We start from the raw sequence: 71,473 nt of genomic DNA, 5'->3' as shown, positions 1-71,473 counted from the left end.
TGCCGGAAGAGGGCAGCTGGCTTAGAAACGGCTTGTGATTCCCACCTTCTATCTGTGCTCACAGCCCACAGAGGTGGTGCAGCACAGTTCAACTGGCTTTGAATAATTCAATTACACCGCTGCCCAGCATTGCCTACGGCCCTTAAACAAAAGGGCAGCTCAAGAGAATCGCATCTTCTGCTTGCAGGATTAGCCACGTGCTCCAGAGTGAACAAAGGTATTGTTAATTGTTTTGTATTTGGCAAATTAAGATAAGAAAGGGGTTAAACATTGCCCAGAAACCACCGTCTGGGTATTGTCCTCAGGCACAGAGAGGTGACGACTTTGAGAAAGAGACTCTTGTAGTAAAGAGCCATATTAAGAGTCCTTTTGTTCAGCTTGCTTCAGAACCCCGGTTTCAGGACGGCTGCAAATGATTCAAGTATTCCAAGCTGTAGGAATATTTCCTGTAATGAAGTTTAAGAAATACCTGTTCTTTCTAAAAGAAGCAAGCCTCCAATAAAAGTCTGACACCACCTCTCTGCCACAAAGACTGCCCAACGTGCAATCAGATAGGACTGCTGCTCCGGTTCAAATGGGGTTCAAGAGGTCATTCATGCCCTGTTTGCCTAAAGAGGATCAGAGGGAGAACAGGATTTTTCTCCAGCATGTTACAACTCAGAACACAGAGCCTGTAAGAAAGCCATTGCAATGACACAGCTTGATGTGCTTGCAGAGCTAAATTCTTGTGTTTCAGCACCAAACAATGGACAACAAATGGTTGGTGTTTGGTTTTGGTTTTTTTAATTATTTATTTCTTCTTTCTTTTAAAAGTTCTGTTTATATATTTAAAATTTGTTGAGAGAAATGCCTGGAACTTTTTAGCTCTCTACGGGGATATTTTGTCATGATTTGTCTTATAGAAGATAGTGATTCTAATACCTTAGGAAATTTATATACTTGCCTATTTTCCTTCCTGATGGTAAAGTGTGCTTCTAACTCTAGCTGCCTTGGGCCACAGCTTCAGAATTCTACTTGAAGGTGGTGGTTTTAAGAAACATGTCGTTAAAATATTTTGATATATTGCCCTGCCAAGAGCTGAAATGTTCTCCAAAGAAAAAACTTGCTTTACTGCATGCTTCTTTCCCCCCCCTTTTCCTACTTGAGAGCCTCTCAATTTTGGTCTGAAGATATAGGACTCACAAGAAGTGAGTCTAGAGTACAGAGATTCAGCTCTTTTTTCTTCCGGCCTTCTCATTCATGCCAGCCTCACAGATTAATTTTAACATTTTGGATGAGATGAAATCATCTGTGTTACATTTGCAAGAAACCTCAAAAATAAACTGGGCAGTTAACTAATTATTGGCTTGGCAGCAGATTTGCAATTTGGTAACATGTTCTTGAAGCTTTCCCTCAGATACAGTTTGCTTTCCATGGGCTGCAGTCTCCTCAGAGATCTGCTCCACATGGAGTGCATGGGCTGCTTCCAAAGCATGTGGCTCTTTTGTGTCCGCTCCTTTCTCCTCTCCCCTGCCCCTGCTGCTCTTTCCCAATCACTTTTGCACAGGGCTGCCAGAGGTTCACATTTTCCTTGGAGAAGATGTTTACATTGGACTTATAGCCTGGCTCTGCCAGTACCTTAGCAAAAAAACCCTCTCTCCTTTTGCCTTTGAAGTCTGTACATTTCTGTAATAGTTTCAGTTCTCCTGGTTTTTCCCCTGCTGGCTCAGCATACCTGAAGGTACTGAGAAGTGCAGACATCACCACTGTTTGCAACTGTTATCAACAAAATTGGAAGGTGCAGGTGTCCTGTACCCAACTAAAACTCATCACCTCTTCCTCCACCAGGTTAATGAGCCCTTTACCACCTCATATACTAACAATTTCTACTCGACACAAATTCTTCTCCCATGTTTTTGGATAAATTAACTTGCTGCTTATCAGACACTGCTTTCAGTCCTTTAAGTATGTTTATTGCTTCCCTCACTAGTGTGGGGGTCTGGACAGTTTTGTACAAGCTTTTAAAACTGCAGGTATCAGGCATAACAGTATCCCTTAATCAATGCACACGTTATTGGGATTGTACCCCCACTCCTCTCCACTACTTGGATGAAAGCACCTCCAGATTTACACTTGACCTTTTACTATACCAGCCCAGGGGAAGGTCATACTTGGAGCTTTTTGGACTTTTGGCCTGAATGCTTATGCTGCACACAGTATTAAACAGACTGGGACGTTTTATCCATAATCTGTAGCCACTTATAGAACATAAAGTACAGCATACAAGGATGAGACAGGGCTGTTGGATAAATTGGTTGTTGTGCTGCCAGCAGCCTCACTGCTTGCCAGATTGCTTGAGCAAAGGAAATCTCAGTGACAGTTTTTAATACTGAGTTTGCAGAGAGGTCACAGGTCTTTGATTGATAGGAGAGGCAAACCTTCTAAGAAAAGCTAATATACATCAAACAGCATTTACTTCCTTTTAGTTCCATTAGTAAGATTAGTTAATGTTTAATTTATGGATTCATCTGAGTATGGCTCAACACTGGGAATGTTTCCAGATTTAATTCCCTTCTTCATTATGCCATGATGGGTTTTCCCCTTCTTTTAAAAGACCACCTTTTTTTTTTTGTTTTGTTTTAATATAAAAGGATGTAGATATTCCCACCCCCTCCCCCCATCCCCCCACCCCCTGATTTGATCATCAAACATGTTTTGTTTACATACCTGTTTGAATTTTTTTTTGTTATATCTAGTAGAACTCGTGGTTATTTTGTCTTCTACCAACAATCTCAGTCTAGAGATAAATCACATCCTTACATTCTATTGAGAACCAATACTGATTATAAGTACAGTCAAGAAGAATTGAAACAACACGTCTTCCATAACTGAGATTAATTACTGCCTGTAACTTACACAGGAAGCACTGCCCAATTTCAGATTTTTAGGTGCCAGTCAGGCTTCAAGCAGTAACTCACCCCTTACCTGGGGACCTGCTCAGACTTTGCCCCAGGTGTACTTTATTCATTTGAATATTAATCCAAACATGCCAAAACCTGGAACTTTGAGCTACCACCAACTTTAAAGCAACTGAAAAGCATCAACATCATTACTTTGAATATCTATGGAGTTATCCCTCTTTTCCTGCTCTCTTCCAAGTCTGCTGGACTCTCAAACAAACTCCAGGGAATGCCATCCAGTTCATCTCAGCAGTGCTCACTGCAGGCAGAGTTTGCCACAGGACATTATGGAAACTTTCAGTCTCACATGTATTGTTTTCTATGCTAAAAAAAACCACTTCACTTTCTCATAGTGTCACATCCTCTGCTTGTTCACTCATCCACTGCTTATTAGGGGGTCACCAATGGAGATCAATTGCCTTCCAGCCAAGCCTACAGAGCATGCCATGGGAGCTGGTGGCTTTGTACTGTGGAAATATCAGCTGGGTTTGTCCCCCTTCTGTCCTGAATCCCCTTGATGATTGATTTGCTGAGCACACACCAGCAATACAAACCCAGTTAGCCAATATGTGCCTTTTTCTGCAGAGGCAAACTGCAAGTACTGTACATGCAATGTAACCTTTTATATACACCATAAGTAATTACAAGTCCGTGGTGTGTCCTTCATGAAGTGCAGGGATACAGCACTGATGATATTACTACTTCAAGAGCAAGGGAAACACTTCTGTACAGTGCTGATGGTGCAGAAAGTTTAATTGGATTAAGTTTGTTCCAATTTATAAATCACTTGTATGTATTAGGAAATGCTAGGAAATCTAGATTTAAAGCTACATAAGATGGAGCCACCAGTACCATGCGTATGTGTGCGTGGGATTAGACTGAAGCTAATTCTGTATATTTTATGTTGTTTCTTCTAAAGAAAAAAAAAGATCAAGGCTGCTAATATTCTCCTAATTATAAAAGCAAAAGATACTCTTGGTTTCTCTTCATCACAGTCTCCTACTAAACATCCTCTTAAGATACCTAATGCCAGAAATAACAGTGGTAGTTTAAGTCATATCTCTAATTATTCATCTTTTGTATAGCAAATCACATAAGAAATGCCAATACAATTCTACTGAAATAGCATTACTTGCCAGCTGACCTCCAAGTGGAGTACAAACATTGTTTCAAAAGCACATCTCACAATCACACAGCTTTCTGCTGTGTCCCAATATAGGTTATCAATGTGTATTACTATACTGTGACTGTAAAGCGTTTTATAGGCATGCACATGTCTGAACATGTTTGATTACAGCCTGAGGCAATTTTGGGAAATCCTGACTGAGCCAACATTGCAGAGCTGTCCCAACTCACAGTGGTATTCAGTAGTGGACTAGTCAAGGTACAAAGTGTAATTGCAGAAAGACACAATTGTAACTCATTATCTGCACTGCAACCCATTTAGTGTCAAACATCTCTGCATAAACCTTTGGAATACCAGAGGTTTAGTCTTAGCTTCCAGAAACCCCATCTCTGCAGACCAGAACGATACACATTTGCCACTTTGGGAAGAACTTTCTTTTCATTTTTGATGTAAAAATCACTGATCACCAACACACCATTCTCCAAACCCAAACATAGTCTGAAAATGCAAATCTGTACATATTTCCCCTTCCCTTTTGATGTTTAATGTATATGAGCCTTAAAACCACTTGACTGCCACGTGGGGCAGTTTTGTATTTGTAAGACAAAAAGACTCCTCACTGTGAGTTTTACCATGCTGATGGAGACATCCTTAAAGCCCTGACAGAGCACCCTCTTGATAGCTCACTTCATTTGGAGCAGGGCTGAGCTGCTGATTTGCCATAAGAAAAAAATACTTAAAAATGCAATTAGGAATTCTTCCTTCAGTTAAATTACCTTTTCTGAGGTGGATTGCTCAAGAAATATTAGGAATATTTGGCTCCAAAGAGTTTAAAGCCTCCAACAGTATCACGTCCTCCATAGAGCAGCAACACAAAGGAGAAGTGAAACGCTGTGTGAAAGATAATGTGTGGTGCTCTCAAGAGATGTTAACATTACACTAAGTGTTCACATAACAAAATTGTGTTCCAGCACAATGCTCTCTGGCAGCACAAATTCCTGTGGCATACTAGTGCAAAATCAAGATTTTTAGAGATGGAATTCTTAATGTAAAGTGAAGTACTTGCAGTCCTGCTTTCCCATAGGGATCTTGTGCTGCACCGGATGTTCTGCCTCAAAGTGAAACAGACAAAAAGTTATTTTCTTATGTGACACATGTGACTTCTGCCTAAGTTTGACCATAGTTTAGCATTCACATGATGGGATTGCAGAAATCCAAACCATATGGCAATCTTTGGGTATGTAAAATCTGCCTCTCTCAGTCATCTGTGTGAGGCTTTGGAACCCTTCAATTATTCATCTCTATTAAATATTTTTGTATTCAAGGCAGTACAAGTTAAGGTGTTTTAATAATTACAAAAACAGTCACTAAATTTTCTGTTCTGCATGCCTGGCAAGGGCTTACAGAAAAAGACATGCTCCTAAAACATCATGAAGAATTTCCTCAGTTAACAGCAGGCTGCATGAGTTGGATGACTTTGAACTGCATGCCTGTAGTATATGAATATAAAATAGCACAGTATTGATTTGCCAGCTCAATTCTATCAAGCGCTGATCCCACTCCAGAAAAGCACTTAAATACTTTTTACTACTAGTACTACTGTTCAAAAGTGTTCAATACACAGGTGAAGTCCAAGTAACATTATTTTTGTTTATTAAAAAGACAGGTTTTCCTTTTTTTTTTTTTTTTTTAAATTAAATAAACACATTTGTTCAGAGCAGACTGCTGTTTGCACCTCCATCCTTGGAAAATGCAGAAAAGAATTCTGAATTTCAACAAAAATGAAGACAATATTGAAACTATCCACCAGTTAAAATTTTTTAATGTTTTTAAAGTAACCAGCCAATCATGATGGTGACAGATGGTATCTGTGAATGTGGACCTCCACTGTTAAATACAATTGTGCCAGTCTCATACTTAATGCAAGACCAATATTAACCCCACTCTACACAGGCCACAGACTTGACTTACAGCAGAAACACCAGAGAGCCAGCTGGAATAAGAATAATTCTCAAGTATCATCACAGCCCTCCCCTGATTTAACAGCTACCTTTGCCCCTGCTGGAGGTAAGGCAGAGGGACAGGGCAGGCAGAGGTTATGGTGAGCTGGCATTGACACTGCTGGCTGCTGGCCACTGCTCTGCAAGAGCCACCATGCAATCTCAGATTTGGTTTTTCTTGAAGTGCCTACTCAGACCATGCAGGCAAGAGTTCATGGAGAAAGAGATTAACCTGAAAAAATTTCAAAGCAATTGGAAGACTCCAACTTTGCAGCCAAGCTAAAGGGCAGTGTAACTAAGGCACAAAACTGGAACAACCTACTTTAAAAGTCAAATGAAAGATGATGCTGGCACAGCAGGGTTACTTGTAACAGATTACTTGAAACAGGCACCTGAGGCAGCTGCCCTGTCCTAAACTGCCCTTGACAAAACTCAGTTGGGCCAAGACTACAGGCTTTTTTATCACTGAATTTATAGCCTTTATTCCCTCTCCCACTATCACTGATGGAGGACATTCTGCCATAATTCAGAAGCCATATGGCGGTGGTTATGAAAAGGATACTGTTAAACACTGCAGTAACCTAAAGCAGTAGAGTCTTTGAAGAACACATGGACCTGACAAAGTCTCAAACTTCTGGAGAAAATCACCTTGGTAACTGCAGAATTTGATTGATAGAAATACAATTCTTGAGATGCATTTTATGTATACCACAGGAAAAAACCCAAACCACTTATGGAAAGACAAGTAGCAGTGATGTAGAATTTTATTGTTGCCTGTTTTCTGTTCATAATTTTACTGCATTCAAACAATAAAGTATCTGACCAGCTTTATGGCATTTGGTGGTGCCATTGTTTGGGTTTTTTTTGTTTTAAAGTACAGGACAAGGATCATCTGATCCAATCTCTGTTGGCAAAAGCACAGTTGAGACAAGATGGCCCAGGAATTTACTCAGCTGGATCTCAAAATCTCCAATGTTGGGAAAACCCACAGCTTCCCTGGAGAGATTATTCCAGAGGCTGATTGTTCTCTCCGTGAAAAAATTTCCTCACATGTCCAATTGGAACCTCCTCAGGAATAATTTGTACCCATTATCCCTTGTCTTTTCCATGTGGCTTCTTGTAAAAAGGGAGTCTCTATTTTTTCTTTAAATAGTGGAACATAGTGATAAGGTGTCCCCTAAGCCCTCTTTTCTCAAGGCTGAACAAATCCAGTTCTCTCAGCCTTTTCCCCTCTGACAGGCTTTCCAGTCTGTGGCTCTTCTCTGTACCCTCTCCAGCCTGTCCACATCTTTTCTGCACAGCAGGGACCAAAACTGAGCACAGTATTCCAGTGTGGCCTGATGAGCACTGAGCAGGGTGGGACAATGACTTCTGGATCTCTGCTGGTGATGACCTTGTGGCTGCAGCCCACCACCCCCTTGGCCTTTCTGTGCCAGCACAGCTCTGTTTGCTCATGCTGATCTGATTGTCCACCTGGATCCCAGATCCCTTTCCACAGAGATGCTCCCCAGCTGGGTAGATGCCAGCCCGTGCTGCACACCTGGGTTATGTTTTCCCAGGTGCAAGACCTGATGGTTGCCCTTGCTGGACTTCATCAGACTCTTGTTAACCACTCTTCAGCCTACCCAAATCTTCCTGCAGGGTGGCTCTCTCTTCAAAGTGGTCACTTTTCCACTCAGTTTGGTATCACTGGGAAACTTCATCCCCTCCTCCCGATCACTTTCTGAGGATATTAAACAGAGCTGGGCCTGACAGCAATCCCAGGGGACCCCACTTGTGCCACGCTACCCATTTGAGGAGGAGACATTGACCAGCTTACATTTACCTCTGGGTGCTGCCTCTCAGCCAGTTCCCACCACCACATGGAGCACCCATCCACACCACAGCCCATCTGTGTGGGAAACCATACTGAAAGCCTTGGAGAAATCCAGGAGGCACTGTCCACCCACCCCCTACCAACCAAGCAGCTTACTTTGTCACAGAGGGTGACCAGGTTTGTCAAGATCAATTTGTCCTTAGTCAATCTGTGATGGCTTTCCCCAATCCTGTGCCTCATGTGACTTATGATAGCTACCAGAAGGTTGTGTTGCATAATGTTCCCAGGGACTGAAGCAAGATTGATGGGCCTAAAATTCCCTGGGTCCTCCTTTAAGCCTTTCTTGGGAATGGGGGTACATTAGCCTTTTTCAGTGTTCTGCCATACTCTGAAGTCCACATCATCCCAAGACGATGGAGAGGAGCCTTACAATGACAGCTCCTGTAATTGCTCACCCCCAACTGCTGGCTCTGTGTTTGCAGCAGCCTGGATTTTTGGTCCCAAGGCCAGGGGCCCAGCAGTGCTGCTGAAGACAGAGGTGAAGGAACTGTTGAGAGCCTCTGCCCTTTCAGCATCACCAGTGATTAATTCTCCTGTCACGTTTATCACGGGATGTAGTTGCCTTCTGTTTCTGCTTGCTGTTTTTATACCCTAAGAACCCATCCTTGTATTTTTTGACATCTTGGCCAAATTCAACTGGAGGTGAGTTTTTTTTTCTAGCTCAATCTTTGCACACCCTGGCAGTGTCCATATAGTTCTCAGTGGGTGTTTATCCACATTTCCATCTCTGGTATGCTTTGCTTTAGAGTAGATTCAGAACCTCACAGTTAAGCCAAGGGGGCTCTTGCTCCTCCTACATCCCTTATATTTGAAGGGGATGAACTGTTTTTTGTGCTTTCAGAAGAGCATTCTTGAGAAAGTCCCAGCAATCATTAGCTTCTTTACTCTCCAGGGAAGCTTTTCATGGAATCTGTCCTTTTTGAAGAAAATAAACACCACAGCGATTTCAGACACGGCTGCAGGTATTTTCCACATTCACTAGCTGCCTCTGTGAATAGGTGAAAATGCGAGGCTACCGATCTTTCACAGTGCCTTTGAAGATTTCTGAGAGCAGAATCAGAGCTTGCACATATGCCCAGCCACTCAGCCCCTCAGCAGCAGAGGGACAGCAGTTGATACAGCTCCTACTCTTTTGGCTAACCAGCTACAGCTCAGGAAGGCACTGGTCTCCCAGGTCCCAAGCCTCTTCAAAAGACACATTAAAGCCTGGCTGTCTGAGAGCAAGTCCAAGTTACAGAATCACATCACAGAGGAATTCTCTCCCATCTGGAGCTTTGTTTGCAGAAATCGCTCTAGGCATGACACTATTTGTTAGCTACATAGGTAAAGCTGGCCAAGGAAATAGCAGTCATGAAAAACAAACTGTGGCAGCCTTTGTCAGAACAGCCTCTGAAAAAACCCACCTCAGTAACAACACATTTGGTTTATACTTTGCCAGGTATTTGAAATAAGGAATCACTTGAAGTCAGAGTCTATTGAGCAGCTAAGTGGAAATACTGTTAGTACAGGACTTGTTATCTGTGAAGAAAAAGGGAACCACCTCATACCTAGTCAGTTTTGAGTCCATTGTGGCAATCTGGTTCTGAGTGATCCATGGCTTACCCTCTGCCATGGACTGAATTAAAAATACTAAGCCAAGTTAAGGGATCACTTAATGCTATGAATAAGACAGCAAAGTGTTTTATAGTTGCAGATGTTCCTATAGTATATGGTAGAGATAATTCATGATATATATGTGTATAAAATATTGTAAAATCCAAGTTATGTCTTTGACCACCCTGGCTGGGAGCAGAGTCTTATTTCTATTCAATTAGTTCCCGGACAACGTTAAGATAATACCAAGTCTGTTAACATATGAATGAAACCTTCCCTGGCCATGAGTGCTGACTTCCCTGGAATGTCTGAGCCGCTCACAGGAGGACCTGGAAGACTTGCACCTGGGGAGATTGCATCTACCATACTCAAGCACTGGGCCCCACTCTGCTACATGTGAATGCAGGCCCTTCCAAAGAGTTCAGACAACCATCCAGACACCTGGACTGACTTTTGTATATTTCTCCACATGTATAGCCCCAGTTCTACATGTGAAGGGACACAAAGGAACATTGGTCATTTCTGCCTCAGGCAGAACAAACTGTATATAAGCTAGCTGCATGAAGCAGTCGGGGTGAACCACTGAGGAGACGCTGGCGCTGTCAGTCGGATCCAGGTTCACCCAGTGCCAACACCCGGGGTTGACGCTGCCTTGGCCGTGGTGGTTTTTCAAAATTCTATTTTTTTTAATGATCTAATAAATCTTTGTTAAATCTTATTATAAAATTGGCTGCTGATTTGATCATTTATAACATTCCTAAGCACGTTTTTTTAAAGAGTATTGTATGAATTCCTGAAACCATGAGTTTCATGTTTAAATTTTAAATGCACTTTTCAGAATATACCACTATTAAAGACATCACAGTTTCAGTTAAAAAACCAATTTTCACTGAACTAGAAACCTTCAGCTTGGTACAAAAAGCCAGAGATGAAAAGAGCAGAAGTTCAAGAGTTTCCTCAACTAAGGACCCACTATGGAAATCAGACAATTTTTGTAATGCAACTAAATTTCAACAGGAACAACCCATGAATCATTAATAACATGATTCAGAACACAATCAACACTAATTCCCACCCCCCACCCATGAAGAAACAGAAATCACTCCACCTTGCTCCCAACATCCATCCCAACTAACAGCAGTTCTGTTAGTCCTGCAGTGAGCAAAATCCATTGTGTTGCCACATTACTTTCAAGTTAAGAACTATCAGTCACACAGCCCTTCCTGCTCCTTCTCCCCCAAATTCATTTGGCTGATGCTCCTTGCTCTTAAATGAAGTAATTCACTCAGAATTTTAACAGTAAAATATTTTTAGCAGAGTGTTTTAAGAAGCATTTAAAATTTTCAGGCTTTATCTCCTTCCAGTTACAGCAGAACAACAAATAAATCTTTTAGTACTGGCCTGAAAAACCAGAACTGTTCATTTTTACTCAGTGGTCACCAGGAAGAGACTCACTGGTAAAAGTGTCTGTGAGGGACCTGCAATTTTTAACAACTGAAAACTTGACTGGCAACCTCGCTGAGTTAAAGGCACAACAACTAACAGATGAAAGTCTGCTTAAACCACCTACTCTGAATTCTGCACTTTTCAAAAGCCTTTTCACAGGATAATCCCAAGGCTAGGAACTATTATTGGGGCAGTTTCAAATGAGATACAATTCAGTTACAACACAACAGTACTAGCAATGTTTCTATAAATTTTGAAATGCTTTTAATATGTACATTCTTTCTTAGTAAATATTAAAGTAGTGCTCTTCACTTGCACTTTTTTCCTTAGACTTCTAAAAGGGCATCAGAAATACAGTTTTCACCCCCCTCCAAACCAATGCACAGTTACCTTTGTAACAAGCACATATTAATTCTGTACACCTTCCCCTCCCCACAAAGGAAATAAAAATATGCCATGGCTATCCAATTACACATCATCACAAGTTTAAATTACACATACAAATAATTCCAGAGTATTTAGAAAAAAACAACATATTGGATTTATGAAACCATTCCATGCATTCAACAACAGAAAAAAAAACCCAAAGAAAAAAGAAAAAGAAATTAAGCTTCTTTAAAATGGTGGGTTTTTTTGCTCTATCCAAGTACCAAAGTCTGGATTCAGTGTATCATTAAGACTAACCACTGCTTGAATCATAGAAACATGACAGTATACAGATAACCAAGTTTCTATTTATAGACAATATGATATAGAGTTACTACCTCTTCAATGAATGTCAAATAAAGCAAGTTTTGCTTTCTAAGACATTGAAACTGCATATTAAGAAAACAGTAAGAGGTGCTGCTAAATAGGTAACAACATTTTGAAAGGAAGGCTATGTATTTATATGACCCTGCTTAGCAGTAGCAGTTAGTTAGCAGGGTTCCTATGTTTTAGCTAGTTTGTTTCTTTTTCCAGAATGACAAGCTATTTGACTAACCCAGAAATATCACTGATTTCATTTTCAAGAGAAAAAAAGAATTTATGCAGTGAAAGTCCTTGGGGGCAGTCTCTTTCATTACATAAAATCTTTTAATTTTCTATAAAAGAGGCTCACAGAATAACATACAGTTTGGAAACAGATTTCAGACATACATTAAAAACCTGAATTCAAAGGGTATTTTTTAACCTTTACTATGAAGTCAAGTAAAATTATAATATTTTTTACATGCAAAGGACTCTGCATGATTTCATAATTTCCTATTTTTCATGTTTACCTTAAGATACTCCTTGAAAAGCTGTACTTCAGTTCTAAATTTATTTCACATGAATCATGACAAATATCACTCCTAAACATTATTCCCTCCCAGTAAATAAATCAATACCATCAATATGCTCAATTTATTTTATCAATTTAGAGTGTCATGTTCCGGACATACAGGAGTTAATACCTGTGCAAGTTAGTATCCATTTATTAAGAAAGCTCTCCATTAGCAGGTGCATTTTCAGTACAATTAAACCCAGCTTGCTGCATTATCTGTTCTTGCCTTGCAATACTGTCAAAATGCAGTTGAGTACAGTAAGAGCACAGTATCGTTGAGCAGTACCACGTGTTACAGCTGTTAACATTTCTATTTGCGCCACAAAACCAGAAGTCAATCATTTGAAAAGAATCCTGACTCTTTACCTGAACTTACCAGGTGATGTTAAATGCCATCCTTAGCAAACCAAATTTTGTGAAGGCTATTTACAGTGTACATGGCTGAGCATGTACCTTACAGACACAAACACATCTCCAGTTTAAGACCACCTCATTTTCAGTGCCTGAAAATGACAACACATCTTCAATGCCATTTTAATTAACAGTTTCAAGCGGGGAAATGGGTCTTTATTTTACAACTGCTTCACTTGCATAATTTTTTTTTTTTAATATAAAAACACTAACTCCTGTCCAGAAGTCTAGACACATTCTACATACTACAGGTTAAGGCAGTAAAAAAATGTGTTCCTGATAACTGTTTTTGACAATGTCAATTAAAGCTGTCTGAAGCTACTCCAGTTCTCCAACAGATCTTTGAAATCCAAACAATTTGTGAGTGAAAAATTCACTTTGATTTCTTCAGAGTTTTAGTAATATAGACAACAGAATTGGGTATGGTGAGTCAACAAGTGTTAGGAGAAAGAAAAGTTTGATTTCAGTTCATTTCATGAGTTTAGAAGTTGAGAGAATAGTTTTTAGATGGGATCCTGAATCAACCAAGAACTGTAGGGAATGAAAAAGATAACCAATTTTATGCACATTACTGCATTCTTAAAAATATACTGTTATCTTCAATAATTCAAGTAAGGTAATAGACATTATAAAAAATAACTTCATGAACCATACTCAAGTTTCAAATCACATTCTCAAACTTTTAACCAAAGCAGTTTCATTGTGTTAACTTCATATAATAAACCATGAAGGTCTGACTGTACAAATGGTTAATGATTTGCACTTGAGACTCCTGCGATAGCTAGCAGACTTGCTAACCAACTTACTGTAAAGATATGGCAGATTATGTATTGAATCAAAGCACTTTGATTAGGCATGAAACAAATTCAAATGGTTGACATTCTGTGCTTCTAATGCATCACTCGTAAGAGAGGCAAGAAACACCCATTATTGTACAGACGATTATTTTTACAGAAAACCCTTCCTTGAAATTAATCTTTTATCCGCAGCTGTAGATGAGAGTATAATCTGTTGTAAACAGGGCACTGTGTTGTAAAACCAGTTTCTTTAAATTAAGATCTCTCTCCAAAAGTTGGAAAAAACAGACTCTTCAGAATGTCTTTCAAATGTAGCATGTTCTGTTTGCTATATCATAAAGTTACTTTCATTTGATTCCTTTTTAAAGATGTTTGTGTTCACAGCAGTTCTGTTTTTAAAAATTGTTTGAAATTTATATAAAATTCTGTACATGTTCACAAATTATTGCATAAACAGCATAATCTTCATGACAATATTCAGCAACACATGTCCATCTTAGGAAGTTCACGTTTCCCTTCTTGCTTTTTTCTTCTTTTTAACCTGTTTGGGAGATTCCCAGCTTTCTTCAGACTTTGCTAAAAAACAATACATAATTATAGTGTTAGGACTGAGAACATTTACATAGAATTGGCTTTTAAAATCCTGGATAATACAGACTGTATTATTACAAAGTGATTCAGATCAAACAACTAGAAGCATTATTCGCCTGCTTCAAATGAAAATAATTTCATTTGAAACACGTCTAACACAATGCTTGCCAATTTCATCCTACTTTTTTACCCCACAAATACTTAAGAGTGATAAACATCAAAGGTCATTCATTTTGCAAATATATTATTTATACTAGAGTCATTGTTATTTTCTGGCCTAGAAATAACATACATGGTCACAATTGACATTAAATGCCCACTTTTACCAGATTACACTGCTCTTAACCACTACATACGAGTAGTTTTTAAAAGTATTGAACTATGTAAAGATATGGTTACATGGAGTCCATAATCCAATAAAGAAGCACTACGTTCTTAATAAAACAGACTGCCTTAAAACATGCTGACTGCCAAAAGTGGTAAAAAATATTAAGTATTGTATGTACTGAACCTAAGAGATGTTCTTTCAATTGCTAAGGCATGAACCAAATCACAAAAGATTTCATATTTTAGAACCAGAACAAAAAGTTCAAAGTTGATACATTGACTTGAAATATTCCATTGTTTCACATGTTCAAAGCCAAGCAGCCAATTAATGCAGCTGAATGAGAGTTTATAATTATAAAGTCATCATGTTTCTTCTGAAGTCATTAAAAACTAATTTAGTACTTCAACATTTAGCCAACAACTTATTACAGATTGTCAGTATTTATTATTTTATCAAAGAATCTGAGTCTAAACACCTTTTTTTTTTTTCAAGCAATACCTTTCATATCCTCACTTCCCTTCTAAATTTTCTGTTTTATTTTGTGAGTACTTCAAATGCTTTTGAGTGCGAATACTTTTGTCAAGTACAACAGAGAGTACATTTGACATTTCTGGACACAGCATATTTTCAAAAAACAATATACCTGCAGCAATTTAGCCAGATCAATGTGCTGTTAGACGACAAAAAACCTCTACATTTCTACTCCCAAATAAGCAACTGTTTCCTGCTATGATTACATGGAAGCATATGGGAAAAGATGCTAATGAGCTAAACTGAGAAATCAAAAGACCTCAGTAGGCTGAAAATTGAATTATTTGTATTTTTTCCCAAATTTCTGGTAGCTAAATATTCTGTAAACTGCAATGTTAGTAACCATCTGTCCTCCACTGAAGACTTGCAAATAGCCCTTTGAAACAATGTTGGCAGAACTCCACAGTCACAGCATGGATCTCCAGTCCCAATGGTGATGAGTACATCCAAATGTCTGTTAAGGACTGGACAAACCCACCAGACATTTTCAGTCATCCAAGCATATGAAGCCAATTTTTCATCACAATGAAAACAAAATATCAAGGTGCTGTTCACTTTAAGGAAGTAAAAAATATGACAAGATGTATAAATAAGACAAAATGATCTGATATGGCACTTTAAACTCCAACCCCAGGGCAAAGCATTCTGACTACACTCTATGGGGAAAAAAAAAGTACATCCTAACTTCAGACAAATAAACTGCACTGAGAGATACTTACTCTGTGGAGGAGGCACACTGTTTTGCTTAATATTGGGACTAGAAACATCTGTCTCTTGCAGCATCTGTGGCACTTGGGAAGCGATCTTGTCAGAATTGCTCTCTGATACAATTACAGATGGCTCAGTAGAAACAGCAAGCGAAGGAGCCTCCTCAGACTATTTGAGAAACAAAAGTAAGAGTTTCCAGAAGTTTTTTAAGTAATACAAAAGCAAACACTCTTTAAATGGTGTTATTTCGGCAGTATACTTAGCAGCTGCTGAGAAGATGGCATTGAAAAATTAAGCCAATATTAAAATTCTTAAAAATTTTAAATTGAGGCTGTAATACTATGACTGCCATCTAGTGCCAACATTTTTAATTGCACACAAGCAAAGATAAACGACACTAATTCTTAAAATACAGGACATGCAAAGAAAGGGAGACCAATCTATAAATCACCAAGACCCTAAAAGAACTCTAGAATATTCAACAGAGATGTGAAACAGTGAGAGATATGAATTTGGTGGCAAGACAAAATAGATAACTCAAACCCAAAACAAAACATATCTCCAGTCGTTCTTATAAACTACTCAAAACATTCAGTATGCTTACAGAATAACAAATATTGGCAAAAGCAGTCAGCAAGTATTTCAGCGGAACTTACTGCAGAAATAACTGCCAAGTAAAAGGTATTTGTAGTACTTTTCAATTATCTAGTTGATTTTGAAGGTTCCCACTACAGAGACAAAATGTAACTCTACCCTAGTGTGTAGCACTTATTGTAATTAAAATACAGCAAAACAGAAAAAAACCCCAACATTTTGACATACCAATAGGAAAGTCAGAACATGAAAAGCATAAGATCCCACACCAAGTCACCAAATGACAGAAGGCTTCAAAAAAGAATGTATTAGAACATAGCATCTCACCAAGCAATAAACCCCAAACTTTTAGAGTGTTATTAAGAAATAATAGCTGTAATTGCGTCATAACAGCCGAGAACTGGAACTATGAAAACCAAATAGTGAAATCTACACCCCTGGATGCAGATGTATAGATCCTATGTCACAGCTGCCAGTTTTTACTGCTTCCATCACTATAATGAAAGCATCTCAAAAATTCAGTCAGAACATTCAAGAGAGCAAAAAAATACAAATTTATTTTTTAATTATATCATACTACGCAAGAAATTAAACAGCTTTAATTGAAAAAAATCCAACACATGAATTTAAAGGATAGCAGTTCTCTGACCTTTCATTAATAGTTTGCTGTGCTCTTAACACATCAACTGAAACAAGTTTTTTTAATATCTATAGTCGCAGCATTTCTCTCAATCTAGTGAAAAATTAGTAATCTCAAATTTTTTTGTACATCAACCATGCTGATAAAATGAACTCCCACCCTACAGGAATTCCAAGCTTAGCCAATTCTAATGTTGTCTAATAGTTACCAATCATCAGTTACATAAATAAATAAACTTAAACTGTGATTTCTAAAACAAGAGGAGGACATGAAGCTTCTAGTGCAATTCAGGTTTGGCATCACAGTTTTGTTAGGACAGTCACACTTGACCAGCAGGTAAATCAACTCAATTAAGATTTTAATAGCTCAGCTGCCTCAGGTTGACTAAGCAACATGTTGCAGCTTGAGTTTACAGTGTGCAGTATTACTGCAAATGCAATCATACAAATACATACAGCACTATCTGGAAATTTTTCCAAATAGTTCTGTCCAAATTTCGAATATTTTTATATTAATGAATAAATATAAAAATATTGAATAAAGTGGGTAGTGATGAAGACATTAAAAAATGGATACTACTCTTTGCTAGATATACTCTCTGCTAATTCAGAAAGGAGGCCTGAAACAACAAATAAAGCCTATTAGATAAAATAAATAGTTATGTGCATAATTCTATGATTCAATAATGAAGTAGTGACTTGTCAAACTGTTACTTCTTTTTCCAAGTATCTCTCTTTATTTAAAACTTGTGCCTGATGATAAAAAGCAGAAGGTTTCAATGCAGCACAATGTATAGCATGAAGGATATACCATCACCAGATACTGTGATGTGAAACACAAGGTTCAACATTCAGCTGTTTGTGATGTTTATGAGGATATACTGAATAACATCTTGTTTGTACTCAGTTTGTTTTTCCCTATATTTCATTCTCATGTTTTGGAGCATTTGCTTAAGACTAAACTACCTACCTTGGAAATTTAAGTAATCCATTCCACACATCACTCAGACAGTTTCTAAAACTTTTTACAACAGCCAAGTCAAACAATATTGGAAGGCATCTTTGCATGTGTGAAATTACAATGAAGCCAAATCTGATGTCAAGAAGACTTGATAAAGACTGACAGACCATCTGCACTGTCAGAGACAACAATTCCCAAGTTGTCCTTTATCAACTCTAGTTTCAGAGAATAGTAGTAATAATTTTGTTTGTCCTTTGCCCCCACACTAAGTTTAATACAGAACATGCCTTGTTCCACAGTTACCACTTATACAACTATGCACAGACACATACATGAACAGACTGAATTTAAGATTCAAGAGTAACAGAATCCCTCAAGCCCCTCAAAAAGCGTGTAGTGTAGGTCTACATGAGATGTTGATGCCATCAAATCACCTAGGAAGTTGGGTGTGATTATAAACAGTAAAGCACTGAGCAAAATCTGCTGAAACTAGGCTTGTATTTTGGCAATGCTGACAGCCTGTGAGGAAAAAAAAATTAACTGCAGATATTTTTCAGTATAATCTAGATTTCTGAACAGCAGAATCTGCAGTCTTCCAGGATGCACTATTATGCCTTTTTCTAGAAGTCAAAGGCCTGCCACCTTGATGTTACAATCCAAGTTTTCTGTCTATGCATTTTCAACTAAAGCCTCTAAAATAAAAGAAAAACTCACACTTCCAGGAGTTTGCATACACAGGCAGATGTCTTTTCAAATACAGCTTCAAAAAAAACACCAAAAAACTAAACAACACACTAGTCAGGAGAGTTGCCAACCTTGATTAAAGGTTGAACTCATCTAAACTAGTCAGCTGGAGTGCATAACTGTAGTAAAGCTCTACTTTGATAAGCCTTAAATATATCTGAATGTGCTTTTCAAGACATTTTCAACCAAAAAAGTATTTCTGTACTTTTTATTTGGTGACTTGCAGTCCCTTGTAAAAGATTTCATTCTTATGTTTTCATTTGACTCTTAAGACCTCATTATTTTTATGAAACTAATGCTTAGCAACTAAAAATTCAATCTCACTATTCTGATATATACCCTCTGGTACCAAACTGCCATGTCACTAGTGTTGTTCACTCTTTATGGAAATAAAAATCAAAGCCACTAGAAATATTGAATATTTTACACCTTCCTAAAATGACTTGCTTTGTTGGGTAGCAGTACCTAAGAAAGCTGCTGTTTGGAGAAAGATGAAAGAGAATTTTTATTGTCTAGAATATGTTTCAACTGTGAGCTGAAGCAGATTGTGAATTGGTTCAAATAAAACCTTTTCTTATTCAGCCATTAAACTCAGTACAGCTATCAAAAATCAATTTTAGACTGAATTTAAGTCATAATATTCTAAATTAGTAACACTTCATTCTGTTGCAACATAACAGTTGCAACAGAATATGCCACTAGTCTTGTGCTCAGACCTATTATTTCTTAGGCTTCTACATTTCCAAGATTTTAACCATTGCTTGAATATTCAAACAAGAAAGTAACTTGCCACTAAAGAAAGTGACTAGTGATTTGGAAGATACTGCTTTACAGAGTAGACAAACTTTTAAAAACTTATAACTGACCTCTACCTAAAATTCAACTGTTCAATTGCCTTTATATTCATAAACATACAGCCTGAAACAGTATTCCTACTTATCTACACAAATTAATCTGTCAAATGACCTGAGCACTTCCAAATCAAATCGTAACATAAATCAAATTTTTCATCCCTACCTTAGCTGGTTCACTAGTACTTATGGTCTTCAAAGAAAAAGCTCTTTCCTGCTGTGCTTGAACTTTTGAGGTATCCGCCTGAAATTGCTCTCCAGCTTCTCTATCCAGTTCTTCAGCATCCTACAAAAAGGGGAGTAGGAGGGGAAAAAAGAAGAGTCTGTTTTTGCAGTCAAGTTCTGACTCTTCTCCCCTGTGAATGAGTTTTGTCACCATAATCAGCTTCTATAATTCAGAAAAATCTATGAAAAAGAATAATTGAAGTAGTGGGCTCATACTAGCCTATGCTAACACTCAAATGTATAGAACAACATAATAAAGAAATACCCATAGAATCCAAAAAGCTCAGAAAGCAGGATAGCATGCATACTAACAAAAATCCCAATCCCAGAATGAACTGCACTTTGCACTCCTGTTAAATAAGAAAGTGAAATTAAAATGAATTTACTCTACACACCTTGCAAAAGTATCACAATGACACTTGACTGCTCTTGTCTGTGCTGTGTTACAAGTTTTAAATGCAAGCTGTATAGTTTTCTATCCTTATCACACTTTCATATTTTAGCAACGCAGTTTAGTTTACCATAATGCTTGTAAAGTAATCCTCAGTAGGGAAATGGAAAATATATCCGAAGTATCCAAGAGTCTCCATCTTTACTCCTTAGACAATCTAAAGTGGAAAGTTTTCATTTTAAATGTGGAATTAGAGTAGTTACATTTGTTAGTGGCACTACAAGAATCCTCTGGTTGTGAAGAGGTCTCTGAGTTTAAACTGGAAACACTGTTCCTTCACTTATCTCCTTATGAAAATGCAGTCACAGCCTAAATCTGATTCCTGACAGGAAGGAACACAGCTTACTCCAAGCTCTTCAGCTGGCTTCTACTGCCTTAACAAACACTGAAGTCAAGAAATGACTGTGAACATTAAAGTATAATCAATGAGAAAGATGAAGATGTTTAAATGAACGTGTACCATTTTTAGAAGATAAGTACATAAATTTTAAATGAGTTTGAAGTAGGACTGGCAAGTTAAATTACTAAACTGTTATAAAAAGGGTAGCTTCTGTGAACAGTTCAGTCTGCTTCTATCAAACAAAACTCCCAATTCTACTTAGAAATTTAATACATATAAGTTTTTCTCTGTAAACTGAAAACTTCATAGATGATGGACTGAAAAAGTAACAAAATTGAAACGGTTGGAGAACAAGGTATAGAATAACAAATCTGACTTTGTCAATATAGAAAGTAGGACTCCACTTGATATATATAATTTAAAAGACAGCTCACAAGCAATAGGAAAAAATTCAGAATGCCCTCACTGACCTTAAGATTCATGTAGGACACTCACAAACACAATTTATTAATCTTGACTTGTACTTAGAGTCAGAGTACAGAACAAATTTCAGTTAAAAAAAAAGCCGCAGCCCTAGTGCTCCCAGACTGAATTTCCTTCAAAAGAAGCAAGGGAAATCAACACAAGCTCCACCTCCACATAGACAGCTTGAAAATAAAATTTCCTGTAACAGGAATTTAATGTTTTACAACTTTTAATAAACTGAATAAGTGATAACCATAAAAGCTAATCCAAAGCAAATATGACTCAAGTTTTTGCTTTCCCTCTCTAATTCAGTCTAATCTGGTCAAATTCCACTGAACATTGGTCATCCTGTAACTGTAAAGAATGTAAACTATGAATGGCTGTCACAATAAACACAAGCAGGATGCATTCTGATCATTAGCTATTAAAAGCTTTCTCCCTCTAGGAAAGTACTTGTTTCATCTATTCAAACATGATTCAATTGCCATGTGAAGTGCAATCTTCTTTTCCTATTTTTACAAATCTGTTTCAATGCTATTCTTCAAAAGCTATTTAAGTAACACAGAAAACTCCGAATATTCTTTCCCTCACTGAAATCTGATTCACAGAGTAGCTCCACCAACTGAGCTTGAAGCATTGGCACTGACCATTTCACATAAATCAAATTAAAACAGTACTTCAGAAAACCATTATATTCCCACACAATTGTACTTGAAGACAGCTTAAAAGAAAACTTCAATTTCTTTTATTCTCCTAACTAGCTATATTTACCAAAGCAGGTGTCTTTCTAAGGACATGAGGAAAAGGCTCCCCATGCAGAGGAAAATTCTACCTGGAAGCATACTTACAGAACAGAATCCAGATTTAACATAAAATAAGTAATTCAGGGTAAATACTTTCCATGTACTTCGTGTTTTTCATAAATCCAGCAAAACTACAAATTATCCCACATTCAACTGGTGAATACAACAAATTAAGGAAATACTAGTAAAATAAGAATTACTTTAGCTCTTGAGAAACAACTGTAGACAGTCCAATCCAATAAAGAAATCAATTTCCCAAAAATAATTTTTGTTCAAGATGCTGATAGTCAAAGGTAAGGGAATTTGTAAATTCCTTTCAATTGCCTTTTAAACCATTAATATTTTACCTGTGCAGCAGAGTTAGCTTCTTCACCCTGCTTCTTCTTTTTCTTCTTCTTTTTCTTGGATTTGCCACTTGTAGAACTCTGAAGAATTGGCTCTGCTTTTTCTCTTTCATTATCTGAAATCTTCACATGGGAACAGAAGGTATTTAGCATTTAAAATGACAATGAAAACATACCTTGTATAGACTAAACATAAATCAATAGCTATAAGGAATATACATATACAAGTGGAAATGAACACAATTCAGTTCATTCTAGAAAGACCACATTCTTTACATGCTATCTGGTAAAACAGGCAGAGGAGTTGGGAATGGAAATGGCAGCAGACCACCAGGCACTAGTGGAATGGAAAAGCTGTTTTTCATACTGAGAATTAAATATTGTTAAGAAATATTTAAAAAACAGATCTAAACCCTCCCACTCTATACTGATAATGTAGTCCTTACAATTATGGCAAGACAGAAAGGTTTAAGATGGAGCTAACTAACTGATTTTTCTCTTCTCAATAACATTCAGTGTTTTCCTTCTCTGTGTACAGAGCAAACACAGTCGTGCTACTCTTATCAGTGTAACTGTGATGTGAGATTACCTCTAGCATTACCCTTTTAATTACTTTAAGAAATGGCAGTGGTAAGGCCAAAGTCCTGGAGCTAAGGAGAAAATATCACCTTTTACCTTTTGAGTATCAGATCTCTCTTCACGCTGAGGAACAGAAGCAACTTTTTCCTCATCTACCCAGTTTCCCCACTCTTCTGCTGGTGCATTCCAATCAGAGCTTGGATCAGCTGAAGAAAGCCCATCTACAAAGATTAAAAGGTTTTTTCAGGAATATTGCCTTACTCTACAGGTGCCCATTTCCAGTTTAAAAATTAAAAAACCACTACACATATATCCACTTCTTGGTATCAAGATATAAATAGTAATTTCCTGTATTTCTGAAAAAATGGTACAGACTTTATTGATAAGTGGAGGACTCTTTGAAGTAATGAGTATGACAGTGATTTTACAGAGCCTAATCACAGCAGCAGCTAGCTAGATGCAGTTGCTTCAAGTCTTTTTCTAAACTATATGAAGAGGAACAAATTTAAGAGTTATCTGTCTTAAGCTCTTCTCTGCATTTTCTTTCTAGCTGGTGAAAAAATTAGGATGAACTGTAACACTGACCAATCTTGCCTTAGTAAGATTCCTTTACAAGTGATACATCTGAAACAGTAAAGTCGTAACTTTGCCATTTTTAATAATCTTTTTTCCCTAAGACTCCTGAGTCCATACACTATATTGTTATTATTAATTTATGATAGAATGATAGGTTTAAAGGGTCAGTTGCATGAAAACTAAAAATATCAGAAGGGAAGAACTAAGCCTTAGACTGCCTGTTTAGTAGAAAGTTGCAGCAAACCGATTTTAAAACAGAACACATTGTAAAAGATTGCGTTTTCATTTCACATTCATATTAACATCACAAATATTTCTTCCCCCTCTAGTCTACACCAAATTGAAGAACTGGCAAATTTGGTCTGCCAATTATGGTGGCATTGAACTTAAACAACTGAAAATAAAGTCAAAATAAAAAGCAGTAATAGATCCAATTAAATTTATTGGCAAACATTATGAAGCCAAAATACATTAAGAGATCTTAAGATTAGTTAGAACATTTAGAATAGTTAGAAACTTTCCTAATAAAAATATTATCTTAATGACACCTACTTCAGATACTAAAGTTAACTGATTTAAAAAAAAATTCTCAACACTTTTTAGTTTGCCTACAGGCCACTCAGTAGTTGCTTAAGAAAAAAAATTCCATTCTTAGTAATAATAAAAACTAGTAGTACTTGTAAATACAGTTAGTTTTCTTATTCTGAACCTGATAAAGCAGCAGGGTGTATCTGTGTATCACTTTGGCCTAAACTTGCATTTGCCCACTTCTGTTAGTGTACTCTTAGTTTACAACTATGAAAAAATTCAGTTAACATAAGTTTCAGCCATAAATATTCTATGCTCAGACATGTGAATCAACTATGCTTTTGATAAAATGTAAAACTGATTACTTTCAAATGATTAACTGAAATGTGCTTTCCTTATTCTTAAACTAGATAAAGCACAAAAGGTAAGTTTTAAAATTATCTGATAACAGAGCAATCATGCCAACAGTGGTGGAGCCAAGGACTGCATGAATCTATTCCACTTGTCCAGTTATTTAACTGCACTAAGTTGTTCTTAGAGAGACAGTAACATGCAAGGCAGCTTCTGTCAACTTCTGGAACAATTCTTCAGGTCAACGCCTAATGAGATGCACTACGCTTTTTCATAAACAGGGAGGAGAAAGTGGGGAGTAAACACCAACTTTACTACAACTCCCAAGTAATTTCAGTTATTTCTATCTTGTATATGCTTCTTATGTATGTAAGAACTTTTAATGCTTGCTAAATGAGAAAGCAAATTAGATTAAACACAAGAGTCTGATCTTGCATTAACTTTCCAGTAAGGTACAAACATGTAAAAACAAACTGACTCAAATTCTATCTACTAAATACATATTTTGCAGACTTGCAGTAGATTTTTCTCATCACTTGCAAGACAGTTTCATTACAAAGATTCTTCTACCTTAAAATGCCTGAGCTCTCTCGCTTCTGAGTTTGAATATCCAAATATTTTTCCTAAAAATTAACCATTTTCTATCAGAATTTATTAAAATACTTATTTTTAATTCCTTCAAAATGTCTATTAGCTTACAGAAGTCAAGTATTTCAGGTTTTTCCTCAGATACCCCACCACTGTCAAATACGAGTAGCTCATATAAATAACTACACTTTAACAGTAATTAACATTTTTTTAATGAACATTTTAGAGGAACATACTTAACCCAGACCATTCGTCATCAACAGGGGGTTGAGCATGACTTAAATCCCACTGAAAATCAGAAGTACCAGCCTGAGAAACTGATTCACTGTTGGAACCTGAAAGGGAATAAATAAAATTGTACTTGTAAGTTAGCAAGTTTCCTGAAGTTTTCTTGGGGAAGGAAGTCCAATCAAAGTAGGAAAGGAAGACAAAAGGCTCAAAGAAAAATGTAAGATTTTAAGGACTACAGAAGATAGGAGAATTAGCAGCATCTTGTGCATAAGGTATACTCAGAAAACAAGGAAGCTGAAGAAGGAAGACAAAATAAAGCCATGAGAAGAACTCAGAGAGATAAGAAGAGTGGGTAAAAGCAGTCTCCTCAAACTGAAAAACACAAAGAAATTTTATGGGTAATAAAATTATTACCCTGTGTCAATAAGATCTCTTACAAGGAGAAGCTTAAAAGAAAAGATCACTAGAAAGAACCCTCACCCTGCAATTTGATATTGCAGATCAAACAAATTATACATTACTAAGAATCCACTTCTCATTTAAAGCAAAGGTTTCAAGAACATAAAAGCAGCAGGACAAACAACAGTAAGACCAATACCAGTCATGATAACAGAAGGTGTTACACATCTAGCATAACTATTTTCAGAAAAATAAACAACAAACAAAACAATTTCATAAAGTAAAACAAACAAACTATTTGTAAGAATTAAATAAATTAATATTTTACTGTATGATGAAACTTCTGAAATTCAGTTTGAATAGAACGTGGGTCTCTATTTTACATACACCTCTGCAAAAGATACCTCATATGACACAAATGTTCTCATGTTCTCATTTCTTTTGTGGTACTTTGCATCACAACATTGTTGGCTAAGGTGCATCAAAGAAAACTGATTCTCTTGAAGTTGAAACGGTATTGCAGTATTGATTCTTAGCTCAGTGTGCCATCCTACTTTACTTAATAAACTGTCAAGTTTTAGCTTAGAGACTGAACTTGGTTTCAGGTGGCTGCTTGGGATTTTTTTTAAATAAAACTCTCTGTACAATTAAGATGCTGGACACTGAGCCTAAGTTCAACAGTTAAAAGCCTGCACACTGCAATATGAGCAAATGTAGCCTAAGTGCATAAGCACCTGGCTAGCTACTTCCGAAAAGGAAACTGCTATGCCAAGCCCACAGTGTAAGCAAGCAAGAGCAAAAAACCTGACATATGATCCCTTTATTGCATAATAAATCATTGTAGGACTTATGTTAGCTGTTTAACACACAAGATTTATTATTAAGACAGGTTTGTACCCTATAACACACAACCCTTCAAAAGAGAAAACCCCAGAGCTTCATAATTTCCATTTGTTATACAGAGAAAGACTCAAGACTTCAAATCCTGCCCATGGAACATATTTTCAAAGTAGTGATTTAGTTCCTTGATGAGAAAAAAACTCAATCATCAAATAAACTCCCTCACAGGACTGGGGTAAATGGGCTCCCCTAGAAAGATATCTTCAGATCTCCAACTTGAGGTATTACAGTGCTAGAGAAACCTCTTATGCCCATTAATTATACTTAACACACAAACAAGGTGGCTAAGTAAGCAATCACAGAATCATAGAATGATTTGGGTTAGAACATACAAAGGTCACCTCAATCCAACCCCCTCTAGTTCCAACCTTCTTACTAATATTCTGTGATTGATCTCTCTTTCGATTATCAATTTAATACAGTCACTTTACTGCATAATTTCAGCATAAGAAAATAGCTTTTTAAGTGTCTTCCACCTCTTTGCAGTACTATTTTCAAAGAAAAATGAGAAAATGCATATTAGTATCACTTGGCAAACTCTATTCCACCTGGTAGAGTAGAAGAGAGAGGAAAAATCTTTTGAAAGGCACACATACCAGAAACTCCAGGAGTTAATCCAAATGAGGAGAAAGAAGTAGAATTCTGTTCAGAGGTATTAATCCTTGCATCCACATTCCAAGCAGCTGTGGGGAAGGGGAGAAAAAAAAATAAAAAGAGCTTCACACACTGCTGCCAATGTTGAAAATGTAGCTATTTAATTACAAATTGGATCAGAAAAACACTGGCTAGTCCAGCCATGATGACATTTCACATAACTGAGGACATTAATTAGTGCTGATAGAGTTGTGACTTTATGAACAAATAGCTTGAAACAATTTTCAAGCTTTACAAGGCCATCTTCACTTTACAGCTTTTTCTATATATAAGCTTCTCACAAAAGAGAAGTCAATTGTTTTTTGAGCCCAATTCTATTATTCCTCCCATTACTGCAATTACTAAGTTTTGAAAAGTACACGTAGATGGAACATAGCTTGGAGTATATTTTATATATATGTTAAAGAAGGGAATAAAATTCAGAACAATTTTTAAAGAATAGGAGATACTGCTTAAAAATGAAGACATACTAGACTGTTACATATGTAAGGCAGAAAATAAGCAGAAATAGCCAGTAAAAACTATTAGTGGCTTTTATTTAGAATTACATTTACTTAATTTGGCTAAAAACCAAACAGGTATTCCAGATGTTGTCCAAAAAGTAGACAGTCACTAACCCCCAATTTACTGACTCCTGTGTTAATGCACCCCAGCATACTCCTCATGTCCTTTGCTACTAGGATCTACAGCTGGCTCACATCCACCTTGGTGCCCACCAAGACCCCTTATCCACAAAGCTGCAATCCAGGCAGTCAATATCCAGCCAGGGTTGCTTCCAACCAGATTCAGCAATTTGTCCTCACTCAACTTCCTCCGGTTCCCGCTGGCTCATTACTCCCATCAGGTTTAGGTCCTTCTGGATGGGATCCCCAACCTGGACTGTTTCAATTGATTCCCGCCCTCACATTTAACTCTGATATAATCTGGAAACTGGATGTGAATGACACGGTTGTCCTCCAGGTCATTTATAAAGATGATAAACAGGACAGTTCTAAGTACAGCCCTGTGACATCCCCCTTGTCCAGCCTCCAGGGAGGTAGGACTTACTGACCATTACCTCGGGTCTGATCAGTTTCTCACCTGCTCTAGTTTGGATACAACAACACTGTGAGAAACAGTGTTGAAAGTATTAGTCATCATGAAAGCATTTCACTGCTTTCCTACACCCACAAAATTATTCATTTTACCAGAAGCAAATCAGCTTGGTAGATTTGATGTATCCTCAGTAACAAAACCAACAAAAAGTTGGTCAGTCACTATCAACTGCCTTATTAGAATACACAGCAGAACACATCTAGCCAGAACATGAAAAAAGCCCTCCACTTCTACTTGGCAATGGTAAAGCTTCCAAGGGTATATCAGATCTAGCCTCAGGAACTTCATTTCAAAATATGCCAGAGAAATACAAGAAGGTCTAGACTTCTGCAAATTATGGTTGGGGCAGGGCTGTGTTTTGGATTTGTGCTGAAAACAGTGTTGGTAATACAGGGATGTTGCTGAGCAGTGCTCACACAGAGTCAAGGCGTTTTCCACTTCTTGTATCATGGGCAGCAAGGTGGCTGGAGCTTGTCTTCCCAACAAGAAGTTGGAAGAGACAGCCCAGACAAGTGACCCCAACTGGCCAGAGGAATATTCCCTACCATGTGGCATTATGCTCAGTATAGAAAGTCAGGGGAAGAAGGATGAAGGGAAGGACATTTGGAGTTAATGGTATTTGTCTTCACAAGTCACTATTACATGTGATGAAGTGCTGCTCTCCTGGAGATGGCTGAACACCCACCAGCCCATGGGAAGCAGAGAATTATTTCCTTGCTTTGTCTGCATGAACAGGTTTTGCTTTCCCTATTCAACTGTCCTTATGTCAACACTGGAGTTTTCCAGCTTTTCTCCTCCCCATGTCTCCCCTGCTGGTGAGACAGTGAGTAAGCAGCCGGATGGGGCTTGCCTGCTGGCTGGGGTTAAGACTACACAAGTCTGAAGAAACACTGCTAACTACAAAGCAACACTGCTTTCCAGAAGAGATAAGGATACTTAGACTGAACAGTGGGAAGGTCCATGTTATAGTAATTAGTAATAAGTTGATGACTGTTGCTCAGAGAGAAATCAAGAAATCTTCTCCATTATTACTATGGACAGCACAAGGAAAAAAGGCAGAAAACTGTACTGAGCACTAAAAAAAAAAACCAAAACAGTTTCTAATGAGAAAAACAGTGTAACACTAAGTGTCACAAGAGTTAAACAATGTTTATGCCTGGGGCCCAAAAAAAAAACACCTGCCAAAATCAGACACAATTGATTTCATCGTATTGGATCAACAGAACAGACTTACAACCTGGGTTTTAAGACATAATTTTAAAGAAATTATGCATCAAAATGGCTTAGCAATCATCTTCAGAACTTTATGAAAGTGATATACAACATTGCAATCCTTCACAGAAATAATTTTATCCCAGATAAACTCAAAAAAGCCAGTTTAACTGTACACAGAAACATGGATGCTAAGGCATCAGCACTTGCAGTAAACAGAAATTGTTCAGTTAACATTTCAGTAGACCATGTCAAGATCTTTTTAATATATAAACATAAAAATATTTCAGAGACTACTAAAAATACATTTATGTAAAATTGCTTACATGAAGCAAATTCTTGGAAATAGCTTACCAATAGGAGTGAACAAAGAACGCTCTTTCCAGGGCCTGCCTACCAGGCTCACTCCCCAGTCCTTTCCATTTCCATTAGCATCTCCAGTGTCTTGGCCCCAAGCCAATGTCTCAGTCTTCCTCTTCCCAGCTGCAGTTGAAGGAACAGATGTCCATTTCTCCTCCCCTACACCAATCTGTGAGGAGATTTTTACAGACTTCTCATTCCAGCTTCCTCCATTTACTGTATGGCTTTCACTCAATCCCGGAGAAACTTAAATACAACAATAACAAAAGGATTATTTAAAATAACAACTGGATGAAGAATTAAAATATCGTTATATGCACATTCATGTAATAAAAAAAATCCTGAATGAATGGCAGCTTTGCTACACCAGTGTGATACAGACAGGGCTGCTGCTCTGTCTCAGCTGATTTTCCAGTTCAGATGATCTGCACCATCTGTCTACTAACTTGAAGAGGGAGGAAAAAACAGCACCAACTGCACTCTCTTGCCTCATCCCTTTCTTTATAGGGCTTGAACGCACTGTTGGTGAATTGGTCTCTCTAGATTAGAAAAAGGGTGGGGAGGGTACTTTCAACACTCACTGTCAGCTAATTTCTCTTAGACAGTATGGGGATGACTTGTGGAAAAACCCATGCACTAAACAGAGAGTATTTTCTGTTTCATAATTGCATGCAGCAGTTCTCCAAGCAGGATGCAGACAAAATTACCAAGTCTTAGAAAATATTTCCCAAATGCTACACAGGATTTACAAGGAGCATAGATATCATACTGATCATAGAGTCCCTCGCAGTGAGACACAGAAATCATAGTAACACTCAATTCGTAAGTAACATATTTTATGTTTCACTAAGGTAAAAGACCACAACACTGCAAGAATCTGTTACATGTTACCCTCATGAGAAATTACTAGCCACTGCAAGTTTAATGTATTCTTTGAGAAGTCAGCAGTACACTGGGACAAAGACCATAATAGAAGTTTTTTAAATTTATGTCTCTATGAAATGTAAGGGCTAGTGCATCCAGCCTCCCTTCCTATATATCACAAACCTTTCTCAAAGTGCTTTGTAAATCATATCCCCTTTTTCTTTTTATATATGCAGTGGAAAAAACAGAAAAACTGTTCTTCTACAAGCAATTAAGAAATATTTGCATATTACAAGTGTAACACTTAAACAGTAAGCCAAACCCTTATGCACAAGTCATATGCCAACATATGCCAACAAAAAATAGAGACCAAACCTTTTATTTTCCAAATGAACTTGTAACTCAGGCAGCATCAACATGCCCAATTCAAGCTGGCATCACTAACATAGAATTAATTAGGTGAGATATGCCTAGATTTTCTCAGACAAATCAATTCCAAACACAGACATCTGTAAGGTCACCACTGTTGTACAAAAACCACTGCCCTTTCTCTACAGCACTAGCATTGCTCCTGTCAGTCAATGTCCTCCTAGCATAATATGAAGTCTTGGGGAAAGGCAACAAAAGAATACTGAAGTGACAGAAACCAAACCGCAGTTGCTAGAAAAACCTTTTTGCAACTTTGCAAAAAAGCAGCTGAGGTCCTGAAGCAGGACCTTGATTATTCTCTGTTTATTATACTTCTCTCTTGTCAAAAACTTTAACTTCTAAATGACCAGCCAGTTCTCACTGAATCACAGAAAACTGAAGACTGAAAAGATCTCTCAAAGTCACCTAGTCCCACCTTTTGTTCAATGCACAGCTAGCTTCAAAATTATACTACATTATTCAAGCTCTGGAAACCATAAAGGCAGTTCATTCAAGCTCTGGAAATCATAAAGATAGTTCAAAGCTTCTCTGGACAATCTCATGAAAAGCTTTTTCCTCATGACCTTCCCCTTACTGAAACTTGGTTATTTTCTCCTGTCCTCCCATTAGGCATCTCTGAAGAATACAGCACCCTCCTTCTGTGCCATGGTATAGGAAGTTTGTGTGTGAAGTAAAGCTCCCAAAAACAAACAGAAAGGGATTCGCTTTCCGGATCTGTGTGCTTTTAATAACTCATTTGCTGACTTGGTTACTTATACTAGCTATTTTTTATTAAAGCAACACAGCTAATGTTGGCTATAGGTAAGTAACAACCATCTTGATTTCATTGTGTCAAACTAATTCACTTCAAGTATTATTATAGCAGTATCTGTTATTAGAAAACTGTTAAGATTTACTAGTCAAATATTTAAAGTTTTTGTGTATGACATATGTCAAGAATATTCTTTTTATAAACATGTATTCATATGTAAGAACTTCCAAAACTAAGGTATTATATATCTCAAAAGAGAATGTAAAGAACAGAGTAACTAGTATATTCAACCTGAAACAAGTGTAAACAACAATCAGGACTTGTGAGCTCTCTGCAGTTATCTATACCAGGGTTTCTTTGAGAAAATAATTAATTAACACAAATAGGTGAGTAAGTCTGAAAAGCTAGGATAAAGAATTTTTCAGCAGAGTTTAAAAATAAATGTTACTGTTCTGTACATAAAGATTTTTACAGTAGGTAATCTACCTGAAAACTCAAAACACTGAATCGTATTTCTGCATGTAAGAGACACTGTTTTCAACTTCTTAAGAAATAACTGGAACTTAGAAGTATAATATTTGCATAGCCAAAAGAGCCAGATGTACAGCAAAGTTCCAGGTCAGTAACTCAAAATCCTGCACCAACAGTTGCTGATTTCACTTCTGTAAAATACTCCTCTAGTTACTTAGGATGACCAATAATAAAAACTTTTTACCTTGTGGAATTGATGATTCCCCCTTTGCAGGTTTAGAACTGTTAATCTGTGCATTCAAAAGTGCATCACCTGATTAAGAAGAGGAAACAAAGCTAGATTAAGCTTTTTTAAAAAACAACACCTGTAAAAATCTTCTAACAATCCATTACTAATATTTTAAGAATATATTAGTACCTTACAGTAAATTAAGACACTTACAGAAAACTTAAGGATAAAATTAAGATGCTCTATTTTTTATTATTTATGTTTATGTGGCAGACAAAATGCTCTCAAAGTGACTTAGGACCCATATACCAAATAACTGCAGATTTCAAAGAACTTAAACTACTTTCCCAATGAACAAAGAGCATATATCTAAAACACAGGTTGTTATTTACAAGCAAAGAGTGGCTCGAAGTATTTCAGACCTGTAACTATTTCTAACATCTACCTCACCATCAAAACACTAGATACAGCTAAATTCTTTCTGGATTTGTCTCGTACAAGGTGATACACAAGATACAAAAAAAGTATGATACATAATGGATTCTCACTGGAGAAGTTACAGTGGTTATGGTTAGCAATAGTGTTTAAAGACAGTTGGAACTATGATTTCTTGAAGCTCTAAACTGAAGGAAAAAAAAGACAACAGGAAACAACTGATCTAGTCCTCAGGGCAACAATTGTGCACTCAGTCAAGGTGCAAATGAGTGTCAATGAAACAGGAAGGTGAGGCATACAAATTTCAATGAATTGTTTCAAAGTACCAGACAGTTGTTCAGCTCAGTCTTTTTGTGGCTTTGCTAGAACATCAAGTTTCACTTAATTAAAGCACCTACTTCTCAGTTTTACCCAAATAGGAATTCCTGTGCCTACACATGCTCTAAACCAGCCCATTCAATCTTTTGTTTCTGTAACAGCAAAAGTATCTCTTGAATCCTCAGCTACAGTAATTGACTAGTAAATCTGAGCCACGTGTGCCTTACCATTATGAACAGCTTTAGTGCAGGATGCTACTAAATCTATGTTGGAAAAAAATACCTATGTGTTAAGCAGTGAATGATATTTCAAGAGCACTTCAGAGGCATAACCTTCCCACAAGGAAGCACTCAAGAAGTTAAGGAGTTGGTGCTGCCTGCAGCTCTGCTGAGGATGCCTCTGAAGTTTCTCAAACCAAAGGGCAGAGTCACAGAGCACAAGTGAAGGAACAGGGACAGGCCTGCACAGCTGTGTAGCAACCAACAGCGCACCAGCGTGGATGGAAGCCAGTGCCTTAGCCACTTACTCCAAAACACTCTTGAGTTTCCCCAAAAATACGTCTAGAAAAGGGGGAGTTTTGCACAATGAGAAAGTACTTTTACACAGCTTGAAATAATTTCCTCAAGAGTTTCACCTCCAAATACACTTAACATACATCCAAAACAGAGTCACTATTAAAGCATTCAAGTAAAGTTACCTTTCTAGGACACATTCACAGACCTATCAAGCATCATACCTTTATTTTTTCTGAGACCAACTGGAAGTGATGGTGTAGGCATCAGCTGTTCAATGGATACAGTAACCGTGTTTTCTATGGCCTGGAGATTTGATTCTCCTGAGCCACCGTCATTCAGCACCTTGTCTCGTTTACGCTGCTGACGCTTCTCTCTGTTACTGATTTTTGTTTCCCAGGCTCCTAAAACATCACCCAAATGAAAACATCACTAAGCCAGAGAGGAAGAAAAGATTTTTAGCTTGTATCATGTCAAACAGAAGTCTGAGGGCATTTTAACCAGTCAGTTTCAACCGCAAATTAAAAACATAAACGGCCAAAGGTAAGTTTTTCTGTCGTAATACGTGGCTTCACAGAGCAAAACATGAATAGCATGAACACCTTACTATCCATATTTCTCAGTTTTTATAAGATTACTTAAAAAAAATCAGTTGAAGTTACTAAATACTGTTGTTTCAAAGATCATATTTCCATATATAATACATACATAATATGGAGTTATGAGTTTGTGTTTCTTTATGAACCAAACGTAAGTAAATCTTAAACAGCATTTAAGCCATCATGTTTGCATTTTGTGTATGTTTGTGTTCAGTACCTTCATCAACTTCCTTTCCATCCAGACGAGATGTATCCTGAACTGTTTTGGAATCTCCCTTTGATTTCTTTTTTTTCTTTGACTAGAATAAAAATAAAACATTTTCTTAATGATTACTTACGTACCACTTGGCATAGTGATTCAGAACTCCCTCCCCCCCTGAAAATACAGGAATAAATTTAAAACAGATTTTCCAGAACAACCCTCCATGAAAGACGCATGCAGCACAGAACTGGCAGGTGGGGGAACATTACTTATGCTGCAAAGTACAAAACCAGGTAGAAGAAGCTATGCTGGCAGCATCAGAGTCACAGAGGAGTAATGAGCCGTTCAGCAGGCAGATGCCACTCTGTCAAAATTTGTTTCATGCAAAAGTATAAAGTTACACATGGAGAAATAAATAATACCAGCAACTCCTTAAAAAAAAGGTAAAAAAAATCCAGCTTGGAAATTACTTCAAAACACAGGCTGTGATTAGAGCCCATACATTCCAACCTTTTTTTCCCCTCAAGGTTTCATCAGTTATGGCTTCTTGGATGTGAGAGCTAAGCTAAACAAATAGGAACAGACATGACTGCTTCTGCAAGTAGTTTTGGTGCAAGAGGTAGCAATACAGAGTGTTGAAAAGATAGTGTTGAAAAGAGAAAACCCCAAGATATTGGGAGAAAATATATTGCAGAAAGCCTTGGAGCAAATTGACTTGACTAACTTCTTAGAAAGAAAACACAGTACTGAAAAGCTTTTCAACCTAGTGAAGAAAGGTATAAGAACTACCAGATAAACCTGAATGAAAAACAACAAGACTTTAAAAAGAAATATGGTTATCCACTCAAATGTTATAAGGGGAACTATTTACTTATTCACTGTCTCTGAAATAGTCTAAGAATGCTGGACATCTTTCTGGAATACATCTGCCAGAGTCAGACTAGTAATTGCCAGCTGCACACCTGAGTTCCCACGATTTGGTTTTCTAGTCTTAAATGTCCAAGAAGTGTCTAACAATCTCTCTAGAATTCAGAATTGGTAACACCTAAATTATTACTATATCTGCTGCAGATATTCTATGGGCCCCCACAATGGCATGCAGTTCATATGCCTTAGAGTTACCATGTCCCCAGAGTGATCTTTAGCTTCAAAACAGGTAGTGAGAGCAGTATAGCTTGTTAGTGCAGCAGAGATGATAAAAAAATTCACTGCTTATGTGCAATGCTGCTCACCACACCTATAACATTTAGGGAACTGATTTTAACAGTTAGCTCATGGCTTAATGTACATGGGAACCCAAACTACAGATGCACTCAAGCTGAATTTTCATTTGCTCAGCAGACTACCTTTGCCCACATAGCAGCTAAGTAACTTCTGAAAAGCCTCCAAAAGAGAAGGGCTGGTTTCAAAAGCAACCTGAGAAGAATTGGTTCTAAAAATATGAACAAGTCAAATTATTTGCTAGGGCAACTTCTAATGAAGGAATTAAAAAGGCAAGTGAGAATTAGCATTAAAATTAGTTATAAATTGCCTCTTCAAGCTTGAGCAGAGAAAGATTACAAACAGAAAAAGTTTGTACATTTGTCTCCCATTTGCAGCTACATTGAGACTGGAACTTGAGACTCTAAAGTTTCTATCCACAAAGCTGTAACTACCCAACTGTCCTTTGTCACTAAGAGAACACCTGAAATTACTTCAGAAGGCTCCCAGACAACAGTTCAAGATTCCAAACTGTAACTTCAGTTTCCTTAAATAACTAGCTCCTATGGAAGTATTGCCATCAAATTTTATACTTTCCAGTAAAACACTGAAGTTTAACAGCTGAAAAAGAAGTTTGTGATTAACAAATACTGTTTTTAAAAAGATCAAGAATTCAAATCTTGAAAAAGTGTTTACTTTCCTAAACTGTGTTACCCTGTTCTGAAAAACCAGAACCATCCTTTTTTGTCCAATTAACCCACCACCTGCTAAACTTTGTACTGTACCAGTTGCTATCTCAGTACCAAACTGATGGAAACAGCAAGAGATGCTAAAGCCAGAGCAAGCCAGCTGGTCATTCTGCAGAAGCCTATGGATTCAGAGTGTCACCTTCTGCAACACACAAAGATGCCAGTGTTGGCTCTGCCAACAGCCAAAGAGCACATGAGGAATACTGCAGGCCTGCCAAAATATTTTAAGTCCTTAGGATGCATTGTGCCCCATGCAAGGACAATAGAAAAAATAAACCTTTCTTCTTGATCCCTAGCTGAGTAATCATTTCTAGTATTCAAAACAAAGCAGTTATGTGCTTGCAAACAGAACGGATGATGACAGTTTTAACTTCCCAGGATCTCATACACAGAGTCATTTCTTAGGGAACAGTCCCTTATACTAAACACTAAAAAACCCTGTACTGTGGCAAGTCACTAACTGCAGAATAATAAACCCTGTAACAGCCTGAGTCCAGACATTACCCAAAGATTCCCCTCCCACAAAGCAGAAAAACACACAAGAAATTCACAACCCTGAAGCAGCCAAGAAATACAGAAACACAAAGGATGTGTCATTTTCACTGAACACATATATTGAAGCACAAAAAAACCACCATGTCCTTCAGACCACAGGTTATATGCATTCATATATGTACACACATGCACATACAACTTCAATCACAGCCATTGTCTTACACCATCCATCCCAAAGATGGTACACAAAGACACTTAGACAGGACCCCCTACAACCTCAGCAGGTTTGTAATGTTAGAAATGCTATAGATGCCCTGAGAAGCCTGATGTAATAATTAGAAGCCTGTACAGTTACCTGTAGTTCAAAGGAAGTTCTTAAGCATGCTTTTAATTGAAGGGTAACAATTTACTCCAACCATTTTTTGCCCAGGATCCCCCAAAGTCATATGAAACCACAATTTGAATAATCATCCACATCCATTTAGTGGTACTCATTTCCTAGAGCTGCAGTTTCAGCTTCACATTTTAAAATTCAGGTCACTCTGTTTGCAATTTTAACGTGAAGTTGAGCTTAGGATTTAAACACCTAATCTACTTGAAAACCTGCAAATAGAGTTATTCATTCAGGTTCAAATTGTGGTATGTTCTTGGGAAAAAAAAACAGCCAAGTCCATCTGATACGCAAAACATGGAGAAGAGGAAGAACCACACAGCATGGAACTTTAAGGCAAACCTATTTCACAGAAAAGTCACTCAATCTGCCAATTGCAAAAACATTTAAATTCCTACAGCAAACTAAAAGGATACAGTCTTTTAGCCAAAATACTAACCACAAAAGAAGTTATTGGAGGGTAAGCAAGTGTATTTATTAAAGCTTGGATTGGAAGGGACATCAAAGATGATCCGGTTCCAACCCCAGCCATGGGCAGGGACACCTTTCACTAGACCAGGGTGCTCAAAGCCCCATCCAGCCTGACCCTGAACACTTCCAGGCCAGGGATGGGGCATCGACAACCTCCCTGGGCAACTTGTTCCAGTGTATCACCACCCTCACAGCAAAGTGTTTCTGACTTTTTATAGACAACCTTCTATTTTTCCTCAGTATAGTTACAACAAAAGCATTTTATTGAAGAAAATAAGTCAGAAAACAATGACACTGGGAAAACTTCATGCATAATGTTAGCAAGAACCAATTAAAAAAAATTATCAAAGGCCCAAGCATATCCATGTTGCCTATAAATGACAGCATATATAATAAAAAAAGATTAGTCCTCACAATTCAAAAAATAACACTGCCAGTAGTAAGGTTACCTTTTAGATTAGACATTACAGATGGATATTTTAAAATATATTTTTAATGTAGCTGTTTAATTTGTGTAACAAAAAAGCCCACACCAGACTTCAAAGCTCACATTTATCATCAAAAATCAAGAACTCTAATTACTAATGGATACATCTGGCAAAAGAAATAAGCAGGCACATGGTCTAAATCCTTTGAATAGTAGTCCCCCAACTGGTAGACCATTTACAAGGCACTTAACAATACTATCATTATGCTGCATCCCCATGAAGCCATCAAGATGAAACAAACTTTATTTCTGTAGGCTTAACACTGTCACATGATGAACAGAGATATCAGTGTTTAGTGGGGGGCTGGGAGTGGGGTTTCCTTGACAAACATTCTGTGATAAGGCATGTCTCAGAAGTTAAGAAAATACTACTTTAGCTCTTTTCAACTCCAAATTACATTAGTACTCTTCACAGTAAGAAATCTGCCTCTTTATTCATATAAGTAACAGGATTTCAAACCAAAACCAGAGTTATTAGATACTGAAATATTATAAATCAAACTTCAACATTTTTGCTTTGTATCCATAACTAACCTTTTCATTCTTCTTTTCTGTGTCCACAGGCTGCTTTACATTGTCTTTATGGACAGTTTGTATTACTTCATCTTCAGATATATCAAGGAAAGACCGTCCATTAGGCTGTGTAAACAATGAGCATAAATAATAAAAAAAAATTAGAGAAAGCAGATGAAGCAAAGCACAAATTTACACTATTACTGAAATGCAATTGTTGATGGAAAAGCGCTTGTAAGATTATTGAATAGACCAGGCCTAATTGTGGATTGTTGTTCAAAGGATCTACTGCAATTCTGTATTTACCAAACACAGAAATGAAAAAGGAAAGACAACCTGTCTTCTCATTTCCTCTCACTTCTATTCAATCCAGGAATTTCATAGCAAATGGTAAATTTCGGAAATTTACCAGCTTTTAAAATTACCTGTAGCTGTTCTGAAAACTGATTCAGAACAACTACAGTTGTACATGCCATAAATTATCCAATTAAATTAACACAATTACCACTTTGTAGCAGTTCAGCAAGAGGACTAATTTTTAAAAGTAATTTCTACATCGACCAAACATTTGAAATTTCTCTCTATGCGTATCCCTCCCAGCTCACTTCCTTCACAAGTTAAACTTCATAGTAGAAAAGAAATTACAAATCAAACATGAAGCATGACTAAGCACGGTAGCCCATTGTTCTTTTCAGACAGACTTGATTACAGGTGTTACATTAGTCTACCATTTCCCCCTCACAATTAGAGAAAGAAAATTAGCATGTATTAGTCAACATACAAAATTGAAACTCTGGACAATCATTAAATGAATCTTTACATTACTTTTGACAGCAAAGGCATACACCTCAGCCTACATATCCCCATAGAGAAATGTAGTAATCTAGAAATCATTTACTTCTAACAAAAGGCTATGACTGAAGTTACTCTGCTTAACTGCAAAAGAGATGAAAATATTATACTACAGTCAGCCATTAATTTCATTGCATGAAAAACAACTGTTAAGAATAGTAATTGATAGTGTCCACACAAATGTCACTGGTTCACGTTCAGAATGACTCAGATAAATGAATGCTACTTCAAAGCTGCTTTAATTCCTGCAATTCTTTCAAAATAAATTTCAAGCTCTATTACCTTTAGTTATTTTTTTTTTGCTATTAAAAACCCAAAAGCTATTATAACTCTGCATCACACAAACCTAATTGCTTTCAAATAAAACAAAAGCCATATCACAACTTAGTGCGGCCTATTCCTTCAAACATTGGATCTGATCCTCAATTTAACTGTTCTAGGCATTTAAGTCTTGCCACATTGTATTATGCTTACAAACCACCCCGGCATGGTTTCACTAGTGCATAACATAGTATTGCTAACTGTAGTTAGCAAGGGTGCCAACTTCTTCAAAGTAACTATAAATAGAAATTGAAATATCAGGTCACCTAACCTCTCTTCTCCTTCAACAACCAGCTTTAAACTAGACTTCTCATATCTAATATGCAGTACATTTCCCTCAGCATTCTGAAAACAAAGTGTATTTTACAAGTCTGGTCTAGGAACTCTCTCTAGAAGTTCTTCTCAACAAAGTCCACCTTATTGGTATATTCCACAGGGATAACAAAGAACTGATATTTAATCTTGAAAATAACTCATTGCCAAAACTCAGTTCTTGTGCCTCTCTATTTTCTCCAGGGACTGTTTAGAAGTAAAGTTAGATAACATATTTGATGCATCTAGTATTGGATTTGTATCAAAAATTTTACAGCCAACTAACTTTGTAAATTCTGTACCTTGCTTCTTAGCTATTACATATGTACCTTAAATTGAAAAGTACTTTAGTAACCCCTCCCAGCTATTCAATAAATAGACGTTTTTATCTTTAATTTAAAAAAACTTAAGCTCTTTCTCTGAACTAATAAACTAATTCATATCCATTAAAAACCCTCTGGAAAAATTATCCACATGACGGTTCAAAATGCTGTCTGATCATCTGATTATGTAAACAACAATCTTTAGAAACATGTTAGAAAACTTGAACTTCGATACATTCAGGAGAAGTACATCCCTTAATTGTAATACCCTCCTTTTCAGTGGAAGCGGTCCACATTTATTTTCTGCCCATAGATGAATCACAGAATTTTAACCAAAATCCATGTGACCATTTTTGGATATACTAAAGAAAGCAACAGAAGCCAGAAAGAAGAAAGTTTTCCTACAGTATTCAGAAACGTTTAATTTTAAAAAGACAACCACAGCCCAAAGTTTAAAACTTTATGGGTAATAAATTAAATATCCACTGACATAATTAATTAACTCAAAATTGTGCAGTTTATTATTTGCCATCTTTTCCACCCTCATCTTAAAGCTGCCAGGCAAGATACAACAAGGCAGAAGTAATGCTGTCAGTAACAGCATTGATTATTGAGTGCTTTTTTTGCCCGAGGACCTTAAAATTCCAATACTTAACCTTTTTCCACACACATTCATTTGAGGGTGTTAAGATATATCAAATCTAGAACAAGTTTTGCTTAGACTATGAAAACAAAAAGTACTCTTTAAACATGGTACTGCAAAGGATAACTCAGTTTCCTGCTTCAAACAGTATTCATGAAATTGCTATCGCCTTAATCTTACAACGCTGTATTAGCCAAAGTCCTCAGTTACACATTATAAAGACACCTCTGCTTAGAATATCTTGGCCAATGAAAGAATCTGTTTACCAATGTTTTCTGTAAGCTCCTCTTCAGAAAGAAACTAAGCAATTTTCTTTATCAGGCCCAAAGAATCCTACAGCCCTACTTTTGCCATTTGACCACTAACATTACACAAACCAACACATGAGTATCAGCTGAAAGTATAAAGTCTTTACACAATCTAAGTGCAAATAAACAATAAACAGCTATAGCCCAGAAAGTTCTTTCAAGCAGACTAAATATGAAACTTCCTCAAATGAATGCAAATACTTTTACTAGAATGTGTGGCATTTATTCTCCAGGTGCATGACAAACAATAGGAAGCACAAAGTCGATTTGGTATTTTCCACATCTACAAATAGATGGTGTGAACGGCTTCCTAAAGTGGTAGCAGAGCAAAGATGGCTACTCTCAAGTTTCTGTGGTGTTTGGCAGATTGCACAGAAACCATGTAAGAACAGCTTCACTTTTTTTCTGCTGAAGTAGGAGAGGCACAGTAATTATTCAAAAGGGGAGAGAATCAAAATTAACTATCAAGTTTTATGGACAGAAAAAAAAATCTTAATGAGGCCAAAGACCTCTGCCTCTTCCAGGAGTTAAAATAAAAATGAAAAAAGAAAAAAGCAGCTTCAGGTTTACTGCACAGAATCTGATGTAACGACCATGATACCTTGCTCCAAGCAGCCTGAAAGCCAGAACTGGCCCTGTAAACTTTAATGTTAATGAATGCTAAACAGTTTCAGCTCTATTTTATTCCCAGCCTGTTCACAGCAAGTAAATAAACAAAATCTCATAGGTACTACTGTATTCAGTCAATGCAGTGTTATTCAGAGAAACCTATTTTACTAAGAACATGTAGGGTAAGTTGTACCCTACTTATACAGGTACTGAATAAAGCCACATGCAAGGAAAAAATTAATGCTCTTCCTCAGAAAAGCTACAGTGAGGAACACTTCTGATCCTGACTGTCGAGTGTTACACATCACCTGCCATACAGTGAGCTCAGGAATTCTGTATTAAAGTAACCCTACAGCTTTTAACTAGACATCTGTAGTGTGTTCTTAAAGCCACAGACCAGTTGCTCTAAGCTTTCTGAAACGCCTGCAATGGAAATCTAGACCCTGGCATAGCAAGTCCTGTAGTAAATCTACTGGTAATAGGCTTACTCTTTTCCCCTCCCAGCCCACAGTATTAGCATCACAGCACACAAACCACACGAAGAAAATCACCAGGCAGCAATCTGTAAGAATTTTGTTGCATCTTTAAGTTTCCAATGTTATTTTGAGAATTTTTCACATGTAAGTCAGAAAACACTGGGACATGCTAATATTGGTCTCTCTAACCTTATCTTGGAAAATGAGCACAAGGCAGGCCTATTCAACTTCGTCACTGGTATGAACTTATTTGCACTACAGTTAATGATTCAGTTTGTGCATTCCTTTTGGAAGAAGGTAGGATTTTTTCCATCTCACCACGAAAATAATGAATACAAAGTACTATAAAAATAACTTTTAAAATCTTAATGACAAAGAATGACAGCTAAAAAACTACTTTGCTCTTTTGATTACAAAAAGATTTGCTCCTACATTGCCTTAACTTTATTCTATGCCTACGTAAACCAAGCTCAGTAGCGTACAATTATTTACATTCACAAAAAAGTCAGTTATTTTTTATATAAAAATACTAAAGTTTGTTTTTATGAATCTGTATACTACAAAGCATTGTCAAGTCAAGAGTGATATCTACCTATTCACTCAATCTTCTGTGGAGGCCTTTTTTAATGTCTTCGGCAATGACTTGCAAGAGTTTATTATTTGTTTTCATACTAGAGTTTCAACCAAATAAATGAAGCAAACTTGATTTAATTTCTAGGACTAGTCTTTGTTGTCACGAAAGCATAACATATTTATTTGGCCCTGAAGTATCTGTTTCTCAAGATGGGAAAAAAATTATATCTTTAGCATGCCTTCTCCAAAATGGAGAACCTAGCTACACTGGAAAGATTCTGAATCATGTTTCCTCTTCTTGGTGCTCAGCATTCAGTCTCTTGCAACTTCCAGAAACAACCTCGGTAGTTCAGTGTTCAAAGAGAGGTTGGTGGCATAGGCAGACTTTTTTTTTTTCTGTTTAAGATGTTCTAGCCTTACACTCTCATTAAACAGTTCCCCAAACCTCTCAAATCTTAATGCTGCCGCATACTCAAGTGAAGATACAAACCCACTGTCTCTCCTTTCTCTCATCATTAGGGAAACAATTCAGATTTTATAGAGCAAGATATAATTATATGACACAGTTGTAAGAGGCAGGGGACATCTGTTACACTTTCATTCCTATAATCCATTTGGACATAAATAGGATTACTAACATCCTAACAATATAAAAGCTATAGATGCAATCCCTTCAAGCCCCAAAACTGTGACAACTGTAAGCTTTAAAAGGACAGTTGTCAATTTCTGCATTCAACTAATTTTCTCTTAAGTGAATGCATACTGTCAAAGATTGAAGGGTCCCACACTACATACTGAGGATTTAAAAAATATAAATTACAGGAATGATGTCTTTTTAAGGGGCTGCTAAGACACAGATTTTCTTATTAAAATAGATGATCCTTACTGTAATAACTAAATCAGACACATTCCTATTGAGGCACGCTCACAGCAAGGTTGACACTAACGTGTTCCATTGAAAATACAAAGCAAAAAGCTTACTCAAGTTTGAATCATCACAGCACTTATTGGGCTTAGAATGCTGCTTTCAATAGTATTTACCTGCCTAGACTACAACTCCTAGCTTGAAATTCTAAGCCACTACTGATTGCTAACCCTATTATTCAGCGAAGAATAATAGTAACAGCAGATTTCATATGATTTTTGTTTACATTAAAATGCTTCCAAAAAGCCAGCCTTTCCCTCATCACCCAGGGCTATTAACGTGCAGTTTACTTGCGGCAGCGCCGCTCCTCCAGGTTTTCAAAGTAACAAAGTAACCCAGACGACCCGAGAAGGCTCCAGAGCAGTCAGGATCCCCACACCCTTCCTTTCACAGACAAATATCGCACGGTGGCTCGGGGAAACCTCTACGGCACCCAGATCCTTCCCACCGCGACAGGGCCTGGGGAACGGCAGCCGGGCTCGGGGCCGCCCGCCAGACGCGACCCCCTCGCCTCCCCACTGGGACCCGGCCGGGTGCCACAGCCCGCCCAGTGCCGCCGCTGTCAGCTCGCCTTTCACCCCCGCTGCCCTCTCGGCCCTCACACGCCTCTTACCCGCGCCGCTTTCTCCGGCAGCTTCTTCCTGTTTCGCTTCTTCTGCTCATCGCCTTTGAGGTTCAGCTGCCCTGGGCCCGGGCCCGCCGACTTGCCCTGGCCCCCGCCGGCCGTCAGGCCCGCGCCGACCGCCTCGTCACCCTTCCTCACGGCCGCGCTCCGCGCCGGCTTCTTGCGGAGGCCGCCCCCGCAGGCCGCGGCCAGCAGCAGCCCCAGCAACACGAACCCCAGCGCGGCCGGGACCGCCAGGGCGAGCCAGGTGGGCAGCGCCTGCGGCTCGAGGCCCAGTTCGAGGCCCAGTTCGGCACGCAGCAGCCCCAGCCCGCCCGACAAGGCGTCCCGCACCCTGGCCGCCGCCTCCTCAGCCCACCGGGCCGCCGCCTCCTGCCAGCTTCCCGCAGCCATCGCGGTCCCCGGCCTCGCAGAGGCCCGAACCGAGCGGGGCGGCGAGGGCGCGCTCAGGCCGAGCGCATCGCGGCCTCGGGAGAGCCGCGCCGGCCCGCCTGAACCGGAGGCACCGGGGGTGGGGGTAGGACGGGACGGGACGGGGGACGGGAGCGGAGCCTCCGCCGGACGCGGCTGCCTCAGCCTCGGGGCCGTCCGGGTCTCCTCCTCTTCCTCCTCCCTGCCCTCCGCCTCGCGCGCGACGTCACCGCCCCGCCGCGCACCCGCCGCAGCGCGCCGCCACAGCCATCACCGCCATCACCGCCGCGCGCGGGGCGGGGCCCGCACCTCCGCCTCCTCCACCTCCTCCTCCCTGGCGCGCCCGGCCGGGCCCAGCCCAGCCAAGGGCGGTGCCGGCGGGGAAGGCCGCGAGCTCGACGTGGCAGGCAGAGAACGGAACGGGAGCGGCGGGAGCGGCCGAAGCCGAGGGGTTGGAATCTGAGGTCATCAAATCCAACCTATGACCGAACACCTCCCTGTCAGCTAGACCTTGGCGCTCAGTGCCACGTCCCGTCTTTTCTTAGACACCTCCAGGGGTGGGCAGCCCATTCCAATGTCTGACCACCCTTTCTGTGAAGAAATTCCTCCTAATCGCCAAAGTGAAGCTCCCCCCCCGCGCAGCTTGAAGTGATGTCCTCTCGTTCTGTCACCGGTTTCCTAGAAGGGGCCGCCCCCCCCCAACCCGGCTACACCTGCCTTAAAGGTGGTTGTAGAGAGTGATAAAGTGACCCCTGAGCCTCATTCTTTTTCCCCCAGGTAAACACCCCCAGTTCCCTCAGCCTCTCCTCACAGGACTTGTACTGCAGCCCCTTCACCAGCTCCATTGCTTTTCTCTGGACATGCTCCAGTACCTCAATGTCCTTCTTGTAGTGAGGGGCCCAGAACTGGACACAGGGTTTGAGGTGCAGCCTCACCAGTGTTGAGTGCAGGGAGACAGTCACTTTTGTGGTCCTACTGACCAAGCTATTTCTGATAGAGGCCAGGATGCCATCGGCCTTCTTGGCCACCTGGGCACACATTGGCTTCACATTCAGTTGCTATCAACCAGCACTCCGAGCTCCTTTTCCACTGGGCAGCTTTCCAGACACTGTGCCCTAAGCGTGTGGCATGGGGTTGCTGTGACCCAAGTGCAGGACCCAGCACTCAATCTCATTGAACCTCTTAATATTGGCCTCAGCCCATCGATCCAGCCTGTCCACAGCCTTCTTATCCTCCAGCAGATCAACACTCCCACACAACTTGGAGTCAGCTGCAAACTTGCTGAAGGTCAACTTGATCTCCTTGTTGAGGTCATTGATAAAGATGTTAAACAGAACTGGAGTCAGTACAGATCCCAAGTAGTGCCACTGGTGACCAGCTGCCATCAGCATTAGTTCCATTCACCACCACTCTCTGGGCCTGACATTGAGCCAGTATTTCATCCAGCAAACAGTGCGCTCACCCAAATCGTCAGCAGCCAGGAGAGTGCTGTGGGAGAGTTGCTGTTGCAACTGGTTACATATTTGAGCCACCCTAACACCCCAAAAAATGTATTCTGTAAATTTTAAGAAATTTAGGATGTTGCACTATATAGATAGAGGTGACAGAACAGTGATCACATAGTTATAGTTTTAAATACATCAATCAAAGAAATATGCCTAACAAATTTGAAGGCGTCATTCAGCTACAGTGAATGTTTTGTGGTTTTTGTATATGTATATATATACGTACATCTACATATATATAGACAGATATTAAACCGAGGCCATAGAACAGTAACTATTGTGCATTTTAAAGAAAGCGCCTCAAGAACCTGGTGGGGCTGAATGCCACAATCCAGGCGAGTGACACGTTGGTTTTCACTGCGGCGCCGGGGCACCACCAAGTGGCAGCATCGTGAAGAGCCGAGCCCTCGTCGGAAAAACATTTCTGTCTCAAAAAAGAACAAAGGGAGCGGTTTCGCACGTGGAAATAGCCATTTTCTGTTCGATTCGGCTGGTAAAGTAAGTTAATCTGAAAGGAATAAATATATTTTTATTCTGAAGCAATGAGATAGAGTCATAAATAGGCGTACAGTTGTAGCAAATTGAAATATTTTGAAGTCTGTGTGACTCATTTAAAGAGTTGGGAACAAATATACTACTCTGGCTGTACTCATCAAAAAAAGCAAACATTTTATTTGGAACTATTTTTGACACATATTAGTCTATTATTAATCTTCAACTGTATTAATAGATCTGATCAAAGTTACCCCAAAGACTCTTCCATCAGTGCCAATATAAAGTATCACCTTTCTCAAGCCATTCTCCCAAAGATCACAGCATAAGATTGTTACATTGCACATGACACTAAAAAAGAGAAAATGATGGAAAAACCAAAAAGAATGGAGACAAAGCTTAAACTTTATTTTTTAAATGTCAGCGCTGTTGACTGTGCAAACATTCTTCCTTGTTTTACCACAACAGCTATTGGACATACCTTACACAGTGCCTTACCACCATATTTAAAGCTCCATGGCCGGTTGCCATGGCATGAAGGAAACCCAACTATTGCTTTGCAGTCTCAAAATATCTGTTTCAAGAGGTTTTAATGATTATCTTGAACGATATTGAAGCCATGTGTCTTGCAGCTGTAGATATTCTTTAGATTAGAAGTCACATGGATATGGCAGAAGCAGATAAAGCCTCTGATCAGGTAAATAAGCAGAATTCCAATAAAAACACGTTCAAGGTTGTTGTGACAGGAAATTGAAAAAATCTTGAACCAAAAACAATTTTGCAGTCTTATATGGATCGTGACCCTGAGTTGCTTTAAGGTGAACTCAGTACATAATTCACTGAAAATACTAAGTCATATACCCATTATTTTTCTGGAAGGAGGGAGCAACAACAACAAGAACATCCCTGATCCAAGAATCACCATCCTTGGCAATGTTAACAAGTAGCTGGAAAAGGGATGAGTAGTCTGCAGACAGAATTTGCATTTAGAAATTTCTCATCTAGGTCATGGTTGGATGCCTTGAGCCAAGACTCAGTCCAGGCTGAGGACTGGGCTTAGAGTTAAGTGTTGGATTAGGAGAATGAGGCTCATCATGCCTGGAAATGCACTTGGTGTAAAGTAACCAAGAGCTGCCAAAGAGGGGTAGAACATGAAAGAAATTCTTCCCAGAGACATTTTTCATCCAGGCCATGGCTGGGCATGTTGGAGAAGGCTCCGCTGATGCCTTTAGGGTTAATGTTAACATTACATACCTGGTTGGGAGAGAGATAAAAGCTGGGGCTACAGTTGGTGTGGGGCAGAAAAAGAGCAGCTGGAGTAAGGGGTAGGCTGCAAAAATACCTCTCCCCTGAAATATTTTTATTCTGGGTGCTAGGTCAGGATCTGGAACTAAGGCTCAACCCATCCTTTGCATTCAGACTGTCAGACTTTTAACAAGGCAGACCCAAGAGCTCCATTTTGATAAAAAGATCTGTAGGAATTCTCTTAGGATGACTTGTTCATCATGGCTGTGGCTTGGGGACTTGGGTTCGTCTCTGCAGATACCAGGTGTTGAAGTTGTGGCTACAGTTAGGCTTAGGGACAGGAAACAGGCCAAGTTTGAATACCCATTTGGAGTGGGACAGGAAAGAATTATTCTCAGAGAAGTTTCCATCTGGTTGGTGGTTAGGGACTTTGGGCTGTCTCAGCTTGAACCTATGATTAAGGATCTGGTTATGTTCAGCTTTGGGAAAAGAGAGAAAGCCTAGCACTTCATTTGGTCAGGGATTGAAAAGGGATTGCCAAAGGGATGGGGGCAAAAATAATTGTTCCCTGAGGACATGTTCACCTGGGCTATGGCTTGAGAATGTTGAGCTGGATCTCACCTGACACCTAGGTTTGGGATAAGAGTTGGAAGAGACACAAAGAGTGGAGGCTCCAGTTTAGTCCAGTTAAGCCTGGAAAAAGGCTGCCAAAGGGAACAGCAGAGTGTCAGAAGAATTCTCTCCTGAAGTCTTGTGCTGTTGTCTTGGTTTAGAGACAAGTTCAGGGGAAAAACACTCTGGAGTGAGTATTTCCTCTAAAAGAAAAGAAGGGTTCCAACAATCCCTTTCTGTCAATAAGAAATGAATACTAGTGGATGAAAGTGAAAAAAACTCCCAAAACATTTATTGACAAACAGAGTGCCCACTTGGCACAGTAAAAAGTAAATAAATGCTAGATATTGAATTGTAAGAATTTAGCCCCCTCCACCCCCATGCGTGCGCGCACACACACACACACATACACACACACACACACACAGGAACAAAAACCCAAAATGCCAGGGAAAGAAAAAAAGCCCACAGCAGTTTGCCACTTAGTGGGGACAAAATGCCATGGGTTTTCAGGGAAAACAAACAAACAAACCCCCCGTCCCAGTACATTCAAGAAGCAGTTCAGACAAACAGATGTGAAACCTGGTGAGTCCCTGACGTCAGTCCCCTCTTCACAGCAAAGGAAGCAGGTGAGCTTTCTGTTGCTGTCTCAGCTTTTCCCAAGATGTGAGGCCGAAACGGAGAGACCCCTCATCTTTCCCGCTAGTCTCTGATCTCAGACCAAAACCAAACCATCCAGTTCACTTCGAAGTGCTGCTGAAGAATGGCTACTGCAGCCTCTCCAAGTCCAGGAAGGACAAAGAAAAATTTCTGTCTGGGCTAACAAAAACAATCCATGCTAGCCAAGCAAACCCAGACCGCATGGCATGGACACCTGTGGGTGAGGCTTTGGAAAAGCCCACTGAAGAGCTTCAAGGCTCCCTTTTCCCTCCAGATCCACCTTAAAGCTACAGCAACCATTTTTGGGCATGAAGCATGCAATCATGACTAATCATAAAATCACCCCAAGACAGCTGTGCTTAAATTTACATGAGGACATGTTTATCTGAGCCATAGCTAGGAATTTATGATCTCATCCAACACAGAGTCTGGGGTAGCTGGGGCAAAGTCCCCACATAAATTTGGGGTTGGGAGAGAGATAAAGCACAGAGCTCAGTTAGGAGAGAAGCTTGAAGGAGGTTACTGAAGGAAGGTGCATGTTGCAAAAACATATTGCCCCCTGAGAGCTTGTTTACCTGGGACATGGCTGGTGGACCTGGGCTAGTGCTCAATTGCTTTCTCAGAGTGGTCAAAGCAAGACTTAGAATAGTTACAGTTTTCCTGATGCAGTGCTTCTGGAAGGATCTCTTTCTTAAGGGAAAAGGAAGAGCTCGTTATATGCGTAACCCATGTCCCTCTCTGACCTTCAAAGTTCACCTTATTTTCTTTTCTGTTGGCATGGTCAGCTTTTTCAGCTGAGACAGAATCCTAAATAAAAAAAATCACTGTTAAGGAGTAATGCGTTCCTCAAAGTCTTTCTCAATTTTACATTATTTTTCATTTTAGTTCACATTCTTGTGCATAATCATATAATTCAAATACAGAAACATTCTGCTAAAAATACTAAACTTAATTCCCTGTACAATGGATAAGTGTGTTCTCATTAAACCTTGCCATAAGTAGTGTTTAGTCATCAAAGCTAAGTTGTCATTATGGCTGATAGAGCTCAATGCCCTGGGAGGTGAAGAACACTTTGGCAGACTATTCACGTTCAAATTTCTATCAGCCCTAAACACTGAGAAGAATAAATTGCAAAAACTTGCTACCCACCTGTGAAAAAACTCCTTGAATTAATGGGAAGCAAACACCAAATTATAGGCCTATTAGCTCATATCATTGGTTGTATAAAATTGTACTAAGTGTACATTAAATGTCTCCTGTAATATGTGTGTTTGGAGAGTTTTCACAGTTGGGTTTTTTTTTTTTTTTTCCATAGGCAAGACAGTTTTCCTAATATAGCATTTTAATCAAGAGGTGTTGCTGTTCATAGAAGTGGCACAGTTTAAAGTTAACTTTAAACCATGAGGTTCATTTATTAGCAATACAATTACAGAATCCAGGCATGCAGGCTCATTTACACATTTAGCCTGTAGCACTGCAGTCTGTGTTGCTCACTGTCTTGTGCTGTCAGTACCTGAGCTAGCAAGGGTCAGAAATCTGCTGGGATGTCATTGTAGGCATATTCAAGTTCTTTTGGTGTGTCCTACTCTAAATAATTTTGTTACAGGCTTGGACTGTTTTCTGTCATTCTGTGCCAGAGGTAGGTGGAAATATTCCAAAATACTTAATCAGCTCAGGGGAATTACAGTTACGAAGGAAAATGTCTTTCTTTCAGTGAGCTTTCAGTGCAGCACACCTTTGATGCCTTGTGTAGGCTGACCTAGAACAGAGACTAGACAGAGTTAAAGAATAAAGTAGGTATTGATTACAAGGCTTCAATAGATACACCGTGGGCATCACAAGAGCCCAGCCAGGGCTACATCCAATATGAACCCAAAATGGTCACAAAATGGACAACCGGTCACAGGATCTCACACTTTTATAAGTTCTGGTCCATTTGCATATTGGAGTTAATTGTCTAATTACAGCTTTAGCCCATGAAGTCCCATCCTTCTTGTTTTTCTCTCTTCAGTCCACTGTTGTTTCTGCTCTTGGCCTGGGATTTGGATCTGTTGTCCTTGGTCCCCAGCTAGAGAAGGAATTGTTTTGTCTACCTACTCTGTGAAGAGAGCTTACTATCCCCTAATATGAAGCTTAGAAGTATACACTAAAGCAGTCCAGAATCTGAAAAATATTAAAGCTAAAACCTGAGGCATCACCTTAGGCACACAAAGGGAGTCTAATCTCGTCCTGTTCTCCCTGATGGCTCATGTAGCAGTGTGCTGTGAAGCTTGGGCATCCTTGGCTGTGAGGTCTACCACAGAAAAGACCTGTTCTTGGCAGCTGTAATCTTGGAAACCCAGAAAAACAAACCCTTTGCCTGAGGTAGAATATCATGTATTTTCCATCCCTTTTTTTGGTCAATGAAAAGCTGTATAGTCCAATGGGAGAAGGAAAAAACCCACCAGTCAATAATGAAACTATGAATAATACATAGAACATATGTGAATTCAGTCTGAAACGTCAATCCTAGAGATGGTATTTCCTAAGTTTTGCGCACTTGATTTGGCATTCTTAATTATTCTTAATTGAAAAATTTACATACAAATTAGACTTTTTAGAAAATCAAACAGAAAAAAAGTTCTCCTGGTTTTAAACTCTGCTTCAGAGAGACATTATTCCCATATGGAGTAAAAACTTCAGCTTCATTTAAAACTAATTGAAACCTGACTGTCTGAAAGACTGCTGTGTCTATAATATATGTGTCTATGGTGCTCAATAAAACAATCCCAGGGATTGTTTCAGTTCCTCACTCTGGGGTGGCACACTGTGGCTCACACCCACACTGCTTTAACTGGTGAACTGTGTCCATACTGAATAGGTTGTGCCTCTGGGTTTCATTTGGGTACCATGTGATGTTCCTATGACCCTGAGAGATAACTGCTATTTTTTTGTAGGTTTTTTCTTAGGTCAAGCTGTCAGACACAATGTGAGGGCTGTGTTTTTTGCAGCTTGCCAGAGAGAAGTTTTTATAGAATGAGATTGAGGGTTGCATGTTTTGCTGTGTGCTGTAAGGGTCTGTGAAGATAATTCAACACATGAGGGTTGTGTAGGTCCAAACCACATCAACAGTGCTTAATGTAAAATACCCTGAGCATGCTGCCTGAGCTTTGGTTGGAAAGTTAGCTGGTGTTGTCCAAACCAAGCTCAGGATGCAAATTTCCTCCTTGTAATTGGCCAAGCTGAGCCTGAAAGTCTAAAGTAGAGCATGAAATACCACTTGGATTTCTATGGAATGTGTGCACTAGCTGCCAGACCAGTGCTTTTTGATAGTCATGTAGTTGTTACTCAATCATTCTGTGTATTGTTTTGATCTAACCCAGAGCACTACTGTGAAAAACATTCACATTTAGAAATACAGAGTAAATTAAATTGGAGTGACCAATGTATTCCCATTGCCTGAAAGAAGCAGGGCTAATTTTGAAGTCTGATCAGGGTGCTCAGGCTTGCCCAATCAGGTTTTTGAAAGTCTCCAAGAATGGAGATTCTTCAGGTTCTCTAGTTTCACGTGCCAGAGCTTGGCTACGCTCTTGTGAAAATTATTATCTTTATCTCCAGCTGGAATGTCCTGTGATGTGGCTTGCAGGCTCTTATGTTTTTGCAGTGCCCATCTGAGAAGAGACATTGGCTGTTTTCTCTGCAATTCTTCTTTAGTTAGCTGAAGATTGTAGACAATTTCCTGTCAGCCTTCTCTTTTCCAGGCTAACCAAAACTTCTTTTAACGCATATGCTCCAGCCCTGAAAGTATGGGAAAATATTGAGAAAATAGAAAATTTTACACTGAGAAAATAGAATTTAGAGCCTGAAATCAGTATGTAAACAAACAAAAAATAAAAAAGAAAGCTCAGACAAAAACAGATACTTGGAGCTGAAAAAAGCAAGACTTCCTTCTTGAAAAAAAATTTTAGAATTTATGTCTTTTTAGAGTTAATTATGTCTTTTTAGAATTATGTCTTTTGCTTAGTCTTTTTCTTGTTTTAATTGTTTTTAAAAAGAGAGAATTTTATTTTGAAACAAAAATTTTTATTTTCAAGCTTTTGGCATGTCTGAACAGAAATATTTTATTACAAAGAATTTAACTGTTTCAATCTATATGGATTTTCTGCCCTGTCTTCCAACTAAAACTTTTAGTCATGAGTTTGACCCAAATTCATAAACACTTCCCTTTAGCTCAATTTTACCATATTCACTATTAATTCATTTTTCTGTGTGTTGAGCTTTAAGGAATATTTTATAGCTTCCAAAGGTGAACAGACATGTTTCATTAAAGAAAAATTAAGACCTAAAAAGTCACAGGTGTTGAATTCCACATATTTTTTAAGGCATTTCCATGATCATGAACCAGTGGGATCGCAGGCAATCACTGACTGCACACTGTATTTCTGAGCAGCATCCCAACTTTCTGCCTGCAGCTGTGCTGTCTCTGTGCCATCAGAACATCTTACTGGACTATGGCCTTTGACCTTGAGAAAACTCTGCATGTACCCTTTCCTTCTTTCTTTTCATTCTATTTGTAAAGTCTCTTTGAAGTAAATAAAAAAAAAAAGAGAGCAGTCATCTAACCTAAGGAATAAATTTTATGATAATTAGGTTTATCATGTGTCATTTGTGTAGACTATTCAACAATTGCTTCTCCTTTTTTACTGTGTCTAAAATAGACATTCTGTTTCCTGTATTAAAAACATACTCTCAAATCCTCTCATGAAATGTAGGATATTCTTTTGGAAATTCCACTCAGAAACAGTAAGAAAATATTCTCATACATCAGCAGTCTATGTGCGTTGGGGAAGAAGTAACATTTCTTTACAAGACAATGGACTCCTATTAAAATCCAAGGTGATACAGTTATGCAGGTGCCAAAATGTCTCCAACAGTTACATTTTTTAGAGTAGATATATTTATGGTGACTGTTTTTCCCAAAGTTTTTTCTGATAAATCCTGAAATACTGCATTTCTTGCAGTATCATTTGAACAATAATGGAGAGAGATTTTTTTAAAAGGCCGCCAGAGTGTTCATTTATTCTACAGGGCACAAATAACATGCTGCATGCTCTGGAGTAGATGCTAGGAGTTTTTCCTTTCTTGTTGGTCCTGTTTCTTTTACTGCCATTTCTGCAACCTCCTCTGTTTATACTCTGACTTACATTCCTCCCAGACCTTTCAGTTCCCTATGACCCTGCCATGTTTTTCATTCCAGAGTTATGCCTGTGCTCTTGCACTTTTCTAATTCCATAGTTCCTGTAATTCATTCCTGGCTACTTCTTGTTATAAAAGATATAACGCTATAATGTAAAAGATATAATGCTATAATATTTAACATAACTGAATAAACCCCAATATAATATAGTTTGAAAGTTTGCTAGCCTTTTCTAGAGCTACTCCATGTGCATGATTTCATCCCACTTGTGTTATCATAAATCATCAGACTTGCTTCAAGAGTTGCCTTAAGCTGATGAAGGATTGCTGAGGCTGGTTGGGAAAAACATGAGCTGAGCCTCTTATCTTGCACCTGGCTCAAGTGAGGCCTGACAGCTGAATGATGTTCAGAGCAAAGTTTGGAGGCCTCACTGCTCAGTGTTGGTCCAGTGAAGCACAGAAGAGCACCTGTGCCTCCAGATCAGCCATTGCCTTCAGTCCCCCTTTCACAGTGCCAAACAAGACATACTACAAATCTGGTCCTTTAAGGAGATAAGCATGCATGAAAAAGCTCTCTGGTGAATGTCAGACAACCTTTACTGCCTCGTTTGTAGGTGGAGGAAGTGTTTATTTTACTCTTTCTATCAATTATGAATTCTGAGCGAAAGTAGCCAATACTGCCACAGGGCCTGGTTTGCTTACTAACTTTCACCCAGTAAGAATACAAGTGAAAAAGAACATGCCTTAAATGTGTTGTTACAGTCACCAATCCCAACCTGTAACATGCAATTGTTCCCTCCTTTTGGGACAGGCTAAAACTTACTGTATAAAAGAAGAGGGGTTTGGGGCAGAAAAAGAAAGAAAAAAATATAGGAGATGGGGGAAAACATCTCTGCTTGTCTGGGATCAGTCAATAGACTGTGTCTCTCCTCCTTCCCAAAGGGAAGCATTTAGGTGAATATCACTATTGGAGCAGTTCCAGGAATATATATATATACACACACACATATTTATAATAGATCTCTGTTACAGTACCTTTGGTCACTGTACATACTAACTCTCTGCAGTTAGTGCATTTACCACTGTCAGTCCAGAACTTGTTTTCCTGTTTCTTCAATAAACCATTCTATTTGTGACTCTGGATCATGTAAGTTCTTACTGAACTTGGCCAGAGCTCCAGTATCAGAGTGGTAAATCACACAGTTCCTGAATCTTGTTCACACACATTAGTATTGATTAGACTCGACTCATCCTGTTGAAATTGCACTACTTATGAACCTGTGCTCATCAAAGTTCTTACTGAACATGACCAAACTTAGAGAACTGAACTGGTTATAATCAGAAATTAAACCCAGCAACACCTGGCCTCCCTGATCTCTGAGAACCAGCTGGAACACAAAGGATTTATTTTCTGTCAAATTTCTATACTCTTAATGGAACAAGTGCAAAGTGTTCAGGGCAGGTCAATACCTCTTTCAATTTTATTTCAATTTTTTTTTTTGTGGGGTTAGGTACACTGGCATCCCCTTTATGCATCCCTTCTGGGACACCACTGCAAAATTGCTTTTTCTTACAGTTGTGAGGACCCAAACACTTGAATGGATTGGGCTGGCTGAGGAAAGGAAGAAAGAGAATCATCTGTTATATGATTTAGCAGAATGACATCCTGAAATAAGGAAAAGAAATTGTCTCAGTGTACTCCACTTTTGGCTCTTCTTTAGAGATCTCATATCAGTCTTGGCTCCTAGGGGGTACTTGGCACATTTCCATCTTGATTAAATTGTCTGTCTAGACTGATAACTATCCAAGCCTCATTAAATTACAGAAGAAATGCAGCTTCTGGAACTGTCTTCTGGAGAAGTAGAAAACGAGAGTAGTTTAATCCTCAGGAGAGGGGAGAAGATGCTATGGTACTGGAGAAGGACCGATCAGGAGAATGAAGAGTTGTCAGAGACTTGCAGTGCTGGAAAATTGTTTGGGACAGCTTAAAAAGAAAACTTTGATCTGGTCCTGTGTGCACACTTCACCAACCATGGTAGCAATATAATAGGGTGTAAGGGAAAAGTGAGACCTGCATTTTGAGTAATAATGACACAAAAAATGGCTTATTTCATTTTATTATCATGATTCCTAATCAATTAAGTGACATTTTAATAAGAAGTAATTGATTAGGAACACTGGATGTGGTTGAGATGCTGCAGCAAAGCATTAGAAAATAAGATTTCCAAACTCGAATCCATTTAGTGAATTTTGTCTGCTGTAAGACTGTCAGCAGCTTTATCCAGCACTGAAGAATGACATGGGTCACCTAGAAAGCTGTGCACTGTGGAGTCAAGTAGAAAAACCAGGTGAGCAGCACCCAGAGAAAAAAGGCTGAGTGTTGGACTGGTGCAGTTCACCATGCCTTCCTTGCATTAATTCCTTCAGTCATAAGCCAACAAAAAGAATAGCAGGACTTCACACTTCTTTTTGTTTTCTGAAGAATGTGCTGATCACATTTGCTTTTTTACTCAGGACTAACAATCTGACAGTGTTAAAAATGTAGTCTTTTCCATTCAGCTTGTCTTTAGGTAAAAATCATGTTAGACTTGCACATCTTGAACATTAGGTGTTGCTGAACTTTCTTTGCAAGTGCAGAATTTAAAAAAGAACAAAAAGGGGGCTACAATTTAACTACTTAAATGAACTTTGTATCATCTAAGTTCTTCGACTGCTTATTTCTTTTGTTAATTGAGTTCACTTGAAAAACCCAATAATATGTGTAATGTACAAACAGAAAAAAAAGGACACTTTCTGTCCATGAGACCATACTTCCTTTAAGAGGAATATTAGTGGATCACCTTTACTACCTATCACCTTTACTTGGTTCAGAAATATTTATTGAGCATATAATCCTTGGTCATGTTATCCTTGGTCCCAGGCACAACATACAGAAATCTTGAATCCTGTGCACATGCAGTCAGTTCTCTACACAGGTACTTGGTGCCCTCTTCCAGAAATATTTTTGCCATGCCCTTACCCCTTTTGTGCCTCTCTCCTAACTTGAGCACTTTGGTGGCTTTGAAAATTTGGCCTTATTGTAAAAAGTGAAAGGAGCTTACAACAAAGATTAACTACCCAGAGACCAAGGAATTGAAATGCTTCTTAATGGGGAGAGAGGCATAAAGACTTGCCAAAACCATGAAATCATACCAAGAAGAAAAATGTCACAAACCATCCCACTGAACTCAATATGGGCTTTTGTATTGGCATGTGCCTGTGAATTTAAGCTCAAACATCCAGAAACTGGGCTACAGAGAAACAGCAGCAAGTTCCAAGTTACTCTAAAAAGGGTTTTTTTTTTCTCTGCCTCAATGGTGCCAGCTAGGAGGTGGGGGGGGGAGAAATTTTATGCATGGGGAATAGATGTATATCACCCCACATTTGAAGGGTATTTGCGTGATTTGGATTCTGTTTTCCTGACACCAGTCCAGGAAAACAGAATCCAAATCACCTACCAAAAAAAAAAAAAAAAAAAAAAAGAATAGTAAGAATATGTTCAAGATGTCATTATTTTTCTTTTTGGTTTTGTTCCTCTTTTTGTTTTGACACTAATTAGCTGCAGCACAGAAGACAGAGCTGCTATTGCACAGCACATCTTTTTCTGAATACTAGGCAGTAATACCACAGGACTCTGCACTCACATGAACCCGAGACAGGAACAGGCATGGATGGACTGAGAAAGAAGAAAGAAAATGGCTTAGAACTTAGAGGACATTTAAAAAACTCTGGTTTTGACCACTTGGGAAAGGTTTGATGCCCAGGAACCTTTGCCACCAGAGAGCAATGGAAGTCTTTAAGTACACACATCACCCACATAGTTTAGAAGACTCCCTTGTCTGTCACTGAATAACATGGGTTGTTCTCTCCTATTTGCTCTGAATTCAGTGGAAAGGCATTAAAGATCAATTGTGGTACTAAGGCTCTCTTAAAGGTCTAGAAACTATTCTCTAGATACAAGTATTTTAAGTATTTGAAATATGTTAAATATTTCAACTCTTCTTTTTTTTTGTTTTTGTTAAGTTGGCAAAACATACATTCTATAGGACATTGGATATTTTATATGCAGCTTTTCAGGGAGCAATGGATATCTATCTATTCTAAATCCACTCATCCACAATGTTACACACATGACTAAGTATCCTTTAATCTCATGTGCATTTTTTCCTCTTACTCTTATGGAGATGCGCATTTTCACTACTGTCTTCAGTGGATGGGGCATTATGGAGTGTGTCTGCATTATTTTCTCCCCATTCCTCAGCTGCATGAGAAAATGACATCTCTCTATTGCAGAGGTCACAAAATAACTGATATTCTAATCATGGTTGTTAAAATCTGAAAATAATTAATTACTAATGGTCTATCAGTAGAGTGCCCCTGAGACAAATGCGGTCTTCAAAAATTAAGAGTAAACTAGGGAGGGAACTCTTGTGATTTCTTTTCTCAGCGAGGTACATGTATGGCCAGGGACTGAATGGGATTCTTCATATTATCCAGTGCAAGAAATGCAGCAACTTCCAGTCAGCATGTGGTCACTGCCAGCTGCCCACAGCTCTGCCCACGCATCTTGTCCTCTCCAGTCTGTGGTTCTCAATGTGCTGGCTCTCTAAATGTGAGTTTATACTTTTCAGCTCTCTTCATACCAGAAGAAATATGAAAAAACTTGAGGTTCATTTTTAAAGCAGCATGCAGTAATGAGGGTGGCATGTCTAAAAACAGTTTGAGATGATAGACCACTGTCTCTTCCTTCATACCTCTCTCCCACTCTGTGAAGGAAAGGTAACCTAAGAGAAATGCATGCATACACACACATGCACAGCCTTCCTAAGGGCTGTGGAAATACTGGATATAGCCAAGGTAAAAACAGACTGTCTTTGATAGGTGGTAGGTATACTGAATTAAATTCTTCATTCACCTCTGTTAAAAGTACATTTCAGCCAGCAAAGAATCTGTTTCCTTTACTATACTAGTAGTAAATGCATCATCAGAGCAAATGAGTGAATGGAACAGGAGCAAAAGATAAAGTGTAATGACATCACTTGGGGATACCCAGCCTACAGCCCATGCCTTAGAAAGTCCAGAGACATATGTCCCATATTGACCAAGGAGTCTTGAAATAAACGGTGGATGAGAATCCTCAGTCTGGCAAACTCCTCAGGCTGGTACTAATCTCTGCTCCAAATAAATCCCAGCTCTACTCCCACCCTGTCTCAGTGACTGGCCTCCTTTCATTCCTCAGCTTGTGTTTTCATGCTTGTCTTATCCATACTTTTTATTCTCTCCTAACTCCTCACTAGTCTTTCTTCCTCAGCTTCCCATTCACAATGATTTCCAATCTTCTCCTTTAGATTTGTCCTCTGCTCTTGGCTACTTGTTCTAGAGTCTTTTCCTAGACATTTGCCACTATTTCCGACATATCTGATCACTATTTCAATCCATCTCCCTTTCATATCTCCTTCCTGCCAACCTATTTGTTCACTTTCACACTCCTCCAGATCTTCATCTCAACCCCACCTTGAACTAGGTCTAAGGCAACCACACCAACCTTTTCTTTTCTCTTGATTGTTCCCATTCCACTGCTTTCTGTGCCTTGGCAACCCATCCCAACTTTCCTCTCATGCTGCACCTTCTGCACCACACCCACACCACACCCACACCACACCACCCACAATTACCATAGCATCTCTGTTCTATCCAGCTCCCCTTTTTTCTGTCCCATACCACCAGGACTCAGTGTTTGGACTGTTGAAAGTGTATCCTTGGTCTCAGATCACAGGCCTGGACCAGCCAGCCATGATGTCAGCTTGGAGCCTGAAAGGCTGTGAAAGTGGTGTGCAGCCCAAGGCTGGAGTGAGTGGGTGTACTGCCATCTCTACTGGAAACATGTCATGCAAAGGCTTCAAGGTTTATAACAAGGACAGGCTTTGATAAAATTTTGTGAAGATGGCAAGAAGTTTACCTTTGATAAATAGGCCACCCACATGGCAAACAGGAAGTCCCTGTACCAAAGGATGAATGTACTATAGCTATTAAAAGAAAAGTCTGCCAGAATATTTCAACATGGTCAAAACAGTGTGTTGATTTTGGTTTTGGCTTGGTTGTTTTATTTTTTCCCCCTTAATTGTGTTTTCAGAAACAGCTGAAATCTTTTGACTGAAGTTTTCTATAAAACTGTCCAGGGGCAAACATCCAGCATGGAAAATTCCAGACTGAGCTATTCATGTATGGCAAAATTATACGCTGCTGATAAGAGGGAATTGGGTTCAGAAGTGAGTGATAATTGTCATAATAGTACTACAAGTCCTACTACAGCACCCTAATGTATTAAACAGGTAATGTACTGCTGCTACCAAAGAGTAGCAAAGGCAGTGTGCAATTTCTGTTAGCTCAGGTAATTATAGCATTTCACTCCATTCATTCACATCATGGAAATGTCAGTTTGAAGCCTAATGGAATACTTTCAAGGGCATTAAAAAGCACAGGCAAATAGCAGTGTTTTGTCAAAATCCCAAAGATATATATTGTGGAAGTTTATCTGCAATACATGTGTATGTGACAGTAGACATCTATGTCTGTAATACCATTACAGGATCACTAGGTTTGATTCCCTTTCTAAAATGTTTCATCATCATGGTTAACTTAAATGCTTTACTTGTGTAAAATAAGAAGACCAAGACCCTTTTCTGTTCAAATATGCAGTACTGCTGTATTCTGTGTTTCTGGCAAATGATTACAGAGTGGATAGAGGAAAATTGCATTCTTGAAATGCTTTGAGTAGAAAATAGGGTTTAGTGAGGTTTACTAACATTTCCTCCCCCCTTTTTAAAAATTTTTTTTTCCGTAGTAGCAGTGGTAGAATTGTGGGATGCTATACTGAAAAGGGGATTAGTACTTTCATGAAGTCTCTAGTCCTGTTCCATTAGATTGGTCTGGAAATAATTTTTGCTGTGACTCATTTCTTCACCAGTAAACAACATGTGAAGGTCTTTATTATACTGCAGATTGAATTTCAATTTCTCAACAACTTCTAGAATGCTGTTAATTCAATTTCTTTGTATTTGGCCACCTACCCAAACAATGCCAGCCTCATCACTGCTAGAAAATATCCTTCCAGCAGATGGCAGGTATTGCTTATCCAATGTAATCCTGTCATCCTAATCAGTACTGCAGCCAAGGGACTGGGAAGAAAAGCAGGAGCTAAAACCTGAATAACAGAAGATTTTTTCAAAAAATCTTAGGTAGCATTACTAAAGTTTGTCTTATTTTTTACACATTTAGTTAGTACAAAATTCCTAGAGTATGCTTTTCTTTCATTATGGAGTATTTTTGGAAAAAAAAAGAAAGAAATATTTGAGTGAAATAATGATTAGGGATCTATCTGTTCAACAATAGCAGAAACTATTCTAATTTGAGCATGTGTTATGATGTTTGAGTACTAATATTTCCTTTTACTGTCTCACATGAATAGTCTCTGCTAATGTGAATCAATCAGTCAGAATTCTTCTTTCAATGTTGAAGTCATTTAGGCATTTTGTAACAGGAGAAACTCACACAAGACTGGACAATTTATGGTAGATTTAAAGCCATGGTATGCTTTACAGTGAATCTTGACATCTGCTCTATTTTTACTGCCATTCATCCCACTGTACTCATTAGTTCCCTCTTTCCTTTATATAAGTTCACAGAGCCAGAGAAGTTACAGTAAAGTTCACCTCATGGTGTAAGAAACATAAAATAGACTAGCTGATGGAGAGCTCTAATTTCACTATAATGTGCTCCATTCTGTATTATTTGTCTACTGTTTAAGAATAATGGTCCAGCTGGGAAAAGACAAGACAAAGGAAATAGTAGGAAACAGCTTGATCATTGCAAAAAGTCACAGCCTGAGTTATTTTCCAGATCTGTGCTATGGTATGAAAGACCATTTTACTTATAAATTATATGACATTTGATTTCCATTCTTATTTTCTTTTTTTTCATACTTTCTGAATCAAAGCTCTCAAACTCCCACACAGGAGATGCTGTACCATCTTGGATTTTCTTCATTAGTTGTTTGGCTGATAAGATCAAATCTGTTCTTCCTTGGTACCTTAAAAATGTTCTGCAAAGGACACTAGTGAGTTTTGTAATCTTTTTTTTTTTTTTTTTTTTTTTTTGTCTCGTGGGATTTGGGCTTCTTTCTCCCTAGCTGGCTGAGTTATTTTGTTTATATGGTACTTTAGGAACCCATTAATTTCCAGTATTTTATTTTGAAATTTCCTCTGTCCTGTTTCTATTTCTTGTGTGAAACACTCTTTAGGAAATGATCAACTTCTGTCAGAACAGGGATCCTCTTCACTCTTAATGTGAAATATTACCTAGTTGCTTAATATGGTTCTCTGAATAGAAATTTAAATGCTTCAGGTATTCCATTTCTTTATTATAATAGCAAGTCTTTTGGCAAGAAATACATAATGCCAGCTGATGCTTTGTTGATGTTATTACTACTGGTATTAATATGTTGGTAGGAATTTTACCCACATCTAATTTTGAAGACATTCTATAGATCAGAAGGATCAAAAAGAGATTGTTAAACCATTTTTCCATTGGTTATCTAGTATAGGTTTGAGTGACATGACACTTATTTATGCTGAAGTCTGTTTAATATGAGTAAGAGTTTCAGAATTTGTGAATTAAGGGGATTTCCTAAGAAGTGTATGCCAAAGGTCAGGTTTTGAAAGTATCTACTAGCAAGTCCAGCTTCCTGCTTTGTAACTAACAGAGATAACTATGTCCAAAAGAAAATATATTACTTTTTGAAAAGTCAAGCTTTCATGCCAGTGTGAAATACAACATGAAGTGTTTAGTAGCACCTACATCAATATGTAACATTGGACTGTTGGACTTCAAACATGAATAAGAAGAATTTAGTATTTAGAATTTAGAATGAAATAATTCTAAATTATCTGTGCAGTCTGATGGGGAACCTAAGTGTCAGTAAATTTACTTCAGGTCTTGCACAGTATAATTTTTTACATGATAAAATTTCTATCACATATAGGAAGCAAGAATCTCTTGATCATAAATAGTTGTCCCAGGAGCATGTACATATATTTATAAAATATTATCCTTTATTCCTCTAAGCATAGTGTGCTGTTGTGTCATTGTCCTGATAAGGATCAGAAGATTAGCCTGGGGTTTAATTTGGTTTGTTAAGAACTAACCATTGTGTGCTCTCCCTTTTATGCATCTGGAAGGAGAGAAAGACAAAAAAGAGAAAAAATATAAGGCTGATTGACTAGAAACTTCTGCTTATCTTTCCTCATGCCCTGTTCATTGCTGTGGGTGCTGTAAGGCTGACACATAAATGTTTTTATGCAACAAGTGCAACAACAATCCTGTCTTGAGAATCTTGACTTTAGGAGGCATAGCTTTTCTTTCTTCTTAAATCAAAACATAAAACCTTATGTGATACAAATATTCGTGTATCTGTCACATTTATCATTTCACATCTAAGCATCTATACAGACCAAACTATGAAGGGAAATAGCAGGAAAATAACAGTAAGGGGAACTATTGAGGTTTAAATGTGATTTAGTGCTGCTGGCAGTTTCACTGTGGGATTATAATCAGCATAACTTTACATAAAGTTCTTTATATTATCTGATAAATAAAATTAGTTGGAACTTAATCTTCTCCTGGACCATTTATTTAGGCATGAGATCTCCAGAGCATGAAGCCCCTATATCCTCACATTGCTGGAACTTTATGTACAATTTGTCCAGAAGCAAGGAAGGATAGAGAAATGAGAAGAGAAGGATAGCTGTGGAACTTCTCACAACTCAGCTCATATTATGAACAATCCAATTTGAAACCAGATGAGTGCTTGCAGGAAAAACACCACTCTTGTTAGAATACCCAAGGGTGCAAAGAGATAGGGTTAGTTTTCTCAGCCATGCTGCAAAGCACTTACATCATCAGTCACCCACATTTCCTTTCATTGAAAGCTCTAATGGGAGATAGGTACCTCAAAATTTTATCTATCAGTAACTTTATTTCTCTCAGTGCTGAGGATAACAGCATGCTCTTAATTAACAGAGCTGTGACTATAATTGTGCAGCACTCTGAGTGAACAGAACAGAAGGCTATTTTAAGAACAGAGAGGGATGCTTTTCATTGTCTACGGTGGGGTTTTTTCACAAATCAAAATGGAGCAGTTGGAACCAAACTATGAGAATGAATTTGTACTACAATTGCTATAATTGAAATAAAAGCTTGAATCAAACCTAAATATAAACAGAGAGCATGAAAACAGATTTGTAAAACTTGTTGAATTTCACTGCATGTACATTTTTTGTGAGAGCATTCAATAGCTAAGATTCTTGTAACACTACTTTTCCTTCAGCTATCTGCTCTGCTGTGGTTGCCTTTTTGCTCTGCCCCCCTTAAGGTGCCCCTTTATCTTTTCTGAATTATTTGCAAGGAACTATCCTTCTCTTTTACACTCTTTTTCAAGGAGGATCTCAGATGTGAAACCTGTGGAACATCTGGGAATGATATAAATCTGTGGAACCGTGGAACTGCACAAAACACTATTTTTCTCCAATCAACCTTTCCCAAATTATCCATACCTTTACAAAGTGTTTCTTCTTAATGTTTAATCTTGTTTGAATCTTTTAGACTTTAGCTGCTTATAGTCATTACATAAATGTTTGCTCCCATTATTTAATGTTTTCCCTCTCCTACTTATCATTTGGTCTTCTCCCAAATTGTGTATAACATCTCTTAGGGCAGGGGGAGCATTTAACTCTGTTTCTGCAGGGCTTGCTACAAGCAGATTCATAAGTTTGTATGGCTATATATACACAACTCAAGACTTCTTAAGAGTCTAGACCCAAAACATTTGCACCTGGTGAGTCATGCTGCAGGTTTCTGTGTAGGCTGGTGACCTGGCAGAAACTCAGCACCACTGCAATGGAATACCCCTTGCCCTTTCAGAGGGAATGGGACCAGAAGCCAATTTATCAGAAACCAGCAGAGGAGAATGCAAATATCTAAATGTTATTTTAGCTCCCCAACCTGCTTTGTTATGGTGTTGCAGAGAGTGTCAGTGCAGTGCCACCCTAAGACAAGGCATAAAACCAGATCTTGAGGTATTTGAGAAGGTTTTTCCTGCCCAGTTTGGCATCAGCTGGCCACATGTGCTGAACCAGTGAAGAAGTGACAGCATGATCAGTTGGCCTCCAGGTGAGCCCATCTGTCCAGCAAACAGGGATCCCAACTCTCCAGTCTTCCCATGAAACTGCTCAGCATGAATGCTTCCTCTCAGTGCATACCATCTCAGGTGAAACAAAGCTTGGCAAAAAAAAGGTGCAGACTGCATTCCTTTGCATCTTCTCTATGTAAACATGATATAAAAATCCCTTGCTCTTAATGTCTGTCTTTGCCATGGGACAAGAGTCAGCTAAAACTGGCATTTGAGCTCTCCTCCTGGGTGGGAAAGATATATGAGTAGCTGTAGCTGATGGCAGCTAATTCTTGAAATTATGACTGTCTTTTTTGGCTGAAATACTAGTAATTATAGTTAAATTTTCAGCCTTCCAACAGTAAACTTCATGAAAATGGGCATCTCTAAAAATCCCTAACAGAAAATACAGGTTCCCTAAAGGGAGCTGAGGTGAGAAAACAATTTCTGTGTGAATAATCACAAGAAGCCCCTCCAAATCTTCTGAAACCCCATTTGCTGCTACTCAATCTGTGCCACAAGGGTCTGCAAGAATGTTAAGCCCCAGAAGACTGAAGCCAGTGCTGGAGCTGGGGTCCTGCCATGGTCTCTGACAGCAGCCTGCCCACAGCAGCCTGTCTCCTCTCTTTGGAGCCAGGTGCCGCACTCCTGACATTATTTGACAGAGTGTTTGACACTCTGTTTATATTACTGAAGGAATTCACAGAGCTACATTTGGTATCCTGTATTTCTGTATTAATGGCCACAAATCTGTACATCCATGCTATTACTGCCTCACTGTCCTAACCTTAAGCTAATGATACTCATTCTCTCATTTGTTACAAAGTTCCTTCTGCTACAGCTCTTGTGTTGTTTATAATCTTGCTCTCCCTCTCTGCCTTCTACTTTCTTGATCTCAAGATCCCCCATCTGCTTCTGTAATTGAGAAGGATGGAAGAAAAAAATTAAGATATTTGTTTTTATGTAAACTCTAAACTAAAAATAATATTAACTGCATTATTGCAAGAAAAACTTTAACACTGTGAACTGTTAAAAGTTTTTAAAATATTTAAATGCTTAACATTGAATCTAACTTTATTTCAACTTTGGATTGTAGTTTTGCTGTAGGGAGCTGACAGCATTCATACTATAAACAAAGAAAAGCCAACACCAGCAGGACCAGCACAAATCGCATTACAGTCCAAAGCAACTCTACTTTGTACTCTGTTTTGTAACCTCTTTTTTTATCTTTCATCTTTTTTTTCTAAATTCACTTATTTGATCTACAAGCACTTCAACTTTTCATAGTTTTCCGTACGTGAGACATTCCACAGGATCTGATGATGTTAAATACAGTGTGTTTAAGAGGCCTTGCTCCTTTCAAGCTGTTACACACACATCACACACATACTTAGCCTGGGGTATTGCAAGAGATCCCCATGATCAGTGAAAAGTGATTACTTATAAAAGCTTCAAAATAGGGCACAAGTACTACATTTGTTTTGGAAATGCTATGGTGTTGTGCAGCTAAATAGACATGATCTGTGATAGTGGTCATAGCATTGCTATTCATGAAGTAATCACCATCATGTTTTCCTTATAAAGCTATATTTAACCAATATACCTCATTAAATCATGCCTTAGTTTCTGGTTATTTTTTGAAAAACTTTCCCCACCACAGAAGCATTCAGTGACTCTCAGTCATTCCTTGCAATGTGGCAGTGAATTTGGACAACAGGCTACAGGGTGGAATTGATATGGAGAAATTGTCAGAAAAACCCAGTGCTACCTACATAAACATGCTACATGAAGGCACGTGTTGTCTTTGTTCTGCAAGTTATGAGCTCATACGTCAACATGGGAAAACAGATGTTTAGATGAAAAAAAATAATGAAAAGGCAGAATGAGGAACATGTCCAAGTTCCTTTGGCTTTTGTTCAGGTGTTCCACGGACAGAGCTAATGGGAATCATGTGGAGTGGCTGATTATCATTGGATTCAGATGGTCTTTTTGTAACTGTAAAAAAGAAAAGAAGCATTTTTACTCTGTACCTTTGGTTTACTGGGCTTAGTTAAAATAGTCTTTCACTGCTTATTATGAGAAGAAGTTACTTGTCAGAATGTACTTCATCCTCTTCTGTGAAAGAAAAAGCTTGTATCATGACATTAGTAGAAGATCACCAGATCTCTTTTGCTCCTGCCTGTGACTGTTGAGATGAAAGACCTGACTGTCTTGGCCTTTGCTCCTCAGGTACCCATCTGTGCAAAATGACAGCCCTTTTTGCACATTTTAATACAGACATAAAATTCTGCTCAATATGCAATACCCTGGAAAATAATTTCCTATCGTGTTCATTTGTTAATGCCTTCCAGGCCCCGTTCTCAGTCCTGACTGAAGTGCTGCCATGCTCTTTTACTTCAAGAGATGTGTTCCCCATCTTCTTCTGCCTTCATTTCCTCCTTATGATGTTGTGGGACAGTTACTTCATGGCCTATGATGTGATTTTTCATGTCTTTGGCTAGGAAATCCATGTACTCATAAAGAATAATTGTTTAGGGATCTTCCCTTCCCTTCCCTTCCCTTCCCTTCCCTTCCCTTCCCTTCCCTTCCCTTCCCTTCCCTTCCCTTCCCTTCCCTTCCCTTCCCTTCCCTTCCCTTCCCTTCCCTTCCCTTCCCTTCCCTTCCCTTCCCTTCGCATTCACATATTTGCTTTCTCTCATCAGAGTGTGAAATGTCCTCCCTGTTCCAATAGATAGATATCAAATTTTTTTTTCTATTGCTCTCAGTTTTGAAGAGCAAACAGAACTTCCTATCAGAGGGAATAATTTTTATTATGGCTTTGGGATCCCAGTTTTTTCAGTTGCCATAGAGTCATGAATCCTGATCCTCCTACACCTCTCCCATACAACCACTTTCAGATGCTATCTCAGGGCACAGTGTACCATGGAACATTCTGGTAGAAAATTATATTAAAACAATCAGTTATATCACAGTCTTTAAACTGAGAGTTTCATGGAGCAAACCTTGCTAAGTCTTTTGAAAGATAGAATCTGCAGCCTACAAAGGACTGCTGAGTTCTTGTTCAATCAGCAAGTTTACACTGAGAAATGGCTTTGGTATATTTATAAAAAGTAAGTGTTGGATAATCTGATCTAAAGCCTCCCTTGATGTCAGATTGCCAAAAGATAAGTTTATAGTATTACTTTAATATAATTTTATTTTATTAATTTAATTATTAAGTCATTTTTGCCTGAGATAATTCATAGTGACCTTAAAATGAAATGGAAACAAATGGTGCCAGAAGTAAGAGTCACCAAGGGAAGGATGATACACAGCTGTCATCCGTTTACCCAGAGAAACAATGTTAAGGGCTCAGTTGTCAGCTGCACTAAGGCAGGGCTCAGCCCAGCTGGGACTGTGGATATTGCTTTTGTTCCTGGGAAAAAATGGTCCCCAGATTAGCTGGGACTTAATATCTATTAGATCAGCTTTGCACTTCCCCAAACTACCAAGTTTCTTTCTTGGCCTTTGGGGATCATATGCTGCTGCTCAAAATGATTTCAAGAGGAGAGAATAGTTTCTCAGTTTCTCACCTGAAGTTCGCCAGATTTTCATTCTCTTTCTTCTCTTTGTTCGACCAACTGTGGCAACTACCTGGTCTTCTGATATTTCTTATTTCTAGTTCTTTGGTTTAAAAGCATCCCTTTTCCTTGTGTCACCACCTCCTGACCCCAGCTGTCCTTAGCTCCTGGTAGTTGTTAGTGTCATGATGGCAGAATCTCCATCGGTCCTGGAGCAGAAGACCAGAAGCCAGCAAAGACACTTGGTCTAAAGTGAGTCTAACAATATCTGATTTGTCACCAACTACACCCAACACGTCTTTATGCCCATCTCCACTTGTTCTTTTTATTTCTCTGACTGCCCAAAGTTTCCTAGAGTGGTTGACTTCAGACAGTATATGACTGTATTAATACTCAGAACTAGTTTGCTTGAGCATTTGGTGCTTGCCAGTCAGCACTCAGAACACACAGCCCAATGCTGCCCTGTAGAAAGCAGCTGAAGCCACATTTGGAGGCATGGCAGCATTAAAAATCCAGTCAGTGACTGGCAGTCTGGCCAGACTTGGGAGGTGTCCTTAAGGGAAGTTTCCTTGGGATTCAAAATTGGTGCATAGTTGCTTCAGGGTGATGGGAATGGCAGAACTATTAGAGACCAAAGTTGCAAGAAATCTTTGCTTCAGCTTCCTACCAGGGAGTAAAGCCTGGCCTACAGGGTGCTCCATTCTGCCAGGAGAGAAACTCTTCCTCTGCCACCACCTGAGAAAATCCAGCACACAAAACTGCATATAGAGGATGGGATTAGTTCTCAAGTGCTTAAAAGATGTAAAGCTACTCAAATGCCAGTGTTAAAGGATTTATATTCCCAGATGGCAGAGAATGAGCTCATAAAGTGTTAGTCATCACCTAAGGATGAAATCCATCTAATCTTAAGAAGAGAAAGTATAGATCTTCAGTGAGGGAAATTTATAAGATTAAACCTTTGCCCTCCTGCTCGAAGGGCAGCTGTGTACTCATTTACTGCACAGTCAGAGCATGTGCTCACATAGAAAATGCCTTCATGTGGCAAGGCTATAGGACTAGGAAGGAGTTCTGTGGATTTTTCCACCCTATCTCACTGTTCTTCTGCTCCTCCCTCTCTCTCCAAAGGGAAGTTATACAACTTCTGCTACCCTTGGAGACTCTTTGGCCACAGGATAAATGTGGGTTGTGTTTTAACCTAAATTATGTCATATAATGAACTACTAAGAGCTGGTTTTAATAGAGGAATTAAAGCAAATGAGACTGCTGACAGACAACATGATGAACGTTCTCAAATTCCTTCTTCAGTATTGATTTTATTCTAGTTTCTCATTAAAAACATTTGCTTGTTGTATACATAAACTATTTCTGCAACAGTTGAAGTCAGCCAGTGAGCCACGCAAATCCAAATGTAAGTTCCAGGCCCCTGTTTTCAGCAAGACTATTGTTTTGGATAGGAGCCCTGGTGATGTCAGAGATTTAATATTTCAAAGCAGGAACAGCATACAAACATAAAACTGAAAGAATTTTGGAGAGACTCTGTGTAGTAATACCACCAAAATAGTCAGCCTTGCACAGGAAAGTGAAGCAGTCAATGATTAGCCTCTCCTGGCATCAAATTATTGACATCAGGATTACACATCACCTATAAGTATAAATATCAAGAACTGGTTAGTCCAAAGTAAGGCATCCTGTCCTGACAGATGGAGAAGTTCTTTAAAGAACATAAGAAATTATTAGCACAAAATGTTTTCTCCTTGGTAGAGAGGTTATTTTTCCTCCAAACTTTGGCAATCAAGATTTGAATAAACTGCAATGTAAATGGCAAAGGCACCTGAGGGAGCCTGGCTTATAAGTGAGATATTGCTAAAGGAGAATGGGGCCATTCTTTTCAGGGAGTATTTAAATTTGAATACTGAGATTTGGGGGAC

General features: G+C 38.7%; 1 protein-coding gene across 2 annotated transcripts; it reads right to left on the bottom strand.

The window, feature by feature from the left end:
- Positions 1-11,221: 11,221 nt before the first annotated feature.
- MTDH (metadherin) lies at positions 11,222-45,238 on the bottom strand. 2 transcript variants are annotated; one of them, XM_059864245.1, is made up of 13 exons: positions 44,611-45,234; positions 38,677-38,781; positions 34,365-34,446; positions 33,773-33,952; positions 32,299-32,367; positions 29,534-29,785; positions 26,815-26,901; positions 24,925-25,023; positions 22,742-22,866; positions 22,070-22,189; positions 19,605-19,724; positions 15,661-15,817; positions 11,222-14,067 (listed from the first exon to the last, which is right to left on the bottom strand). In XM_059864245.1, exons 1-13 carry the CDS (start codon positions 45,013-45,015, stop codon positions 13,997-13,999), a joined length of 1,872 nt encoding a protein of 623 aa, XP_059720228.1. In that variant the 5' UTR covers positions 45,016-45,234; the 3' UTR covers positions 11,222-13,996. The 2 variants fall into 2 exon arrangements, with proteins under 2 accessions (XP_059720228.1, XP_059720237.1); XM_059864254.1 differs by lacking the exon at positions 19,605-19,724 and having other exon boundaries at positions 44,611-45,238.
- Positions 45,239-71,473: the final 26,235 nt, after the last annotated feature.

Source organism: Haemorhous mexicanus, chromosome 1 (genome assembly GCF_027477595.1).
Source record: "Haemorhous mexicanus isolate bHaeMex1 chromosome 1, bHaeMex1.pri, whole genome shotgun sequence".
In the NCBI taxonomy this organism is placed as follows: domain Eukaryota; kingdom Metazoa; phylum Chordata; class Aves; order Passeriformes; family Fringillidae; genus Haemorhous; species Haemorhous mexicanus.
Note: the sequence above shows the minus strand (reverse complement) of the source record. Positions and strands in the feature narration are given on the sequence as shown.

Excerpts from the sequence above, each read along its gene's own strand:
- MTDH (XM_059864245.1), bottom strand. The coding sequence starts at position 45,015 with ATGGCTGCGGGAAGCTGGCAGGAGGCGGCGGCCCGGTGGGCTGAGGAG. Across the intron at positions 38,782-44,610 it reads TGCCGGAGAAAGCGGCGCGG|CCTAATGGACGGTCTTTCCT; the intron begins GTAAGAGGCGTG and ends TTGTTTACACAG. Across the intron at positions 22,867-24,924 it reads TGACGAATGGTCTGGGTTAA|ATGGGCTTTCTTCAGCTGAT; the intron begins GTATGTTCCTCT and ends TAATCTTTGTAG.